General features: G+C 37.5%; 4 protein-coding genes and 1 long non-coding RNA gene across 9 annotated transcripts; 1 reads left to right on the plus strand and 4 right to left on the minus strand.

Annotated features, from left to right (window-relative positions):
* Positions 1-16,944: 16,944 nt before the first annotated feature.
* Positions 16,945-19,087, minus strand: LOC144709746 (protein IQ-DOMAIN 10-like). 3 transcript variants are annotated; one of them, XM_078583371.1, is made up of 6 exons: positions 18,836-19,087; positions 18,283-18,374; positions 17,928-18,044; positions 17,641-17,850; positions 17,334-17,447; positions 16,945-17,250 (listed from the first exon to the last, which is right to left on the minus strand). In XM_078583371.1, the coding sequence occupies exons 2-6, from the start codon at positions 18,355-18,357 to the stop codon at positions 17,113-17,115; spliced, it is 654 nt and encodes a 217-aa protein (XP_078439497.1). In that variant the 5' UTR covers positions 18,358-18,374; positions 18,836-19,087; the 3' UTR covers positions 16,945-17,112. The 3 variants fall into 3 exon arrangements, with proteins under 3 accessions (XP_078439497.1, XP_078439496.1, XP_078439498.1); XM_078583370.1 differs by having other exon boundaries at positions 18,851-19,086; XM_078583372.1 differs by lacking the exon at positions 18,836-19,087 and adding an exon at positions 18,492-18,514.
* A 7,719-nt stretch (positions 19,088-26,806) lies between these two features.
* Positions 26,807-31,030, minus strand: LOC144709779 (protein LOL5-like). 2 transcript variants are annotated; one of them, XM_078583421.1, is made up of 5 exons: positions 30,663-31,030; positions 30,389-30,496; positions 29,235-29,344; positions 28,770-28,956; positions 26,807-27,197 (listed from the first exon to the last, which is right to left on the minus strand). In XM_078583421.1, exons 1-4 carry the CDS (start codon positions 30,832-30,834, stop codon positions 28,885-28,887), a joined length of 462 nt encoding a protein of 153 aa, XP_078439547.1. In that variant the 5' UTR covers positions 30,835-31,030; the 3' UTR covers positions 26,807-27,197; positions 28,770-28,884. The 2 variants fall into 2 exon arrangements, with proteins under 2 accessions (XP_078439547.1, XP_078439548.1); XM_078583422.1 differs by lacking the exon at positions 28,770-28,956.
* Positions 31,031-41,081: 10,051 nt separating this feature from the next.
* On the minus strand, positions 41,082-43,167 carry LOC144709377 (uncharacterized). Its single transcript, XR_013583013.1, has 2 exons — positions 42,723-43,167; positions 41,082-41,346 (listed from the first exon to the last, which is right to left on the minus strand). It is a non-coding gene; the product is annotated as an uncharacterized LOC144709377 (long non-coding RNA).
* Positions 43,168-45,137: 1,970 nt separating this feature from the next.
* Positions 45,138-48,258, minus strand: LOC144709675 (Peroxidase superfamily protein). Of its 2 annotated transcripts, none has more exons than XM_078583287.1 (3): positions 47,939-48,258; positions 47,487-47,687; positions 45,138-45,980 (listed from the first exon to the last, which is right to left on the minus strand). In XM_078583287.1, exons 1-3 carry the CDS (start codon positions 48,197-48,199, stop codon positions 45,402-45,404), a joined length of 1,041 nt encoding a protein of 346 aa, XP_078439413.1. In that variant the 5' UTR covers positions 48,200-48,258; the 3' UTR covers positions 45,138-45,401. The 2 variants fall into 2 exon arrangements, with proteins under 2 accessions (XP_078439413.1, XP_078439412.1); XM_078583286.1 differs by having other exon boundaries at positions 47,933-48,255.
* A 6,392-nt stretch (positions 48,259-54,650) lies between these two features.
* LOC144709531 (Acid phosphatase/vanadium-dependent haloperoxidase-related protein) lies at positions 54,651-57,045 on the plus strand. Its single transcript, XM_078583109.1, has 2 exons — positions 54,651-55,249; positions 56,682-57,045. The coding sequence occupies exons 1-2, from the start codon at positions 54,719-54,721 to the stop codon at positions 56,841-56,843; spliced, it is 693 nt and encodes a 230-aa protein (XP_078439235.1). The 5' UTR covers positions 54,651-54,718; the 3' UTR covers positions 56,844-57,045.
* Positions 57,046-72,089: the final 15,044 nt, after the last annotated feature.

Raw genomic sequence — 72,089 nt, forward strand, 5'->3', positions numbered from 1 at the left:
ATCCTGCAACAACACAAGTTCTCCCGCAGGCCTCTTGATTTCCATTGTGAAGTCATCCAAATGCACCTATCGTCGTCGACTTGCACATATACCACTTGAACACGCGTAATCTGGTCGAGAGTATCATCGGGTACCCCATATTCCAGGACGCAGTGCTGCTTAATAGTACGCTTGTGTTGAGGGTTTCAGAATCCTTGAAACGGGGATGCGGGACTGCCAACACGCCTCGTAGCCCAGTCGCCTATTGGTCGCACGAGTCATTGGCGCACCATCGCATCTAGTTGTCACATTGTTGTGCTCTACTCACACGGGGCTGCCTAGGGTGCGTCGTGATTCGTGCCCCGCCTTGTGACACCCACAGACTCTACGGCCGCGGCCCACAGCTACTACGGCTTCAACCTGCCCCTGCACCTATGCCACCAAGCTATGACATCGTTTAAGCCGCCTGGCTGCTGCTCTCCTCCTGAACTCTGTTCTCCACCTACCACTCCAAAACCGTGTCGTCGCTGCCTGTCGAGCGCCGCCGTGCTACCTCCCGGCTTGCCTCCTCGGCACCTGCCCGCATCGACCCTTGCATCGACGAAGACATCGAAGATGAACGCCGCCATCGATGAGCATTTGCGCCGATGAAGACCCGACGATGAGCGACGCTATCGAAAATGTACATCGTTCCCTTGCTCGCCCGTAACATTACTTTCTTCAGTATATTTTCAATTGCACTCCACCACGATCAGTTTGGAATAGGTGAGAGACATGTATCGTGAAAACTATGAAGTTGAGAGTCTTCCTAGGCACGGGACGAGCCAGTCCGTTACGTGCGAGCCCCTGCGGATTTGTTTCGTTCAGTGCTGTAGTCGTCATTGTCGCTCCGACGAGGGTCAAAGGTCACCCTCACCATCATTGGAAGCCCGCCTCTAAGCTCAGAACTCGGCGTAATCCCCACTCGTCGGTCCTGCTCGTACGTTTCACCTAGGACACACGCATCACGTAGTTACATTCACTTGTATGTTTTTCTAACATCATTTTGGTATCAGAGCCAGGTTGAGGATGCCCACAGCACGTCTCTGTACCTTTGCATCAGTACACCTGCATACATCCATTTTTGAAAACCCATTTAGGTGTCCCATCAAGGAACTGGCCATGGTCGTCGAGACGCGATCGAGTAGAAGGATGCATTCCAAAGGTTTGCCTTCACCGCGATGAGATGAATCATCCCTGCTCGAAAGAGTCAGCTTTATACGATCTTAGACCCTCATCCCATCACGCCTGAAGGTGGTGTACCACCGCCCCCATCGGAGCCCGGACGAACCGCACCCGACGATAGAGGTGCCGACGGATCACTCGACCCATGCGGACACGTTCGAGGACGCGTGGACGATCTCGATCCCACTGCAGCGCCTCACGATCATTAGGTACTAGCTACCCTAGTGACGTCGAGGACAACGAGATGACAAGTTGTTGCCCCTAGGGGAAAGATCTAGTGGACGAGCCTATGCCCCGGGCTCTCTTCGCACACGGTCGAGGAGCAGGACGTGCACGAGGGAGGAAGCAGCAGCAGTATCGACCCCGGGAGGAGCCGAACGAGGAGCGTGGAGCGTACCTTCACACCCTGACCGCCGTCGTCGAACGCGTGGAGCAGCTACTAGCACGACCCGTGGTGCCGCCGGTACCCATCATCGTGTCCAAGCCCGTGGCACCGAAATGAGCCCGCGACCAACCAAGGGTCGCATGCCCCTTAGAGCAATCGCAGATGCCCGTTGAAGCCGAAGACCCTGATGACAGGTGGCAGGATGAGATGCTTCGGGACCGACGTCCTGACCGATATCCCACACGTGACCCACAGGACGTCCATGTCCCGGATGGACAATATCCATGAGATGACTATCATTGTGGGTATGAGGCCGACCTACCAGTCCGCGGAGACGATTACGGCCGACCCTATGATTGATGGTACGACGAACCCGATGAGGTTCCCCTATACCATCCGAGCGTGATACCTGATCACCATGCTCTGTACGATGGTCAACCACGACAATGGATTGACCACGAGCGCCGCCCGACCGCACCCTAACGACACGTCGAACCATGATATGGAGGATACCCACTACCCAAGCGGCGCCCAGACGACTACGAGCACTGATGAGAGGAGCATCGCTCCAAGATCCATAAGAGCATATGAGCTGACATCGTTGTCTTCGAGGGGTCGAGGAAGCCTAAGGAGTTCATTGACTGGGAGTTGAGCATGAACTCCTATTTTCGATGGTATCGGATGGACGACGACTTGTGTGTCGAATATGCAGAGATGAGACTTTGCGGACAGGCCAAGATTTTCTGGGAGAACGAGTACGTAGCAGCTGAGCGACGAGGATGACCTATCATGTCGTGGACCGAGATGGCTCAGAAGCTGAGCAAGTATGTGCCATCTAGAGTAAAGTGTGCCCTACTGATTTACTGTCAGTAGTAGCGATGGTAATGTGCTGGTAAATGGTAAAATTGGTTGTGGTGTGCATGATGGTGAACACCTGAGATATTCTTCACCATGAAATCCCAGAAGAATTACCATGTGTCTGAAAAACACACAAACTACATTAACCTTGTGATCATCCACCCAACAGGCCGAACAGTTCTATGTTTTTATATGTACTATATTGAGACTCATAAAAACTCTTAGAATATCTTAAATGAGACAATCTATTTTTTTATTGTAAATAGGGCAAAAGTCTATGACTTCCTTTGTCTACAATTTTGGGGGTCTATTTGTAAATATGTGATACTAGATGTATGGAGATAAAAAGAAAAATATGCTTGACTTCCAGAATGCAACTGCTACTAGGCTGTTAAATATCACAATTTAAAGTTGAAGCAATCTTGGGCAATAATTTTTACCATACCTTATTAGCATTGCTAGCACGGCATAAACTAATATAGTTCCAAGATATTCTGCATCAAAATATTTATTTTTGTAAATTTTTCAATCGAATTCCAACATTGTCCTTTGATTTCATTTAAAAAGGTGCCAATGAACGCAGCTTTTTCTGCACCTTGGAAATCACACTCTAGAAGAATTGTCCTCATATAGTGCAAAAGAGAAAAATGAGACAGCAATTTTGGTTCAATCATGGATATTTTTTCAGTAGGCAAATCATATCGCGACATGGGGCTTTCTGCCTTGAAAGTAGATAGGCACTGATAACATGCAAATAGAAGTTAAATAAATACCAATCTCATCACATTTTGTGGGCTTTTAATGCATAAAACATTTATGTTTAGCGCATGTTATCATGATTTTAGGCTAAAATAATAAATTTCTTGAATTTCAAGTTAAATAATATCTTGAATCAATATTTAGGTCAATTTACACATTTAAATGATTTAAAATGATGATTGGAACAATTGAAATGATTTAATTGACCTATTTCTATAAATAAAAAGAAAATAAATAAATAAAACGAATTTTAGAAATTAATAAAATCACTTTAGGCATTAATAAACAATTTCTAGAATTTATTTGAACTGTTTTTAGGTTAAAAAACTTTCATTAATAAAAACTGGCCCTTATTGGGCCAGTTTAATCGTTAATCGGATGTTTAGTGCGCACGGACACACACCGAGGAGAGCACGGACCAATCAGAAAGTTGCATTCAGCTTTCGATGCGTGACACGCACGCATGTGTGTCACGCGTGTCGCTCATCACGTCCGGTACGAAGCGCACTGCACGCGCTGTGCCGTGGACTAATCCCAATCCACTTAACATGTTTCAGTGCGGGGCGTCGTGGACCGATCGGAAGAGAGAGATCTAAACGGAGTGTCTTCTCTCTTCTGTGCGTTTTACACGCACGACCCGCTGTGCACATGACGAACGGAGCTTCACGTCGCCACGTGGCCGAATCCAAAGCTTTCGTGCACTCTGCATACAAAGCGGTTAACACGAGAAAAATAACTGAATGCGAAAAACACTTTCTTCCGATCCCGCGGCGATAAAAAGGAAGAAAATCGGAAGATTAGAGCTCATTCTTGATTTTCAAGCTCGAGGAAAGAAGCCTAGCCTCCTCGAAGTCTCAGGAATCCACCAGGAAACAAGTTGGAGCTCAATTCTTTGAAGAATTCTGCAGATCCGGCGCTGCCATTTCCAGCTCATTCAAGCCAAATTCATCGAAATTTCTGTGCGTTTGTTGCGCGAAATCAAGCCCTATCGAGACTCTGATTGTTTCTGGTATCTCTAGGCACACTTTGGACGCCTTTTTACACTTCATTTTGCATTTTAGTATTCTCAAATCTCCACTCGTTTATGCTCGCCGTCGTTCTTTTTATGTTCCGATTTTAATCGTTTTTATTCCTAGATTTTAGTTCGAATTAGAATCATTTAGCCTTAGTTGATATAACCTTCCAATTTCGAATCCTATCCGACCCTTGAACCGCATAAAAATTGTGAGTCCTTCTCACGATCGCGTACTTCTTCAGTTAGCAAATCGTGAATCAGATTCACGATTTGCTAATTTAGGACGCTTTTACCATTTCAAATTAAATAATAAAAATAATAATGCTTAAAAAAGCATAGAAATTAGTTTCTGACTCTTTAAAAATAGTAAAACACCCTTTGAAAAATAAAACAAATTAAGAAATAAAACTTTAGAGTTAAATCCATTTTAGAAATCGGTTTCAAGTTAAAAAGAACAAACATATACATAATGCAAATCGACTAAAGATTGTAAATCAAATATAAAGATAAACTTAAGTGGTTTTATATCCCTGTTATTTGATAACAGAGAATCATTAAAATCACCTAAGTTCCAAAGGATAACATGTTAGTTAGAATTACAAGTATTAGCATTTAAATTGGAAATTCAAACATCATGTCATTTAGGTTTCGAATTCAAAACCCTAATTAGAAAGAAAATTGAATATTTCCTATCGCCTCCCTAGGGTTCGACCCCTTACTCAATTCATTAAGGGATATATAAATTTAGTGGTTAAGTTCAAAAAACTCCCTAAACAACGACAAATAAACGTATATTTTTTAGCTTATCAGGCACATTTCTTGAAAACATGCTTCAATGTTTTGCTATCTGTGTTATCAGTTACATAAAATAAGAAATAATATAAACTGTCATCCAATCATTGACTTCTCTAAATAACTATCTGGCAGCAACAATTCATGGTAATCCAAATGAATTGGATGGTGCCACTTGATAGAGTGGGTTAGTTCAAATAATATTATGTTTTAACCAATAAATATATTTAAATAATTTAAAATTATGTTTTTTTGTCTCGTTAAAGTATTTTCTTTTTATAGTCAGCTTAACTCACCAGATATCATAATATCATTTTAGAATAGGAACTTACCTTTAAACATTCAAAGAAATCCAAATGTATATATTATGACTTATGCAAATAGTTTCCATATGAATTTAATGCATACAAAACTGTAAGAATATCAGAAAATGTAGTAACAATCATAATTTCATTTTGAAATTTAGTTTATCACATTAATCTTAAATAGCATGTATTATTATGAGCATTTCAATCTAAATATAACTATAACTCACAATAAATTATGCTAAAATAGCTTCTCATTGGTATTTATCAAATACCCAGCAACTTCATCATTGATAATCCATTTACCTTGAAACAACAAACATGAACAATTATCAATCAGATGTTTAGCATAAAGAGTCCCTTTGATACTTTACACGCTCACCTTTTCAGGAATGTATCGAGTGACTCTTTTATTCTAGGAAAAACTCGTGGTTTTATGGGTGATTTATTCAAGAGATGCACTAGGCCCATTTTATGATTTCTGGATAGGATATTATATCCATCGAATTTTTCAATTCACTTAATGAATAGTTGGCCCAAGACAACACACAAGGAAGATCACTCTCTCAGGTATGGGGCTACTTAGGGTTTCGGGTTCCCACTAACCTTTTCCAACCTGACAATATGGAGTACACTTTTTGTCCATCCATAACTAATATCATACTATTTATCAATGAAATTTTGGTCACGAGCCTCCATTCTAAATATGGTGAAGATACAAGAAATGGTAGATGCCTTAAGTAAAATGTTAGTGTAGGTAAAAGATAACAGACCACTAAAAAATACTGAAATCATTTAAGTTAGTGAGTAAAAAAATTAACAAAGTAAAAAAGAAGTGTTAATTTATTAATTCTTGAAAATAGTACTTCAGAGGGATACTTTTATCCTTTATTTCTCTAGGAGTACTAAAGTTCGAGCTAGTCTCTTATTTAAACAAACACAAGGCTCTTGTTAATAAAATTCTAGGATTTCTAATCTCTCGATATGTTGGCTTTGCCTGCCATGGAATCATGATACCAATGTGCCTTTAATCCGTATTCATAACCAGTAAAACCCTAGATTGATTTCAGTCTTTAAGTTTCTTAAAAAAGAAACTTAAAGGTAGTTGGGGATTAAACTATTGAGGATCTACTCCTCGAACAAAAGGTAGTAACTCAGACGTGCTCCTAGAGAAGGGCTATATTCAAGAGATACACAAGACCACCCTCCACCACTTATGATGTAACACGTAACCGCCGAGATCGAACGGCACGTGTTACAACACAGGGAGGTGTGAGAATGCACGGTGATGCGATGATAAGATGATGTGATCTTTAAATTTCAATGACAAGTACGAGGTAAGACTGTTCAGTTCGTACGATCAACTAAGTTGACGAAGTTCGTTTGGATCAAAATCGGACTTCTCAACATTCCTTTGAACCAAATAGACGCTACGAAATGAGGGGTAAAGTTAATTACCCAATGGCATCCAATCTTTCACAGTAATTGACTAGCGACTTACCAAGAAGAAAATCTTATCTCTCACAAATGATGGCTATCTTCTAATCAACAACAATACTCTCAGAGGCAACGGTAAAGCACTTCAATAATACTGTAGAAAGTAAATGAACTGTGAACGTAGGGGAAGAGGTAGAACCTGAGGGCGAAACCCGTCATTCGGAGAGTCGACAGAAGCGGCGTTGGTGGCAGCAGAAACGAGGGAACTCACAAGATCTGGCTAAGAAGTTGCTTTCTTGGCGGTTTCTTGGACTCAAACATCCCAAGAAGAGGGTTTCTTGAAGATCGGCTTTGAGAAAGCGGCGGCGGCAGTGGCAGCGGCGATGGTGGCCGCAGCGGTGGCGGCGGCAACGAGGGAACTCACAAGCTCTGGCCAAGAAGTTGCTTTCTTGATGCGTTCTTGGACTCAAACAACCCAAGAAGAGGGTTTCTTGAAGATCAGCTTCAAGAAAATGACGGGGGCAATGGCGGCGGCGGCAGCGGCAGCAACGAGGGAACTCACAAATCTGGCCAAGAAGTTGTTTTCTTGATGCGCTCTTGGACTCAAACAACCCAAGAAGAGGGTTTCTTGAAGATCGGCTTCAAGAAAGTGGCGGCGGAGGTGGTGACAGTGGCGGTGGCTATGGCGATAGCAGTAGTGGTGGCAGCAACAAGGGAACTCACAAGATCTGGCCAAGAAGTTGCTTTCTTGGTGCATTCTTGGACTCAAACAAACCAAGAAGAGGGTTTCTAGAAGATCAGCTTCAAGAAAGCGGCGTCGGTGGCAGTGGCGGTGGCAATGGCGCCGGCAACGAGGGAACTCACAAGATCTGGTTAAGAAGTTGCTTTCTTGGCGCGTTCTTGGACTCAAACATCCCAAGAAGAGGGTTTCTTGAAGATCAGCTTCAAGAAAGTGGTGGTAGCAGTGACGACGAGGCAGGGGCAATGGGGCCGGTGGTGGTGGCGGCGGCGGCGGCGGCGGCGGCGGCGGCAGCGGTGACGCTTGAGTCATAGGGATGACTCCAAGAAGAGGATTCTTGGAGCTTTCTTGAACCCAGTATAACCCAAGAATGGGTTTCTTGAAGAACGGCTTCAAGAACGTATAAGGGCGTCGGTGATGGTTCCTCCATGGAGATTTGAGGTGGCTTGGATGCCCAGTGGACGTACTCCACGATCTACTCTAGGAAGGCAATAAAATCTCCCAAAGGGAGGAAAGGTGGGAGCCAAAAATGAAGAAACCTTTCAAACTTAAATTGAACTTCAAAGTGTCCTCTTAGGCATGCCGGCCTTTATATAGGGTCAAAGGCATGCCCAATCGGCCATAACGAGAAGGAACCGTCTCTTGAGTAGTAGCCTTCACAAATCTACGAAATGATGAACGGTTCAAAAGGACGAGGCCCAGAACACAGATAGGCATGTCCATAATTCAAAAATAAATTACATTCAAAATAAACTAGAAAATAAAAGATGCTCATTGATGTATCGTTAAGCAGAATACTTAAACGATGGGTTGCAGGCATCGGCTCATGCTCCTCGATGAGGTTGTTGACGTCTTTCTGTGTCAGTGGCGAGATGGTCCCCCATCAACTTATGTAGGAAGTTATTAAATTTCAAATTTCTTCTAACTATGGATAGAACTACGGCATACCTTATTTCTACTCCTCGATTCTGTAGAGCAGATTAAGGATCCATGACCTGTCTCCTAATGCCATGATCAGTACAATACTTTTTGAATTCTTTAGGGGAGAATTATCCTCCTCTATTGGTCCATAAAACATTTACAGTTGTGATGTTATCATTTTATTCAATATCTTGAATTTTTTGAATGCTTTAAAGGCACCTAATTTCATCTATGCATGTGTATCTAAATTAACCTGCTAATATTTTCAAATAATAAAAATTAATATTGATTGAATCCCAAATTGAGTGGAGATATTGGCCCATATAAATTTCAATGTCTGAGTTTGACTGTTGGAGACTCTGAAATTTTCTTCAGTTGGGAAAGAAAGTTTCGTTTATTTATCACGTAAAAAAATCAAGCAGGTGATCCAACAAAGTCAGACATGGCAGGTATTGTACTGCTCTTTCTTAAACATAGTATTCAATTTATGGAACTTTATGTACCCAAATCTTCAGTAATACGTCCAACCGATTGAATTGTCACCATATTACGTTAGACATGTCCTTGGAATTTTAATTTTACATTATATAGGTGATCTTGAGTTTGCTCCACCCTGATTAAAATTTATATAATAGTTAAAAAGGAAATGTTTTCATGCCTGCATGAAATTAGTTCAGTCTTGTAAATCAAGTTAGTCAGGATAATACATTACCCATTAACATCGGAACATAACGTACAGGAGAAAAAGTTTAGAACTTGTTAGAATTTAAACACTTTAATTTTGTCTGATCTCATGGAAATTTTTTATCACTCCTTCCTTATCCTCATCATGTCATCTTGATCTGGTGTCTTTCCCATGATTTTTCTTCATCTGTATTCTTCTTGGCCCTTTCCAAACCTTTTTAATGATATCTTGCAGCCATTTTTCTGTCTGTTATTGACGTTGTTGTTCTAAACTCAAATTCATCGAAATACAAAGAATTAAGTAAAACTAAATGCTCTATTACCATAGTAATCATGTCAAATTTGGCTGAATTTGTCCTCAGCAGATTTCTAGTGACTACCGATGTAGAGATTTTGTTTACCATATTGCGCATAGTTGATAAAATGTGGGAGAGTTTACTAATTAGCAATATGATAGATTCTTCTTAATCAATATTTAGTGATTCATACTCTTCTTTAATACATAAAAACAAGTTTGTTTCACTCAATCTATACCAACATTAATCGTTTGAAAAGTCGCACAGGTATCCTTCAACTATGTTTCTCACTACAGGCTAAGGCCCCATAGTTCACTTTCATTGGTTGGACATCATCTGTCCATGGCACACTATTATCAATGACAGAAACCCAAAGTCTTTTTAAAGGAAAAATATCTTCATCATCTTTGATCAGACTTGAGGAATGTGTTGGTGGTTCTCCATATCGCTTGGGGAACTCCACCAACAGTAACAACTGCCACATTTTTGTAAAAAACCCTGCCTCTTTGTGACATCTGTTTTTTAAATCGCTTGTTATATTTTCAATCGTTCTTCCTGTTACTGATTTGGCATGACCTGGGACTCAACCAGCCTCTCTTAACAAATGTAGGAAGAAACTCACAACAGCTTCATTTAATTAAACCTTGATCAAATGGAGGGTGGCAGACTAGCATAAGAAAAAAAATCTTCCTACATTTAGCATGAAAGAATGTGACTTTTACAAGGGGTGTACATAGTAACTTGTATAGTATTATATGATAAGCTAAGTGTTGTGTTCACTAAAAATTTACCATATTACTAAACAGCAAGACTGGTTATACTTATAATGTTTAGAACATATTGCTTCTGAAATCTTTTGCAAAGGAAATATAGAGTTGTTATCTTATTTTTTATAATTTTAATTGTTTCTTATAGTAAATTTCTCATTGAATAGAAATTTAGAATATTTTATTTGATCAATCATATGCCTTAATAATCAAATAATTTCTATTTTCTCGCAACTCTTTATTGATCTGCTATGTCCGATAAAGTTATCTTTTGTTTGATCAATTGTGTTGTGCCAAACATGAGAAGCCTGCCACGTGCTTTCAATTGTCTTGTTCTAATTAAAAATCTAAAAAATCATGGATATATTAATTTTTTACTTCTTTAACATGCATAAAACATCAGATGTCAGAAACTATATTCCATCAAAACAATTATAAAAAAATATATTCAGAATCCAAAAATTCATAAAAAATATATTCCAAGGCAAAAAATTATTTTCTTTCATAATATGATGTCAGATTAATTCTTAAAAATGCCATTAAATTCAAGAAAATAGGAATATCATTTAGAAAATAGATTTGATCATTTAAATCCAGATGACACACATTCATAAAATATGCAAATGTCATAGTAAATAACTCAATTATTTGTGAGTTATTAAACCACCAACTTAATTCATTGGTAGTCACTTAGCAATGTCGTTCGATTTTCTTTGGATTGTTCACTTGCCATGTGATCCTAGAAACTTGGGTATGAAGCATTAATCATATCAAGTACACCTCTAAGTATGAATATCATCATGGAATGCTAGAACAAAGTATGAACTCCTTCATCATTTTGGAAAGAGCTGGTGGTCATGTGGTAGGAAGCTAACTTCTTGCACGGTATGATACTGTAATCAAAGTTATGCTCTCGTGTTCATTCCAACTAGGTCAGCATGTCGCACATTGTAGCTGAATAGCCTAGAGAACTTGCTCCTATCTGAAAGTAAATCATGAACATTACTCTCCTCTTGTTTAAGCACAGAACGTCAATTGTGTGTCTTCTAAGGGTAAAGAAAGATGAGAATAAGTAAGAATGTTACTAGGCAATACTTAGCTTACTTCCAATACTAGGACAATGAGCACAATACACCAGAAGGGTGTAGAGAAAATGATGGTAAAATGGTGGACTATATATGTGGATGTCCACCTAGTAACATTCTTGATGGAATGGGAAATGTATCTCTGAATCTAATACAAAGGTAGATATTAGAAACAGGGTATATAATATTTATGTCTTTTACCTTGGTTCTGGATGAAAATAAGTGTTGTTTACCCCTTAAAATTTTCCAATGGCATGAAAAATTTCCCCATGGATTCATAGATTTAAAATATTCAATGAGTTCAAATATGAAGAATAAACTTACAATATCAATCCAAAAAACAAGAGATTTTCTTACTCAAAGAGCCAATGTGTCCTTGAAAGCCAACTAAGTTTGTGGAGAGCTTCCATCATGTTTTTCTCTCCCTACCTTAATTATTTAATAATCATAAATATGGATGGTTAGAGGGTTAAAAGATGAGACTGCCCTCAGATGGCTAGATCTATTGATACCAATTTGATGCAGGACAACAGTGGGCGGAGACGATGCGAACGACGGAAATGGGTCGTCGCAAGGGAGAGGAGGCGGGTTTGCAGTCCAAGCAGCGGCGCGGCGGTAACGCAGCGGCGGCGAAGACGGTAGGGGTGAAAAGAAACCTCTTTGTATTCCAAAATTCACCAATTGTTCATGTCAAGGAGGGGGCTTTTATAACCTTCTCCCTTGAGACGTTTGGAATTACAATTAAAAAAAAACTGAAAACTATTAAAAGAAAGAAAAGAAAAATAAGAAATAAAAAAAAGAGACAAAAGGAAGTTTTATCTCGTTAAGGGAAGGGGGGGTTCCCCTTCGTTCCCCACAACTTAATCTCCATTTTCAGATAAATATTCTCTCTCCTTGACATGGGCACGAGCAGTGATGAAGTTTACATTGTAACTAGTACAAATGGATTTTTGCCACATCCCCTTGGGATTATCTAAAAGACTATGAAAAAATTAAAAAAAAAACATTTGGGAAGTTCTGGTGCTGATTTCAGGGCCAAAAGGATGCCCATCTTGGAAACTCAAGTGTTTCAATGTTGGTTGAGAGATAAAACAGAATAACACTCTAATCATAAAAAATATTACCATAAAGGTGTCCTATCACACTTGAAATTTGTACTTTAGCACTTTCCATTGATCCACGTTGCATTTATTGAGAAAAAAGATAAACAAAATACTCATCCAGGTTAGGATAAGTATAAAACTCATGCTATATGCCTCATGCTATTTAAAAATGGGCCAATGATTGACTCATTATGGCTTCTCAAATAATTATGACATGATGATTCCTTTTCCAAAAATTTGAAGAGCCAACAATTGTGTGACAATTCATTAAGTTGATGGTGACACACGGCGACTGAATATGTACACCCATGATAAGTGTATTAAGTTCATTTTCTTTAATCAAAAAATTATTTTCAAACTTCAAAATATAGTTTCTTATAGAATAATTTGACACGAGTTTTCAGGAAAATGTAGAAAAAGTAATCAGTGTTCATTATTAATTAATATTTCAATTTATTAATCAATATAAAGACACATTTAAAAATGTGGAAAGTTTGTAAAGTCACATTAAAGATTAATTTAATCATGATAACATTCAAATATTGATGCCATGATGCACATAACATCACAATAGGTTTTTAAGGTTTATTTGGATTTTATCATCCATTGTACCATCACAATAGGTTGGTGATAGAGCAAAAATGGGGTGTTAATTTGTCGTTGTTATTATTTCACTTCTGACAGATAAAATTTATGAATTTGTAATCTTTCTCAGAAATGTATAGGGTAGAGTAAGGTTGTATCCACAGAGATTGGCTCTTAGAGTTAGAATTAACTAATGAGTTGGGGGAGTAGAGAGGAATGAGTTTAAAAGGATATTACTAATAGGGAATTTTATGAATGATGAATATTTATGTTTTTATAAAGAGAATTCCCCCTATTTTTTTATTCGAAGCTATTATTTTATATATAGATAGTGGAGGTAGATTTGCGGTTTAAGGAATTTTTTGCGGAATTTGTAGAAGTTGATTGATAGGAAAATTTTGAGAGTCAAATCGTGAAGGAAATGTGTATGACAGAATGCCTTAAAAACATGATTTATATAGTTTTTTTAATGAACAAAATCATTTTTTTTATTTCAAAGGTATGTATAAAAAAAGTATATCTTTCTATGGTTTATTTGTATTATTAAAAATATTTTTAATTATTTTACAATATTTAAAATGATTTTTTAAAAGTCATTTTAAGATATTTTCACAAAAGCTGTTTGATAAAATGTCATAAATGAATATTTTTCGATTTTTATCTTTGCTTGAAATCGAGTTATCTCGATTTTGAGGAGATGCATTGGGGATGATTCCTCAATCTGTTCTTATATTAGATGATATATCAACTAAAAAAAATAAACCAGATCAAATTTACTTAACGGAGTTTTGCAGCCGCTCATGGTCGCCCATGGCTCCTGACCCCATTCCAACAGCGTCGTCCTTCATGTAAGTAATCTTGATATTTCTTGATTTCTCTTCAAGTCACATGTCTGTCACAACTGTTGACAGATAGAATCATGAAAAAAAGGAAGGTCTTTGGACCGTTCCTGACCTATAAAAACAGTTGTAGCTTGCCAAAAAAGATATTTTTTGCCAGTGTAACTGATTGCAAATTTTGAAACAAAAAATGATGGAGGGGAAGATCCTCCTTCTTCCTTTTGTTTTCTTTCAATTCTCTCGATCAACGGTAGTGACATTACCACAACCTAAAGGGAAAACGTGAAGAGAGTGATAGAAGAAGAGATAATCAAGAAGACTTACCTGGATGAAGACTTCGGGCGGGAACAGGGTCTGAAGCAAACTAGGACTCTGAGATAAGTATCAGCAGAAATCATGTTTACACCACCATCTTCGGCAATGAATCAGCAGAAATCCACCTTCTCTTCGCCGGAATAATGTCTCCAGCAAAAGAGATGACGACGAGAGGAAGAAGTCAAGGCTGCCCTCAGGGGGAGGGGGGGGATTCAATGACTACGATTAAATTGTAACTGTGAACTCTCTTCAGTTCCGGTGGACTCTGCACGGTCAGCAGCACCACGTAAGCTCCCCATGCCACATGTCCGCAAGTGACTCGTCCACATCAGCGCTCCTTGCTAAGCTGTCGCCAATATGGGCCTGGGAAGCCCACATGCAAAGCCCACATGTCTGTCCATGTACAAAATTTATAAACAGCTGCCGACGGACCCAGTGAAGGGTTATCAACCTGAGCTGGCCCAGCCCGTAACTTCTCTAAAAAATCAAGTAAGATTGATCCCATATTTTTTTATTCAGAAATCATAAATGGTACATAAATTCTGAAAGGAGCAATAATTGAATTTAAAGAAATATAGACTCTCGTTGAGCATCAAATCGTTACCTTAGGGTAGCTTTGAGGAGCTGCGGCCGAGGCTGTGGCTGTGGTCTTGGCTTCGCCTGCAGCTCCTTGGCGACTCCTTAGGAGCACTTTTTCCATAATGAAATATGTATGTTAATTCCATTATATAAACTTCTTAAACCCTTAAAAAAATGTTAACTTTTAAGCATGAGTTTGGATACATCAGTTGGAGCGCTGAGGTTAGGAAGACCTATCTGATTAAGTCTCAAAGGAGAAGTGGAGACAGAACCTTTAAAGATCTTAACATCATCATAAGTATCGGTGAAAGGTGCTGGTCAAAACTACTCAAAGGAGATATTTGAGGATGTTCTTATGTTAAAGAGAAAGATAGTGGTTTATGATGGGAGATTAAGGAGCGAAGATTGAATCTGTAGTCTCAAAAATAAAGAATTGGTGATTAAAGATGGCTCAATAGTTTTAATGAATCTTTTTGGTTGGATTATGGAGCCAAGTAAGTTGGTTCCCAAATCATGTTAAATCTTTGTGCCATATTGAGAAGATGGAAAGTGTTAATGGAGGAATATTAAAAAATAACTTACAACAGATATGAGATAAGTATAAATTTTACAAACACCAATTTAACTCCTTATTTCTGTTTTTCACTACCCATTTTTCTAACAAGTGCAACATCATGAACTATTTTTGTCCTTTATTCCTATCCAATCATCCAAACTTCTTATTATTTTCCTGATTTCAAAACAGTTTTCTGACTATCATTTTGGCATATATGTGTATAAAATTAAGAATATGCTCCCATGATTACTTAATTAGATTTTATGTGATTGTTACTTTAATTATCATAGTCACATATTAATCATCATGCTTACTTCATCTAGAGATGACCTTCATTGCCATCCAATTTTCCAAGACAATCAGATGATTTTGTGAGTATCTTTTTATAAATTGAGACTAGGACTTCAACTTTTAAATATATATATATATATATGAATATGATTCATAAAACAAAGAAAAATTCACAAATACATTTTTCTCAAACATAATATGGTTCACTTATGTTATAAATAAGTAATCATTGTTATGAATGCATCACGTTCTTCATTTTTAACATAGGACTTTTCCTGTGAGTAGATTATTCTAGATGTCAATTTCATGTACGAAGAATATTGAAGTTCATGTCTTCGTAAATTTCTGTTTTTTGGTTGTTGATAGTTTCTATTGTTTGGACTCTGTGTAATTAGGCATACTTCTCTATGGCTTACTCTTTTGCGTCTGAAATTTCTTCCTAGATTAAATAATTATCATTGCCGTTTAACATATCTGCTTCATGTATTAATCTTTATTCCCGGCCAAATTCCAAGGTTCTCTTTAAATATAAATAATACTACTGTTATGGGTTGCTTCGTTTATGAAAAGGTATATTTATCTAATAAACCTTAATTCACAAGTAATCCAGTACACCATTACTTCAACAAGTCTGTATCTGTCATAACATTTTATACATCTAATTGAAAAACCATGATAAAACTTCATTTTCTTGGCCCGCCGTCAACAAAATCCTCTTGAAGCTCTGACTCTTCTCCTTAGCTACAGGTTATCCGATTCGAGAATACCAACACTCTTGCCTTCCTCTGAGCTTTTTTACATCTCGATTCGTGTCTTTCTCTGGTCCATTTTACTTCTAACTCTTTAGCTTCATGTGTGGTTTCTAACCTTCTTCTATAAATAAAAGTGTTTGCTCTCTGCCCTCCGCTATGCCCTCTATTCTGTTGGAATGTTAATCTTGATTGAGTTCATTGAGGAGTTAAAGTGTGAATGGGTCAAGGAATAAAACTAAGTCAGCATGGATCACTGGTCTATAGGAAGATGTGGAGGCAACAGCTGAGTTTTAGAAGAAGAAGACTGAGCGTCTTGGAGGACCAAGTCCTTGGATAGGTGTGTGGTCATGCTTAGTTTGAGGCTATAGGCAGTTATGGGGAATGCCTATAAATATGTGTGAATTCCTTTGTTGTAGTATGCTGTGTGCATCAATCTGGTTCCTTCCTCGCTCAATGTGTTATTTCTTCTTCTTTCTCTATGTGAGATCAAGAGAGTGAGTGACTGTACTTCCCTTCTCTATGTGAGTTGTTAAAGTGAGAGAGCTAGGTTCCAACATAATCTTGGGTGCTCTGGCTTCCGCCCTCAGTCTTCCTCATAACGTACTTGGATGTCCACAACATTTCATTTTTACTCGAGCAAACATACTATGGCCATTATCGACGTAAGAGAGGAACGACTAGCCAAAACATAGCATGTAATTCTTTCATGTTTATCTTAGGTTTATTTACATTGGAGTCATTGCGCCTGGACTCCATATTACGAACAGAAAGCTGGATAATTCAGGACAAAGGCAAATTATAGGAACGATTATTTTCTCCAATTATTCTTTTATTCCAAGAAGAAATCTAAACCGTGGCAACATTGTCCAGTCTCAGTCCAATCTTGTTCGTCCCCTTCGCCGCCCATCTCCAGTTCCAGCTCAAACCTTCTCCTCCTTCATCACGAACCCGCTGGCCGGTTTTCCCCCGACCAAGAGCTCTCCCCTACCGATTCCCAAGGAACTCAGAATAAAGCCAAGAAACTATTTATTATGTTATTCTTTGAGTTACGTAGTTTAAGAACAGACCTGGTGAGTTAAGGCGTAGGCCATGGCGCGCTCTCTCTTCGCTGCCGCCTCTTCTCTTCTTTTCACACGGGCGATGATCTCCTCTCTCGTACCCTGTTCTTCGCACCAGCCCATCTGCCAGCCAACACAATAAGTTGTAATCTAGCAAAATTCAACCCATGTTTAGGGTAAGACGGAGGATGGATTGGGTTCTGTCCCGTTCCGTAAGTCAATTGTCAGCGAGCCCTGCTCGTGTTCATAAACTCTCCAAATCTACTTAAGGTACGCATAACTGTGAGTATTTTCTATTGAAGGGTTCTTTGTCTACCTCCAGACTGTTAGATTTTGGTCTTGGTTTTTTCTCTTGGAGTCGCCGTTCGATTGCGGACGAACGTCGACGGGCGGAAATCTCGAACTGAATCTTGTTCCATGAGCGCAAGTGGCGTTCGGTGCTGGAGGATTGTTCTTTCACAGAATTCCCTTGGAGGAAGGTTTTCAGTCTGTTTTCTCTCTTCAATAAATCTAACATGCACCTTGCCTGAAATGATAATTTCGAATTTCTTGAAAGGATTTCTGTCATTTAACGAGAGGAATGCGGTGGGATCGTCCATGGACCTGGTGACGTCTGAAGACGGCCTGAATCCTGGTAGCTGCGTCATTCTCGTCCAATAATTTGGAAATTTTGTCAGCCTTTTCGGGTTCTTGTGAGATGGGGTCTTCTGATTTTACATCCTGTTTATGGGTAAAGTAAGCTTTGATAGAGGAACAGGTCATATTAACAAAAGAAAAAACACCGGGAAACAGTTTCAAATTTTGCAAAATATATTGAAGACGTTCATCGAAAACAAATAGTTGAAATAGAAGAAAGACAACGCGCTGAGTAATTTTTTTACAATGAAAAGCGATGAAGATCGTCAGAATAAAATAGGCAAACAGAGTCCATAAATTGACCGTGATATCTGTTTCGTACCTTCAAGTGTCTTGCCTTTGGCGGTCGATTTTTCTTAACGCCTATAATTTTTCTCAACCAATCGGCAGAACCCATATGCCTCAATTGCAAGCCTGCAAAAAAATATTTCAGTTTTAACTAAAACCGGTAATAGTACCTAAGAGTAATTTGAATGCATGGGCCATGAACAGAAATACAACTGAAAAAAACAATTGTAATCCAGCACAAACCCGCTTTTCGAAACTCCCAGACAGTGATAAAAATATCCGATCTCCGAACCAGGGATTTCTAATCAAAACGAAATCATAATCAGTCCTAAAGCATGGCTCTTCAATTTATTAGGCTACAAACTCGGTCGCAGATTTAAGTGGTTATTTATCAGAAGACCGTATAAGCCCAAACAACGAAACGAACTATGGGTCCAATTTTTTCCGATAATTCTGTTGCCTTCACAACAAAAACAAGCATCATGAAAGTACAGACAACGGAAGAAGATAAAAACAATGGAAACCAAACTATTTTTCGGGTGAAGACAAGAAGCGTGTTACATGTTGATAAAATGATAAATCTTGACCTTTTGCGAGCTAACCTTGGAGAAGCGTCGTAAACCCTCGTGCAAGAAGATGAAACGATTTGATGATGAAGAGTCCCAATTACAAAAGGACTCCATGTAAAGGACATAAGAAAAGGACGAGCTAAATAGAAGGAGACCGGAACGAGAGATTGAGGAATGGTGATCTGTAGAATAGGCCATGGCCCAGCTGCCGACTCTACATTTCCCCCTACGACTTTCAGATTCTCTCCCTTGAGAGAGGTGGAGTCGGTCGATGGTCGTTAGCGTTATCATCGCCATCGGACCCGATGGGTCAGCGTCTAATGACGATGGGATTGCACGCAAATAGTAAGTAGGACGTAACGTGAGAGAATTGCCCGCTCACCGGCTCTATTGATTATCGACAGAGGCCCTATCTTACGTGAGATAGGGGTATCATCTTCTTTAAATAGTCTTCTCGTTGCTGCTGTGGAATCGAGATAAGACAGTCGGAAGGCCCGAATTAACTGAATATGAGTTAATACTTATACTACTTTCTCTCGCTCTCTCTCTATCTCTCTCTCTTTCTCTAATCGACTCTTTCTCTCTCTATCTCTCTCTCTCTATCTCTATCTCTATCTATCTCTCTCTCTCTATCTATCTATCTCTGTCTCTCTCTCTCTCTATCTGTCTCTGTCTCTCTTTCTCTCTCTCTATCTCTGTCTCTCTCTCTCTGTGTCCGTCATTATCTCATCCTCTTTCTATCTCTCTCTCTCCCCTTCTCCCTTTTTCTCTCTCTCCCTCTCCCTTTCTCTCTCTCTCTATCTCTGTCTCTCTCTCTCTCTGTCCGTCTCTATCCCATCCTCTTTCTATCTCTCTCTCTCCCCTTCTCCCTTTTTCTCTCTCTCCCTCTGCCTTTCTCTCTCTCTCTATCTCTGTCTCTCTCTCTCTGTGTCCGTCTCTATCCCATCCTCTTTCTATCTCTCTCCCCCCCCCTCCCTTTCTCTCTCTCTGTGTCCGTCTTTATCCCATCCTCTATCTATCTCTCTCTCTCCCCCCTCCCTTTCTCTCTCTCTCTCTCTGTCTCTGTCTCTCTGTGTCCGTCTTTATCCCGTCCTCTTTCTCTCTCTCTCTCCCCCCCTCTCCCTTTCTCTCTCTCTTTATCTCTGTCTATCCATCTCTCTGTGTCCGCATTTATCCCATCCTCTTTCTATCTCTCTCTCCCCCCCTCTCCCTTTCTCTCTCTCTTTATCTCTGTCTATCCATCTCTCTGTGTCCGCCTTTATCCCATCTTCTTTCTATCTCTCTCTATATATATCTCTCCCTCCCCTTCTCCCTTTCTCCCTCTCTCTATCTCTATCTATCTATCTCTCTGTGTCCGTCTTTATCCCATCCTCTTTCTATCTCTCTCTCTATATCTCTCTCTTCGTCTCTCTTTCTCTCATCCCTCTCTGTATATCTCTGCGTCTATTTTCCTTTTATCCTCTTTCTAGCTCTGTCTCTTTATATCTCTCTGTGTCTGTCTTTCTCTCTCTCCCTCTCTCTATCTATCTCTCTATCTCTTTTTCTATCTTGCTCTATCTCTCTATATCTCTGACTAATGACTATCCGTCTGTCTGTCTCTCATATGATTGTGGGATCAGGAAGATAAGTCGATGTTACGTATCAGATCAATCACCGGACAAAAGATTTCTACTTTTGTCAATCTTATCCGCAGGATAGAAGCCTTGTGCTCTTCCCTACAGATTTGAGACGTGAATTTCGTGGTTCCTCCACAGGGAAAACATAGAAAATTTGGTTGTGTTCGTATTCGGTTTCATTGGATGGTCGTTAGCTTTCTTTCGCATCTCCATTAAAAAACGGAATTTTCTATAAAATAATACTTAACTTTCTCGTCGGCTCTCTCTCTCATTCCCTCTCCATCTCTCTCTTTCTATCTCTCTCTTCTCGCTCTTTACCTCTCCTATCGCTCTTTATGTGATATGATTGCGGGACCAGGAAGATAAGTCCGATGTTACATTTCATATTAATCACTGGGCGATAACTTTCTACTCAAGTTAGGATTATCCGCGGGATAAAAGCTTTGCACGGTTTCGTTCTAAAATAAGTACAGCAAGACAATAAATGCGATTGGTTCTGTCACGGGTATCTTACAGAACCAAATTTAGAGTTTAAGAAAAGAAAGTTCAAATTTCGATGAAAATATTAATTGAAAGAGCTCAACAAACAGTATTATTAGGTAAGTAAACAAAATGCACGTATTCATATTTCTTTACAATTTTCTTTTATTTACAGTTATACTTTTATTTAGATATATAATTGTATATGCTTTTTATTTTCTAATTTATTTTCGTATTTACATTTTTATATATTACATTTAGCGACATACTGATATTTATATTTACATTTAAAACTCTATTGATATATATGTGTGTTTGTGTATCTGAATTTGTACTCGTATTTGACATTGTATTTAGAGATATAATTGTCATAAATTTTTATTAATTTTTTTAATTCAATAAAATGATGAATAAAATATGAGTCGTAACGAGTAACATTTAAATGCTTCAACATCAAAATAAATCTTATTTAAGCCTTTAGGAGTGCATAATTTCTTATAACATAAAAGAAAATATATGTCTCTTCAAAAACTCTCCCATTTCTGGGCGTATAAAATTAAAAAGCTAAATTTATTTGTTCCTTTGGATTGACCCCTATCCTTCTTTAATTTGTCTTCACTATATCTAAATTACCACAAACATCAAAATTAATCAGCTTATGTCATCATACTTTACCCATAGTCATGATTGAAAGGTTTCATATGATGGAAAACTAATGCACCTACTGTACACATATTTCTGTTCTGGAGAAATTTATAGCAATTCTGAATTTTGGGCCTCGAAGGAGTAAGATGGGCGGGTCACACCATGGTTTCTCCATTATTTCTTCTAACTTCCCTCTAACTACATACCGAAATTTAAATGAATAAGCTTGATAAACTGAAATCCAATGAAGGAGAAAAGAAGAAAAGACGGCAATGAGATAAAATATGAAAGAAGTGCAAGGACATTTTGGATCATAACCTGTGTATATAAATTAACTTAATATATAACCTATGGTTATATTTATATTATAACCTATGTATATAAATTTCTTTTAACTAATTCTAGACCTGGTCTACTCTAGGCTATCTCAAGTTTCTACACTGAATCTTTCATCACACCACTCACCCCTTTACACTTCTCTATTCAATTCCCGTTTTAGTTTAGTTTTCATGCCAGAAATCTAATTTTTATATTTTGTGTTTCAAAATAAAATAAAAGTTTAAAAATACCTGAAATTTAAAATTTTAATTTGTTGTCTTTTGACACATATATAAATTTTAGAGAATATTATCTATCATTTCAATTGTTTAAATTGAATTCTATAGCAAAAGACACAATCAAAATTTTATTCATCCTTTCCAATATAATATAAATTTGGAAATTTTAGTTTTTGCCATTTGATGGATATATTTATACTTTCTAAGTATCTTGATGCCCTTCTTGAATATCTTTTCAATACGAATATTAATGTTATATACATAAGGATTACTGGTCCCCACATTAGAATCCCATCATAATTCACAAATCACTACATATATTCTTGGACTTCATTATTAGCATCTGATGTGCATCATAATAAATAATATTTCATTGAAAAATATTAAATAATATATGTAATGTGTTTGGCTTGCAGGGGACATACAACTCCATCACTATGGTCACTAATGAGGATTTTGGGACTTCCACAGTACATAAAATATCATAGTAATTAGTAAATAAACTATGTGGAAAAATATTCTGACAGAAAACTCAGAATTACCCATCTGTGCTTTCTTCACATTTTGTTTGCCTATAGTTTTTCTCAATTATCCACAGCTAACCAAAAAAAAAATCTTATGACTATTTAGAAAGCTATGAAACTTAGGAATGGAATGAACTGTGCTTCCCCAAAACCTATCCAAGCCAGTAAGCAAAAAATCACGGAGTTTTATTTGTTAATTGGTTCTGACATAGCCAAGAATATTTATGTCATTTTCAACATTAAATACTGCATATTAACTATAATTCAAGAAAGAGGTGCATCCACAAGGAGGTAAAACTTTATGTTCTGCATTTTTCTAGGCTTGAAAGTAACACAATATTATTTGACAATCTGAATAAAATTTTCTATATTTTTATCGAATTTCTATCTAATAATATGAGTTAAATCTAAAACAATATCAAATTGATATAATTTTATGGCTTATTGAAATCAAAATTGCATAAACCTTTTCCTCACTTGCATTGCTAGATAAGTATATGACATGCAAGATCTTCTCATGGGAAGCAGGTTTATATGTACAAATGGTGAAATGGTGTAATGTAAGCAGGGAGAAAGGGGGTGAAGATGGTACATATGTAGGTTTCAAGGATACCATCTAGGTGGGTTAAATAATTGTGATTCTGTGTTTAGATATTGAATAGATCCATATCCCTAATGCAGAAAAAGAGTCACCTAGTGGGTAACCAAGACATGTAAGGCCAGCTCATGAAATGTGCTAATGTGGTGGTTCACATAAGTCAATCATAAATTCATCCAATAATCGTAGTCCTTAAACCTTTAGTTTTGTTGTACATTTGGCCTCCCTACCAGAACTCCTTGTCATTTGTAAATTGACCACACATTGCCTAACATCATAGTTTGGACCATCTAAAACATCTTCTTAATCTGCCCTTGAAGGCTAGCCTATTTACCCACACTTTTATGGTTGGAGGTAAATGGAATTCCTGTGGAGTTATAATATTGGTCAAGTTCATGAACTTTTTAAACCCACTGGGTTATATTATGCACAAATATTGAAACAAATATGATATTTTATAGAATACATCACCCATAAATAATTAATGCTTGGGTCTGAATGCATTTGAAGTAAATAGATTAAAATTTTAAACTACTTCCACTGAACAAGAAGTTCTTCTCCATTCATCATGCCTTTGATTACTGTTGCATTGGCTTCACAATGACTTCCCTGCGTAAAAAAACAAAAATTTCACCAAGGAAAAAAGGCTTTACTATTAGATTTAGGAAAAAAAAATCTAAGCATAATTCTAAAAAAAATAATAAAAAATGGGTTTTAAAATAGAAATGTAATAGATAGTCAATATCCATGCAAAAAATTCAAACTTGGTCTCAAGGCTGTCATGCCCCAATATTTGAAAATGCATACAATTACATTTTAGAGAAAAACCTCGAATATAATTCAAAAAAATTACTTTCAGTCACCAAACCTGCTTTGATTATAATTTTTAAACACTGTAAGAAATTCCATGATAAGATATATAACTATTTTTCTTCGTTTGGAAATCAATATATTTCAATAGCTTGTTATTTAAATGATTTTCCAACCAAGCATATGTTATCGTTATATCAAATGATTAAGAATGAATTGAAAATAAGCTTTTAAAATTCAAATTAAACTTTAAATATTTTTAAAAATCCAGAAAAGTTGAAATTACCGTTCTAATGTAAATGAAATAATCATCACGCTAACCAATACAAATATTTTCTTCAATCATATTTTAAAAGACGATTATTTATAAAATTTCTCTTTGACCTTCAAGGATAACCCGAGCACCAGTTCTTAATTCTTCATTTTCCCAGAGAAATTAGTCCTTTCGCCATTATTCGTGGAATTCTGAGAATCATCTTGTATGTTCAATGAAATATCATCAAAACATAGAGTATGAATATCATAATTGTGTTGATCATCTTCAGAGTTTCTCTCATGCTTCTTAGATTCTACATGATAATCCATCAAAACACCATTTCATATGTTTCCTACATATGAATATTGGATGTAATTTCAAAATTGATAATATGGAAGATCATTTACGCTAGTACATATGAGCTAAATATTCATGAGTAGTGGATGTTATTTTTTGTAGTTCATCCACTTTTCTTTGTATTTGATGTTATTTTTTGCTTTTCAAAGTATTCATAACATGAATTTTGTTGGCAACTAGTTTTATTATCTCCATTGTAAAACTGGAATAATGGAAGATATTCATTTGCATGATCCTCACTAAAACTCACAAAACAATATAAACAACCAAGACTGGAATTTCCACCATGTGATTTTAACTTTGGGCATAGTTCATTCTATTTTCTTATTCAGATGTTTCATTTAATTTCATCTCAGCATTTCGATTGAACACCCTTCCCTCATTGTCACAACAGCCAGGGGCCAAGATTGTGGTATTTCTTCTTCTTCTCTAGATCAATCAATTTGGATCACTTTAGAAATAGTAGAAACAAAAAAAATGATTCATGAAGGCTACGTATAATGTATTGGGATGGGATTCAAAAATAGCAAACAAAGAGGGGGGAATTGTAAATAGATCCCTAATGTCTTCATCCCGTTGGATTTAAGGGGGTTGTTATCTATTGTCATCCAATAGGAAAACAGCTTCTACACTTGAGTTATGGAAGTTATTCGCATAAAGCATGTCTCCGTTTGAGCATTTGGCCTCATATTCTGATCCAGGTTATGCTTAGGTTTCTCCTTATCATTCATTTGCATCCAGAATTAATATTGTATAAACCTAAGGTTTTATACTTCAATAAACTTGAATAAAATAACAAGAATTATCCACTCGATTCAGGAGAATGAAGAAAGGTTAGTCCAGTGGAGCAATAAATCGAATAGATTAGGACTCCATGGATAATTTATATTTATCCAGTTTGATTATGAATAATGCAATAGATGCATGTCAAAGTAAAAAATATTAAATAAGAAATAGTCCTACTTAATTATCACTAAATATTTGATGTAATCAAGCGCTTAGTGCGTAGACAGTTGGCAGAGAGGACTGCGTAGTTGGCACTTAGACAATGTAAAATATGTGTAGTTGCTTGTCTACTACCTCATTCTTTACGCTTATAGATACAATCTGCACAAGCATTGAGGAAATTTTCAATGTCCAATTTAGCCCAGTAATGTTTTCTGAGCTTATAAATAAAAACAATATTATAGCTATTTGGCCTGAAATTCAAGTATCTTTGAGATGAATCATCTTCAAATAAAGACTAGTGTCTATCTAATAAGTCTATAATTTGAATTGCATTATCCTCATTACTCATACCAAGGACACATGGATCTTCATTGAAGGCTTGAGATATTATTCCGATTCGTCAGAAGTGGTTCTATGATGCAGGAAGCGTGTTTGACATTTCAAGGCCCTAATTATGCAACTAACTTGCAGTAAAAAAAACATAAATTATGCAGAGACGGGCCTGATAACCTGCTATGAGTATAAACTAAATATGTTTCTCCCCCTGCCCAATCAGCAAAATACTAAAATAATTAATAACAAATACTGAAAAACTAAAGTTAGACAAACGTAAGGATCCACAGGACATTCAGGTTCATGGAGAGAATATGAATAAATATTAGGTTAGTGAGCTCGTAGAAACATTTATTCATGGAAGTACACTACATAATTTATCTTCTCTCGTCATCAGACCTTCATAGCAAGGGATCAAGAATAGAGCATCCCCTTGAAATTTTCATAAGCCATTTATATACTATATATTACTAAGAAGAATAAGCAAGGCCTGATGAAGTTATTCAAATAGCCATCGGATCTAGAAGTTTTACCATCACTACTTTGGCCCATAGTAAGACTTTTTCAATCCATAATTATCAGGAACGTTAGAATTTTAAGCTTACTTCATTGTTTATTGAACAATCCATTGCCGGTATAATAATCTTTAATTATTAAGAAAGATGGCCCCCTATTAGCCTCTAGTTCAATTTATTCTAACTAATATAGTAGCCAAATATAAAGCAAAACTAAATCCAAACAAGATGAGTAAGAAAGATGGACTCTACTAGAAATTATATTAGTTCAGCCTATCAGCTTATCTATTAAGGGGAGAAACTTTACCCCTAAGATGTTCTTGCACAAATGTCTCATAATACAATAAGTAGATAAAGCTCATAAGACTCTGCAAAAATAAGTTTTACCCAGCATAGAGGGCCATTGGATTTGTCAAACAAGCATCGAACATCCTGATCATGGTCATACGAAATCACACATGAATATAATGGAAAAGCAATTACATCTGTACCGTGAATGACCAAGGACTTTGAGCCACTGCTTGCGTGATCGTTCAACTTTATTTGGGAATTCAGACTAGCATAGGAGATTGCCATAGAAGATGTTCAATCAGGTTCAACTGCCAGCATTCCATTCAGGTTGGCGGATGAAGCCTGCACATACTTGTTTTGTATTTTTCGACAATTCTTCAATAAATCAGTTCCTGGTGACTTTTCAACAAGCCCCATGGGGTCTTAGTTACCGGATCTGAGAGAGATTTTCTGCAAGATGAAAAATACATAGGAAATTTAGCGATATTTCTCAAGCTAATAGTTAAGCTAAAATAGATTTTAGCCTGATAGATGGGCAAGACTTATCGACACCAAAGTACATTCAGTCAGCCTATGTGGGATTTTCTTCATTGACTCCACATTAAATGAACATCATTCTAGCAATTAACTCAATAACTTAAATGCATTTAAAATCCAAGTTAATTGAGATTTAAAGAACTTGAATATTCAAATCATCGTGATATCTCCAAATTTATGCGTACAGAAAAGGTTTGCAATTTGCTGACATAACCATAAGGCATTGACGGGTTATACATATATTTGCTGAGATTTGGGTATGAGCAACGACCCAAGTCTCTTCATTGACTGAGCTTCCTTGTTAACTTATTCAAGAAATATCATTTGAGTAAAAACATCGTGCATTTTTCTTGAAAGAGGCAATATGTCATTATGACATCATTAAACACCCCACTCACATTATTATAGAATTCGCATTTTATTCAGGGAAGAAATTCATAGGTTTATTCATTGATATAATATAATCTTTAATTCCTTATGACAAAACAAAGTTCTAATAAAAAAGAAAGGGTATTTTTCAACAAATACTCTGAGAATAAATGGAAGCTTCATGAACACCTGACATCGAATGTTTGAGTCATTGTGTGACAAGATATTGCAACCCACTAGGCACACATCGCAGTAGACGCTATGAAATTAAGAAGATCAATTTTGTCCCCCAATTGGTTTGGAGTCAAGAGCGAATATTTAACAATGCAATTGGATTTTGTTGATATATCTCAATTTTTAATCCTACATTGTAAAAATCGGAAGTGGTTAATGTCACGAGTTCTTGATATGGTGCCATGAGATTCGTGTGAATCAATACCCAAAATGGAAGGAGTGAAGCAACCCAAGCCTTGGAGTCCAGGGACGGGATTCGCTCGGCCAAACATCGAATGATTGAAGAACCATATATGACCGGGTCCTTGATTGCCAAAAAAAATACAAATATCTAGTTCTAAAGTTCAGAATACTAGGCCTAGAGTAAAACCCAAGGACTGGAGCACCATAGATTTTTCAAAGCAATAAAAGTAGTAATATTTGGCAATAGGCTGCGTGACCAAGTAAAATAAGGAAATTGATTTAAGAATAAAACATAGCATGTAAATTCCACAACGCACAACTGCAGACAACCTCAATTGACGCCCCACGGAAACTTGTAAGAACAGGTTAGTGTACTAATATCTAATAAGAACTCAGTCTCAAGAGAACCCCCAATTTCAGGAAAAAAAATGACGGAGAATTTAGAAAATTATCATATTTTACAACGGGCAAAGAAATGTAAAAGCTCAGGTTCTTAGTCACAGTGACCATAAATTAGAATGAATAGCCAGAAGACAAAATACGAAGCATTTTTGCCTGCTGAACTGAGAATTGGTAGGATAGAGTTGCCTTAGAATGTTAAGTGTCAATATGCATTCACACATGAAATCATATTAGTGAGCCAAAATAGAATACAATGTAAACAAAACGTTGATCATATTAATGGCCTGAAGGGTTTACTTCCAATAGGTCATGTATGGAGCGCAAGTAATTCCATGTCATGTTTAATGACAGGTATAGTGAAAAAATATGCACTGCACAGAACACTGCCTAGGCAACCGATCCCCGCAATTTTCTAGTTGACAGAACTGTGAGGAACGGGAGGAAATCCTTGAACCACTGAAAGGGGAGGCCTCATATTATGTGGCTGCAATCAGTAAGAAGAGAACACAACACTTAAAAAACACCATGCAATGAGTTGGAAAACATAAGAGACAGTGTGATACGACGACCCCAACAAAATTAATTTATATGAGAAAAGGCTACAATCAAATTTTCAGAATTTTTCTAAGGGACAGCTACTAGCAACGTAAACCATAATTGATAAAATTGATCAATGATAACCTATGGTGTTTTATGAAGAAATGTTATACAAATATACTATCTGCAGGCATTTCAGGCTAAGCAATGAATTTTAATCCTTACCCCAATTTCTGTCACAAAACGACAGCAGGAACATCTGACTGCAGGTGCTCCATAAGGGTACATAAGCAGTACAAAACACTTGCCACACTTTATATTTCCCACTTGATGAGCTATATGAATAAATAAATAAATAAATGTCAAAATAGAGGAATCATATATCATTTTCTTCAAGAACCTTTTAGTAATAAAATGTACGTCATAAAAAAAAAGGTTTTTGCCCAGAAAAGCATTCGACTACATGATGTCATGCCTCCATGCCCTGTCATTGGTTCCACTATATCTTTGTGTAACAGCAAACTTTCAAGAAGGTGATAGAGACTGTAATGTGAGTCGCAATATAGGAATATCATTTGAGGGAAGAGAGAGAATGATAGAGCAACTGAGAGACAAATCAAAAAGATAAGAGAGTTGTGGTGGCAGCTTCAGGCCCGGATCAGCACCTGTACCTATTTGGGAAGATGTCCTGTGCCAAATTGGACATTCGTCTACGTCTTCTTACTAATATCTGCCATGCCAGGGTGGAAACATCATTGTCACAAGACCATTTGACAATGACGGTGATGATGACAAGATCATCCTATAATGACCGATCATCATCATCTTTTCATCTTGAACAAAGATGAGAAGTTTGCACCAGGGGCCAGATGAGGAGATTTGTCCCTACATCGCATGATCATGATCAGCCTGGTCACAAGTGCATGACAAGGACAATAAAAACTTCTTCATTGTTGTCATCCTGGCCTGGACAAATGACGAGAATAATGACGACTTATCATCATCCTCTTACCTGTAGTCTGTCCTCGTTAGGGTGAGGGCTACAGATATTTAAAGGGAAACCACACTAACAATAAAACCCTACAGTAGTTTCATGAAAACGTGAGTAAAACAAACTGGCATTTTAAAGGAACCCAGATTACTTAACATTTTCAAACCTTGTGCATTCGGAGTGTTTGATAATACTAGTTCTCTAAAAAAATTTCCCATTTATTCAACCATGTTATACTCTCTCAATAATAATTAAGCATCATGGGTGGGCAAACAACAAATTGAAACAGTGCACATGCAGAAATAAGTTATCAGAAATAGGATCTGGCGAAACTTTTGGTTTTCTGGAGATTGAATTTCAGAATAAAAGATGAAGGGAGAGCTGTTACCTTCTAATACCAGATTAACTGTCTGGCAGCACGTACATTGTACACAATCCGCATGTTTTGGATAGGAGAGCAGCTGGCGACAGCTTCCGCAGACCATTTGCCCCATCTCTGCAATGAGCATTCAGAAATTCAAACAGAGGGAACTTGCTACGAAACAGGCGATGAACAAACTCCAAATCTAGCAGAAACTAGAGCCAAAATCTAAAATTTCTAGCAACACCACAGAATAAAGACAAAAATCAAGGAGACAACACGAGTAATAATGAATATTTACCGGGAAATGATGGAAGAGACGGCGAGACCAGAGGGGAAAAATGACTATCCGGGTTTTCACCGGACGGCGCCATCTCACCAGTCGCCCGACGCGCCGGAGATTGAGCTTCGCCCACTGAGAGGGATGGCAAAGGAGAAGGTTGTGGAGAACGAGAAGGGCTTCCCATCTCCATTGAGCGAGACCTCGATACTGATTAGATCATCGCAGAGAACGGAAGAACCACGTCTACAGATTGGATTGTTCCACAACTCGCCATTGTCGATTTCTCCAGAAACCCAAATCCACGGACTGCCTACAATCAAAATCAGAATTCAGAGTTCTACGCGATCGGCGAAAAATTGAATTGATCTGGAAGAAAGATGACAGTCAAGTACAAAACAGATATTTATACCTACCCGAGAAGTAGGGAAATCCCAACTGTTCATTCAATAAACCGCCAGAATTCTCTGTTATTAAATTAGACTAGTAAATAAAAAGTGTAATATGTTGAATTTATTATTTTAAAGTGTTATAGTTAACTATATTTCTATAATATGATTACTGATTGGCTTCTGAGGGTTGGAATGGGTAAAACGGGACGGAACAATAGATAGATTGGGATGAAGTGGAGCAGTGTGGAACGGTGTGGAATGGAGGACCTAACCCAAGAAGTATATTCTTATAATGGTCATTTTAGTTTATTATTTCTAAATAAAATATTAAAATTTTATTAATTAAATTAATCTTTTTAAAAAATTCCCAGCAAGTTAGCACCTGTTTTTTTCTTTTCCCCAAAACAATTCAGCTAGAACCCCAGACCCTCCATGGTGTGTGATGTGGATGCTCCGCAAGCTGTGCGAAGAGTGGTTAGAAATTTCATACCATACAATGCAACAACTAGACATGGTTGGTCTGTTCATTTCGTTTTAAACAAACAAAAAATTCACACATAAGAACCGCACATGGCCTTGTTCTTTGTTCTGTTCTTTTTAAAAAAAAAACGAACAAAATTCACATATTCGCACAAATTCGCATATTTGCACAAAACTAGAACAAAATTCGCACAAAGCGAACAAAAGAACCACACACGGGTCTGTGTGATGTTCTGTTAGAATTTGTTTTTGTTCTGTTCGGAAAAACGAACAGAACGAACAATTCGCACAAATTCGCACAAAAGAATAGAACGATAATGTCTAGCAACAACCATGCACTGCTTGTGATCAGCCCATCCCTAGAGAGGCATTTTCCAAAAATCATGATTTTAAAACTACATGAAAGGGAAGGATTAATTTAATCTCTGACTCAAATACAGATTTCATAGTTCTATAATTCTGAATAGCTAGAATATCATACAATGCGTGGTTTATAAAGAGGCAAAATACATTTGAATGTATGTTATCTTGAGTTGGAGCTGCTGGACTTAAAAAATGATCATATATGAGTTCTCTTTTAGAAAATTTATGCTTCTATCATTTGAGCTGGATTGAATTCATCAAAGCCTGATATGAAAAGAAAAAGACCAAGGGGAAGATTAATATTTTCTTTCGATAATAGTGAAGGAAAAAAGAAAAAGAGAAATAGAGGGGGAGAGAGGGGAGAGAGGGGAGAGAGGGAGGAAAAGAGAAAGGATAAAAAATGATTGTTTTAACCAGATTTCCTAAAACGTATGGGGATTTCTACCTCTTCATTGGTCTAATGGTGAAATTTTGAAAGAGGAACCTAACTTGGAATTTGAAACTTCATTTTCATCATCATTTAATACCGACCAATTGGAAAAAATCGTTCAAACTTTGGTTGAAAGTATTTTAAGGTTCTAATTTATGATGGTGTGTTGTTTTATTTTGAAAAAGGTCACATAACTGCGTATGTGCTAAAATTTATTTAAGCATAGACATATGATTCAGTAGATAGGGATGTAATACAATCATTTTTCTGCTGGGTGGACGTACTCCATAAATACATGTTCATTTTTTGGGTGTGTTTTATCATCCCTACACAACCTGATTGATATTATTATCCACAAAGGCCAAAATTGCGTTCCATTTTTACCAATAAGTTAACTTTAAAATAAGTCAGCTTCATGATACCTTTATTATATACAACTAAAGAACCTAGCCCTCAAAATCTAACGTTGAACTCTTTATCTATTTTCTCCACAATGTCTAACTTTGAAATTTTTTTTTTCAAGAGATACTTTAAATTCTACTTTACAGAGACATTTTCATATAATATGCCAAAATCCCAAGACTCAGTTTTTGCTCTCATGGGTACTAACCTTATATTGTCTTCCCTCTTTTGATTTTCTTTTATTTTTTCTTCTCTTTTCTTTCATGGTAACCAGCATGGCTGCATTGTTCTCATTATGATGGAAGTGGATTATGTATTTATTGTATATTTTTTTACTTTCCCTCATGGTTTGAGACATCAGTCCTTCATATCAAGAGCATTTTCTTTGATCAACCATCTTGTTATACATTTTTCAAAAGGGGAAAGAACTGCATGCAGAACCAGGCTGGTGGCGAGGACGTCAACACAACTTCTGCAGACACGCCGCCGCCGTCGCCCGACCAAGTCAACGCACCGGCTTCAGTCACGTCTCCACCTACGCACACCCCGACACGCGTCATGACACATCGTTGACAACTTCAGGACCGGCCAGACAACGACCAAGTCGACGCACCTGCATCAATCACGTCTCCACCTACGCACGCCCTGTCACACGTCATGACATGTCGTCAACGTCAGATCAAGAACCGCCCTTTGACGTGACACGATACCACATTGCCCATCGTCATTTTTTATTTTTATTTCTCGCATTCTCTTTCCTCCAAGGCCCATATGTATAGGCCAATGTTGCAAGAAACAGTTGGCAAAGTTATATTCAAGAATAGAGTTTTCTCTTCTTCGAGGACTTGCCCTAATCCTCCCCTCTTCTCTAGATCGCCGTCGCTGCCGCCATCGTCGCCGCCACGCGTTGCCGTCCACCGTCCTCTCCTTCTCTCTCTCCCTCTTCTCTCTACCTGTTCGCCCAGCGCCCAAGCGCCGGGCCGGCCAGCGCCCACGCACTAGGCCGTCAAACGCCCAAGCGCCAGGCCGCCCAGCGCCCAAGCGCAAGGCTGTCTAGCGCCCATGCGCCAGGTCGCCCAGCGCCCGAGCGTCAGGCCGCCCAGCGCTCGAGCGCCTGGCCACCCAGCACCCAAGTGCCAGGCCGCCCAGCGCCCAAACAGCCAGGCCGCCTGCGCCTGGCCGCTCAGAAGCCAGACCGCGCACACCGGGGCCGCCCAGTGCCTAGGGCCGTCGCTCGACCAGGCTGCCCAGAGCCCGGCCGCCCAGGCGCTAAGCCGCCCACGCCGGGGCCACCCAGCAACCAAGCTGCCCAGCACCCGACCACCCAGGCGACAAGCCGCCCACGCTAGGGCTGCCCAACGCCTAGGCCGCCGCGCGACTAGGTCGTCCAGCTCTTGGCCAACCTAGCATTAGGTCGCCCAAGCCAGGGCCACCCAACGCCCCGATCGCCGAGCGCCACTTGTTCGCCCTTCGACGGTCTTCACTCCTTGAAGCCATCCACGTCTCGACCACGCCCCACGTTGATCAGCAATACGACCAGAATTCCCCGCATCCTCGTCACGCACCCCAGGTGCCGAGGTACCTCTTACACTCTTTGGTGTCCTGTGTTCTTCGTCCAATGTTCCTCAAGAAGTCTTCCACCGTCGTCGGATTTGTTTGAGTTTTCTAGAATTTTCAACGACTAGTGGATTAGGTCTTTTCTTGAGTTTTCCCGTGAGCATGAATTCGAGGTATTGATTTTGGTGCTTGGCATCATGGCGGTGGTTAAAGACAGTACTCCCGCCCTCGACGAGGAAAGGGGCTGCACCACCATTATTTCATCGGATTTAAATCTCTCGAGATCGACCGTGTGAATTTGTGGTCTGTTTTATCCACCTTCTCCCAAAACCAATCCCCACATATAGCACCTCATCATCCTTTTCCCCAATCTCATCAGTCGTCATACACTCCCATCACCCGTCATCCCCTTTACCGCCACCATAGTCGCCGTGCATTAGTTGTCCTGCATCACAGGCTTAGTGCACTTTAGCAAAATGCCTAAGTATCTGTTGAAAGGGGATTATGCAAAGTCAGCCAACTATTTAATGAATTTACTATAGCTTAGACATGTTTTTGGTTATCATGAATTATTCATAGGAAGATAATATAATTTATATGGTTCAAAGTATGCAACTCCCACAAGTAGTGGACCAAGACCTATTTGTATATAAAGACATGATGTTTGACCATCGGTCAATCAGGCAATTTTCCAAGTTAGGCCTCCCAATTTCTATGACATGTTGATTATCAGGTAATGTGGCTCTCATTAAATATTTATGTGAATCAGGTAACTTTTGGCCAGTGAAGCATCATGGCCAACATGGACTTATCTACCCACCTTAATATTTATATATGAATTAGTATTTATTCTATAATAGACTAATATAAATTAATAAAAATAAATATTTCTAATATTTTTAAGAAGATTATTTCAGATATCTAAATATTTTTTATGATTTTTTTCATGTCAAGTTCATGGATGAAATTAAATTATTAAACTTACCTTTATGGCTTATGAAGTGAATGGCAAAGTTGTGATTATGCCTATTCAAAATTGAAGCAATTATTGTGTCTGTTTTCTCTCTCAGATAAATGTACTTGAATTTACATTAACAAACATTACATGGTTTCCATTCCCTATAGACAGGTCAAGCGCTAATTTTCAATCCACCCTCTCCCTCTTTTGGTGAAACTTCCACTACAAAGAGCAAATATTAGAGTCTGGTGCTCAGCAGAAATTTACAGGATATTCTGAGATATCTTTAAAACACAAGTTTATTTATAATATAATTCCATATCTATAGGTATTGGAATCGTTTTTTTTCTGGTGCAGGTTTGAGAATTTACGATGAAAAATTTATTGTGCCTTAGAGTTCAAATCGTTAACAGCCTTAGTTGGAAAGTTATAATTGGGAGATATTGCTAACTGTATTTGAATGTTTGTTGAATTCAAAGGTTATCTCTAACATCCATTTGAATACATAGGATCCAGAATCATTCCATTGGATATAGGATTATAGATGTTACAAGGGGAACAATAATGTAACTCAAGAATTTATGGTGTCAACGTCCTTGGTCTAAAGATCATCATTTGGAGATTTTGGCTAACTGATTATGAAATTTATTAACCTTAAATGTTTTACCTAAAACCTAAAAAAATCCATGTGGTCCAGAATTGTGCTTGATATAATATTTAAGAAGCTACAATGGGGAAAATACGACTCAAGACTTGTACTGCTATCAATGTTATCCTGAAGATCATTTTCTAGAAGTTTCTGCTAATTGTTTTTTAGGTTTTAATTTTAAGTAATAATATTTATACCATTTATGGAAGTATATTTTCTCTAGAATTTTTTCAATTGATGCAATACTGAATAAGTTAATGGGGGACAAAGGAGAGCACTACTAACTCATGGAGAAAAGAAGTATCCAATCTGTGAAATGATTTTTAAAACATTATTGAAACAATTATAAAAAATCAATTTATTCTTATCATTCAGTCTCTCCAGATCATGTGCAGCCATAATTTTTTTGCAGTAGTTTGAAAGGTACTCATCAAGAGGCAACCAACGGAAATCTCAATTGAAGAATCTTGCTTTTCAAAAGCCTTTATTTGGTGGTGAATTTGGATCTTACGAAAGATTAAATCTATACCTATATATAAGAGGAGATAGAGGTAACAAGAAGGGAAAAAGGAACTACTAGAAAGTTTAAACCAAGGTATATTAAACCGTCTTATGAAACTTGATTGAATATTTAAGGTGTTTTATATAAAGTAATCCAGTGATTATTTCTTATTGAATATGTTTGAAAATATATTTGGTTAAATTTATCTGCATATTTGTGTGTATTTGAGTTAACTAAATTTATAAAATTTAAGTGCATCCTAATAGACTTTAGGGTCAGCTAGGTGAAAGTTTTGGGGGTTGAAGAAGAAGGTTTAGGGGCACAAGTCGAAGGAGGTCAAGCATTGTCGCTCCATAGAAGACTTCAGGGGTTGAGGACAACAGAGCTTCACCATAATAATATTTTATTGGTATCTGTATTGCATTCATTACCAAATGTTTTGCCTGGGGGTATCCACAAAACTTTGTTAGGGTTCATCATCAACTCAGGCTGGATACCATCTAAAATCACTAAGGAATAGCCTAAACTGTCTAGATAGGTAAAACATATTTAACATAGTTAACTAGATCGGATAATAAATTTTAAAGAATCTAATTCACCCCCCTCATTAGGTCATACATTACGCACTTAATCCCACTCAATGGAATTTACAAATCCATATAAATAGAAATACAAGTAAAACAATAAATGCAAATCATGGTGCCTTTATATTTTTGAAGGTATTTTTTGTTCTAAATCCTTTGTAATCATCATTTTCTATTCTTTATGGTTTGTCCATCATATTCCTCCTATTCTCTTATCCTGTGTGGATGCAATGTGGTCTTCATCCCTTTTTTGAGAATATTTCTGTATAAATTATATCTCATTATATTTTCCATTATCTTGACTTCTTTCTACACCTTTTATGTGTTCTGAAATTCCTCACACCTCACTATCAAGGGACTATTGTTATTTTATGTAATAATTATCCTTATTTCATGCTTTATTCTTCGTCCATCCCATTAAATTTGTTTACCTTCCACTTCATATTCCCCCTTTTACGCACATTTTCATCTGCAGTTTCATGATAAACATCCACTTTCATTGGTACACATTTGATATAATTTTGTTAAATAGAGGAAAATATGCTTACTCCCTACTTTCATGTCGGAGGAAGGTTAGTGGGGAAACTAGGCAGTCAGAAGTTTCCACGTGTGGGAGAGTAATCTTGCATGCAAGGGATGTGATACCCACCTTCTATTTGAGATAAGTGAGGAAATTAAAGGATTACAGTATCAAATTTGGATAGAAGTTTCCATTATCTCCTTTCATCATCAAAGTATGATGCACTTTAATATTTATTTTTTACTGTCACTAATTATGTTTGTTACTGTGTGGTAAAATATTTATTTTTCTATTAAAAATAAGATTGGATCACATATTTTTACTTCTTGAAGTTACTGATTTGACATTAAATTTTGTTAGTGAAGGCAACTGGATAGTTTCTACAAAATATTGTTAACTAATGTCTTGTTATATTGTCTTTATGGTATCCAATAGCATATCATGAAGTTTTAATAAACATAAAACCATCTCATGCTCTGGTACTGAGGCATATATAGTGTCATCTTGAATGTTACCGATTAACTTCTTTGGATTCAATAGTTTTTTCAACTACGGTGATTCAATGTGACGTGAACTTATTTATTGTGATGTGACAATTAAGTAATTAAAAATTTTGAATTTTCTTTTATATTTCTCTATTCAACTACCCAATTTATAAAATCTATTTAAGGAATTATATCATGTTTTTTAGAAATAAAGCAGAATTTCATGGCATTTTTCTATATTAGTTTATCGATCATCATACTCACATTCTCTATCATATTCTACTTATTTGATGGGCTTACCAAGATGTCTTCATACCTCCAATTTGAAATACTTAATATCATTAATACTTCAGATTTCTCACGGGCGAGGTAAAGATACATTTATGTGGTGTAGTCATCTATGAAGGTGTCAAAGTACTTCATCGTGAAGAAAGTGTCATTTATTAAATGCATTCCAAAAAACTAAAAATATACTATATGTTTTTTACCAGTTTGGTTATAGTGCTTGTGGATCTCATGGATCAAGGCCCATGTATCAGCCTTGTTCATAACTTCAATTTCCCAATAACATTAATTTTCAAACCTTAATCATTAACTATGTTAGCATATAGATGAAGATGCCAGCCCATATGGTGCCAAGGTACACTTTGTGCTCCAGAAGATACATATAAGTACTTTAACTCTCTCATGGAACCTTTACCACAATCAGTTAGTGTTGACCTATAGTTCATCTTTTCAAGACAAATGAATGACTAAGAGTATGGGTAGCCATCAAATCCTAATATGTTATTCTAGTTTTAATGTGGAATTTGGATAAGTTGAGAATATCTTGTTCAATGTGTTCGGTACCATGACCAAGGAATTCAAGGCATCTGCTTCCATGATTCAATATTCCCCACGTATCGAGTGCACATGATCCCATCTTCACCATCGGATCTTATTCATGGACTTGTTACTATATCCGAACTAACACTAATTTGAATCCATTGATTAGGGATTCATAAGTTGTAGTTCATACTTAGAAGTCCATCCATAACTTTTCTTTGGTATCTCAGATCTTATGTTCATTTAAATGACCATCAAATGAATCAAGCTGATTGATCGTTAGGAATAATATCATTTAGGGATTCGTACAGATCAGTTCAGTGAATGTTTCCCTGAATAGCACTCACCATGCGCCAGTGTATCCAAACTAATGACCCTAAGATCCACATAACTTATTGTATAAATAGGACTAGATAGTTCTAGTGTTTGTATATATTTGGATGTCCTTCTCTAGTGTACTTTGCGTAAGAATAAATATAATTCATGTTAAATTATTAATGATCACAATACTATAACTCATCATAATTCACTTTGTCATTCTACGCAAAGGATTTCATCGTGACATCACAAAAGAATTATAACAAATTAAATATTATAACAATCAAATTGAACATAAGATATGTGTGATTGATTTGATGGCCACATAACATATATCCAAACCATTTTTGTCTATATCAAAATTATTAGACATGGTTGTTCTGTTATGCTCGTTTAAAACAAACAGAAAATTTGCACAAACCAACCGTACAGGGGTCTGTTCGGTGTGCTGTTCTTTTTATGTGCGGAAATTCAAACAAATGTTCGAACAATTCACACAACCGAACAAAATTTGCACAAACGAAAAAAATTTGCATAGACGAACAAATTCGAACAAACGAACAAATTCGAACAAACAAACAAATTCGAACAAATGAACAAATTCGCACAAAATGAACAAATTCGAACAACCGAACAAAATTCACACAAATGAACAAATTCACACAGAAAGAACATAATTGTTTGGAAATTGCATAAAATGCTCTAAATTGCAAAAAATTGTTATGCATAAAGTATAATTTACTAGGAATAATCTAATTTAGTATGACGTTATATTAATTTAACAATCATTAAATCTAGTGATAATTTAACAGTAATTTAACAGTCATTAAGTCATGAAACACCATATTCAGTATAATTCTATCAGTATAAATGTAACAGTCATTAAATCTAGTGATAATAGCATTTATGTCATTGTTGTAATTCAGATATAAGAAAAAATTTTGGAATGATTTAACGAGTTCATTTGGCAATTTAATCAGAGGATTAGATTGTACTGAATTAAATTTGGTAATTCATTTCATTTCATTGGGTGACATAACTGAATTCATTCGTTCTTAAAAGGAAGGAATTAATTAAGCTAATAGATTTTTGAGAATTAATTTCATTAAAATGACATACATGAATGAGAGGGTACTTCCATATTTTTCTAGGACTTGTTTAGAAGGTGGAACGATTAGATTTCAATAAAAATATATTTAGGTATTTCTACAATAATAATATAACTTTTTTAAGTTCTCATACCGTTACAAATTCAAGATGCCATTTTTGAAATCAAATGTCAGTGTTCCTAGTTCTGTTAGAGAGAGAGTGCAAGAGAGAAGGAAAGGGAGAGGGAGAGGGAGAGGGAGAGAGTGCATGAAAGAGAAGAAGAGGAAGAGCATGAGGGTGAGTGAGGGAGAGGAAGACAGGGAATGAGAGCGATGGTGAGAGTGTGGGACAGTGAATTGGAGAAGGAAAGAGATAGGGAGATAGAGAGATGAAACGTACAGGGGGAGTTAAAGACAGAGAAAGGGAGATTTTGATAGATAGAAAGGGGTAATTAGAGGGAGTGAGAAAATCAAAGAATTAGAAGGAGAGAGAGAATCGGAGATAGAAAAAGAGAAGATCAGCGAATGATAGAAAGGGAGAAAGAGATAATTAGGGAGAGAGGAAGATAGAGAAAACTGGAGACAGAGTTAGGAAATGAGGGAAAAGCAGAGAGGAGCAAGCGAGGATAAGAGAGAGTCAGATAATTAGAGAGAGAGCGCAAGACAGATTCATTGATAGAGTGAATTCTTGAGAATGGTGGAGAGAGAAAGACAGAATTAGATAGTGATAATGAGAAAATGAGTGAATGAGGAAGAGAAGATGTGAGAGCGGTAGAAAGATTCTGCAATTTTTCTCCTCAGGAAATTTTTTTCAAAGGGCGCGATCTCTCCTCATGGCGGGAAATTAAATTTTGGAAGAAGAAAAAACACTATGTGGAGACATGTCCTTGAGTAAACATGTATTTTAATCAAGCAAATGCAAAACGTGGGGTACACCATGTCTATTTTGAAGAGTACGACTCATTTTTAAAGGAAAATAACTGTCTTCAAAATTGAGTCCATCTGTAGACCCAAACCTTCAAAATTCCAGTCAGATTTCTGGCTGTGTATTTTGAGCTGCAGAACTAGCTTTCCGCCTCCTGGCCGAGTATATCTTTCGGCAATGGTTGAATCCTGAGTAGTGCCCTCAGCCCGATGATGAGCACTCCTGTTCTGCACATGTAAAGAAAATCTTATAATTGGAGACAGAATTAGAGAGACGAAGAGAAAGAGAGATTTGATGACGAAGTTACAGAATGAGAGGAAAGTGGAGAGGTTAAAGCGAGGAAAAGAGAGAATCAGCTAATTAGAGAGATATAAGGAAGATAGAATCAGAGATGGAGATAAAACCATAGAATGATAGAGAGAGGAAAAACTAGTGGAGTCTCACATTTAGACCGCGGGAGATTAAGAGAATGACAGAAAGAGATAAAGAGATTACTTGGGTGTGAAGAAGAGAGAATGGACGACAGAGAATTAGGGATAGAATTGGGGGACTAAGTAGAGAGAAAAATAGAGTTTTAGGGACAGCAAATTGAAGAAATAGAGAGGGAGAGAGCGAAATAGTGAGAGAAGAAGACCAGGTCAGAGATTTAGAGACAGAGAAAGAGAGATACAGAGATAGTGATAGGGACAAATCAGAGAAAAAAAGATAGAGAATTTGGGAGAAAGATTGAGTTGGAGATTTAGAGAGGTAGTGAGAAAATTATATGAAAAGAAAATTTTAAATACAGAATTAGTGAGAGGGCGAGAGGAAGAGAGAATTAGACATAGAGGAATAGAAAATTCAGAGAATTAGGAAAACAGAGAATTACAGATAGAGGAGGAAAACAGAGAATGGCAGAGAGAGATGAAGAGATTACTTGGGTGAGAAGAAGAGAGAATGGACGACAGAGAATTAGGGATAGAATAGGAGGACCAAGTAGAGAGAAAAATAGAGTTTTAGGGACAGCCAATTGAAGAAATAGAGAGGGAGAGAGCGAAATAGTGAGTAAACACAAGTCGAGATAGAAATGTACTAAATTCAGGGAAATGAGACGATCGATTGAAATTTAAGGCAAAAAATGGTTGAAAACTTATAATCTGGGCAACCCAGATCAGGATGGGCAACAAATACATGATAAAAAAAAAGAAATACTGAACTGGCCCAGAGATGGGAGATTATTCAGGAATCAAGACGAAAACAAACCGTCAAGTCCGAGAGATTTGAACAGTCTCATCAAGAAGAGTCCAGGCAAATGAGATGATCAGTTGAATTCCACGGAAAAAAATGGCCGAAAAACTAGTAATCCGAGCAATCCAGAGTAGGATGAGCTACAAATAAAGGATAAAAAAATAGAACATTAACCAGCCCCAGAGATGGGAGATTGATTCAGGAATCAAGAAGAAGCACAATTGCAAACTCCGAGAGATTTGAATAGTCTCATCAAGAAGAGCCGAGGCAAATGGCAAAAAATGGTCTAAAAACTCAAACCCAGATCAGGATGAACAACGAATTCATGATCAAACAAGGATCAGCAGAAAGAAACAGAGTTCAAAAGAAAGCTCACCCGGCCCAGCGACATAAGAACAACGGTCAATCCGAGGTAAAGAAGCGGCAGTTCTTGGCGGGGCAGCCCTAAAAATAGGGTAGCTCTGAAGCAACGAAATCGTGCGGCATTTGATTACTTGCAGGATTGAGCAGGTGAAGAGTTGTTGGAGAAGAACGCCAAGATTGAGTTGCTTCCACTTTGATCCTCCTTTGAATCTGCTGCTAGAGAAACGAGCTCGGAGTAGAGCTGCCAAATCAGCGGGAAGGAAGACGTGAAGGAGTCCACAGGAGAGAGGGGGGAGAAAGACGTGAAAGAAACGTCGTCGAGAGTCGAGACTCGAGAGAGATGGAGGGAGGAGACGGGATTCAAGAGAGGGAGGGAGACTGGGAGCCTGCCGCCTGGGACTAAGAGAAAGACTGAAAGAGAGCGAGCATATTTTTTTTTCTTAAAAAAACCCTTAAAATAATTTCCGCAATTCGAACAAAGCGAACCGCACAGCCGCATGTGCGAAGTTCTGTTTGTTTTCATTGGTATTCTGTTCGGAAATCCGAACAATTCGCGCAATTCGCGCCAATTCACACCATCCGAACAGAACTATCATGTCTATAACTTATACATGTACCAGTGTAATTAGAAGCCTGTCTCACATTTTAAACCTTCACATGTCAAGCGATGGGTATCAAAAATAATACTCGTTCTTTCTAGGCCTTGTGAAGTCATCTTTTATTGACTATGACCAATGGAAGGTCTCTCCTCATTTCCTAAGAGGATAATTTTGCATGTTTTATATGGCTTATTTCAATGTAGGCTAAGGGGAAAAATATTTTAAAAACTTCTACTCCTGTATCATTCATAGAGCATATAAGTATATCTTTTAAAATATTTTTTTCATTTTCTTACGTTAAAATAAGAATATAAAACCTAAATTTCTGCTTATCATTGTGATCTTCCATGGGCCTAATAGGCCACACCCAATAATGATCCCTATGGGGCCTTTATTTAGTATAATCTCTAAATGGGATGTGGTCCACTAGAGCCCCCAATTTTTGTCCACATATAATTTGGAATCTTTACAAGAATTTTTTATATTTTTGGGGTTTCAGATAATTTCTAGGAAGAAAATCCACTAAAATGAGAGAAACGAATTTTAAAATATTTTGAATAAATTAAATAAATATTATTTGATTTTAAACAGATTCAACTAATTTATATGATCTGTAGATTTTTTTGGAATTTTTAGAGCATAAAATCATCTCACATAAATTCAAATTCCTATGTTCTACACTCTAGGGGTAAACATTGTGGGCTATTGCGACGGCTGGCACACTGTTTGGGGGGGAAATATTGTAAAAAAATATTCTTTGGACTTCAAGAATGAACTTCCTGTGTATTGGGCCACCTTTATGATCTGGGACGTGGCTTGGATTTATTTTTATGGTCCATGTTGTAGCTTGGGCATCTCTTTTGCTCCTATTTGCCTCCAAAATTTACCATTTTCTTCACTTAAGTCTTGTATTTTAAAGAAGACTAAGAAGATCTGAGAAAATCCACTTGACTTTAAGGAGTCAAATGGGACTAGTCTCAGAAATCAATAGAATACATAATAATAGAATTTACTAAAATACATTAGAAATTTCTTATTTTAACCTTGAGTAGTAAATAATGCAAGTGCTAACCTAAATATAAGTTGTAAAAATTTAGATTAAAAATATATTTTTATTGACATAATTTTAAGTTATCAGTCCCCATATGGGTCTCAGTCAACAAACCATTATTGTATAATCTAAAATTATAAAATTATATGATTTTATAACCAACTGAGGAATGAAATAATGTCCTTTTATGTAGCAAGGCCGCTAAGTCAATACCAACAGTTCAAGGTTTGGTTATATTTTGCGGTGTTGGAGATGGATCATTCAAAACTTTAGATCATCCCTACTGAGGATAAACTTATCCCACGATCGTCACCATTTAATCACATTCATTCGAGACTACATGATTGTTTATAATCTAAAATTATACATATTGATGTACAGTGGAAAGTCGACTTAACTCACTTAATTGAAGCTCTAGAATGACCCAAAGGAGTTTATGAAAAAGGGGACTGGGGAATATAAAAAGATGGAGAGGAAAAGTTAGGAGAGTTGAGAACATTCTTATAAACTTCCATAAAAATTGTGTTTTTCTGTTGAAGTTCTGCTCTGATTAGCCTGTTGTCAGCATCTACCATTCAGTTGTCTGGTCCTTGTTCTTGTCCAGTGACCCTTTCTAAACTCCATTTTCTTCTATATTTATATGGAAGATTATCATTTTCGTTTGGGTGTCGATCGAGAACGTTTCGTCAGCGATTATCAGATCTTCTCGCACTGGGTATCTAAATTCCTCAGTTTTGGTTCCACTTTAATCCTCAATTTCATCAACCATCCTCAAGCATGAACAGAATCCCACATCGTTTGTCAAATTTCATAAAATTGTACAATAAGCCGACAGCGAATCCTAGTGACGCGCATCTTAAATTTTATTACCTAAATGACATAAATGTAGTCAGTCCCCGTGCCACGTCTCAAACCGCCATTCCTTCCCCATTCTCCCACAAACCCAAGAAAGAAAGCAGACGGTATAAAATATCACACGAATCCCAAACAAACCTGCAGAGCTTCCCACAAGAGCCAACCCCTTAACATCAAACTAGCATAGTCACACAGCGTGCCTAAAGCAGTCCGTTCGATGCTCCCCCTTCCTTCCCTTCTTCACCCCAAACGCGCCCATCTTCTCCATCCCCGCAGCGAAAGAAGCAAAGAACTTCCCCTTGTCCATCGCCAAACCCTGCACAGTCGGCCTCGTCCTCGGGTCCAAAAATAACGCCTGGTCCGTCAATAGCAGCCCCATCTTAGACTGCAAATTCCCGTAATACGCGTGATCAAAGCTGAACGGCGTCTGAACGTCGAACGGGACTACCACCTCGTCACTTCCACCGAACGGAGGACAAGACATCTGCAACGCCTTGAGCAGCCTTGGATCGATTGAAGGGTCGGCTCGCCTAGTGCCTTGGAAATTGTACAGTCGACCAAGGAAGTGATGACAGTGTGAAAATCCAACAGTGTGAGCTCCAGAAAGCGCAACTAAGTCCTCCTGGTTCAGACCCTTTCTACGGAATAGAGTGATTAACTCGTCGACGGTGGAGTTTGCGCGGGGAAGGTTGGCATTGACCAAGCGGCCTAGAGACACTCTGCTGTCTCTTCTTCCCTTGTTCACCTCGTAGAAAGGCCCGCCTGCCTGCATGAATTCACGAGCAGGGGATGAGATTCAACCGGTCACGTGAGGAAAGAAAGGGCCGACCACGAGCATGGATAGAGCACGGGCGAGCAGAGCTGAAAGCTTTGCCGAGCGTGAGGATTTGGGTTACCGACGTGGACTTGCAGGTTGCGGACTATGCAATGAATCGCATGGCAACAAATAAGGTCAGGACTGTCAGATGGGCAGCGGACTTCTGCTCTGTCTTTTAGTAGATTTATAGGTGATTGATGAAAGGGTAGAGAGAGAGAGAGAGAGAGAGAGAGAGGAGGAAGGGGACGGTTAGATTTGGGAACAATTCACGAGGGGAAGTATGTAAGCAGAGAGAGAAAAATGCAAGAGAAAGATAATGAAAGAAAAAAAGAGAGATATAGAGATAGAGAGAGAGAGAGAGAGAGAGAGAGAGAGAGAGAAAGAAAGAGAAACACGAGGGATATTGATAGACGAAAAGAAACATGTAAGAAAAGATAGAAATGGAGAGAGGTAGGGGAAAGAGAAAAAGAGGGAGAGATAAGGAGAGAGAGAAAAAGAGAAGCACCAGGAGAGAGAAACGTGGAGAGAGGAGTAGACAATGAAAAGAGAGAAATAAAGAGAAAAAAAAGATGGAACGAGAGAGAGGTAACGATAGAGAGAAAAAAGAGGCAAGGAGAGAGAAATAAAGAGAAAAAAAGATGAACGAGAGAGAGGTAAGGATAGAAAAAAAAGAGGCAAGGAGAGAGAAATAATGAGAAAAGAGAGATGAGCGAGAGAGAGATAAGGATAGAAAAAAAAGAGGCAAGGATAGAGAAATAAAGAGAAAAAAGAGATGAGCGAGAGAGACATAAGATAGAGAAAAAAGAGGCCAGGAGAGAGAAATAAAGAGAAAAAAGAGATGAGAGAGAGAGAGATAATGATAGAGAAAGAAAGAGAGCATTAAGGAGAGAGAATAAAGGACGGCCAGACGAACAATGAACGGGAAATAGCAGGCATGAGAGAGTGGGAGAACAGGACAAAGATTTGGAGAAAGGTGAAATCTGAATAAGGCCGGCTACTGCAGTAAAAAATGGGTAGAAGTGGATGAGCCAGAGAATCCCACGAGCTAAGGTTGATTTTGCTGAATGTGATTGAACAGTTCTATAAAAAAATGATCTGTACCTTTGGTTGATCTCTTACAGACCACGAAAATTTTCCGGTAAGAAACTAATCCATACGAACTCCATGACGGGAATGCCTAAGATGCATACAAGAATTCGGAGCTGTAATGATTCCTAAATTACAATTCTTTTTCAATATCATGATTAATATCGATTTTGTATTAAGTTATAGAGTTTTCCGACTTTTGGAATTGGAAACAAAAAATAATATTATTATTTAAAAGGTGGCCCTAACCCTGTACTTGGTTTGACCCTATAGTTGAACTCTTCGACGAATGAGTGGTCTAAATAGATCGTCGCTGAGATGCGAGTAAAGCTTGAGGAAGATTACTAAAACATTAATGTGAAAAAATACCAGATGAAGAAAGTCCCGCGCGGCAATGGCGATGATATCGGCGCATGAGACCACCCCAGGGCATTTTTTTTCCAAGAGAGACTTAGCCTGGTTGATCGTCTCAAATCCCGCCATCGCCAAATTCTTGTTTTCCGGCATGTCCCTTTCCACTTGAGGAGCACCACGAGGACCAGGTGCTATGAGCACCGAAGCGTCACAACCCTGAAAAGCCCACATACAGCGAAAGCTAAACTCTTGAATTATCGGCGAGAGTTCTCTTTTTTTTCCTGTTTCTTGGACAAGTTAATGATCTTCCACATTAATCAAGCAGCAATACTTGAATGCGGTATAAAATAATGAGAAAGATACTTGTTTAAGCTTATCGGGAGAGCATAATAGCTCCCTAACTTTCTACTACAACAATCTAAAAACATTATAAACTTAAATAAGCGAGGGTAAAGGATCACCCCTACGAAGCAGTCATGAAAGAAAATGCGAACGATGGCGGGGCCAGAGGCCGGAGACGTCTGGAACTGCTGCCTGGTGACGGACGCGACGAGTTCGTCAACCTGCGGGCAAGTCTTGGCGTAGAAATCGCGAGAGAGAGGATGACGTATACGGGTCTGATTGGCCGCCGAGTAGAAGCAGTCGACATAGTCACTGCTGCTGAAGAATAGAAAGAGAAGAAGTAATGCGTTGCTTATCCTCGACAAAAAAGAGGGACGAGACGCCATGGCTTCGTTTCTCTGATGTCCGGAGATGGAATGCAATCTACAGAAGAGAAAACAGTCCGATAGATAAATAGAGTGAGCAAGATAGAGAGGCCCGTGAAGATAGAGAGAATTCTCTGGCAGAAGTTTTGTTTTCTTCTCCATGGGTATTCAATTCCAGAGACATGAGAATACTTCACATGATTCTGTCTTTGCCCTTGTGAAGACGCGTGTCATCTGATCCTATTCAATCAGAAATCCGCTCCTGACTTTTGAAAAGATGCAAGCTTTCGGAGAACCGCTGAAACCTTCGCGAATGTGAGAAATCTTTCGACCCGAGTTTAGATTACTATGAAAACTGACGAAAGACCTGAGCAGGTAAAGAAGATCGTCAGCTTGATTTTTTTTATCTGGAGAGGAGGGATGAAAAAGCAAAACGCAGCCTGCACCGTCTTTGATATTAGTTATGATTGATTTAATTCCTAATCATTCTCTCTGCTTGGACTTCAAACAAAATTGAAACGGCGGGCAGCACCGCATGGCCACGCATGGAATGCTGTCTAACATGATTTGTTTAGTATTCAGGATTAAAAATCATGCTTAAAAAAATTGCATTGAGTCAGCAGCAACTCTCTAGCCCAGTCAGCAGATATTCTGACCGATAGGACTAAATTAAATAGTAGCAAGTAAAAATCAAACACGTACCCTATACTCATCTAGGGAATTAGCAGTCAGGATCAAATATAGGTTCAAACATAGATAGATCAAAGATAGACGGTCAGGATTCACTTAGATCTAACCGTTATAACCTGTTATAACAGCCAAGATTAAAACATGGTAAGCGACTATATAGTATAATAAATACCAACAAATTTTAGCACTAATTTGTTCATTCTAATGATCAGCTTCGTGTGTGCACTCTCTCTTTCCTCCCTATCATCTCTTCTTCTTTATGTTTTTCTTCATTACATTTTTACTATCATCCATAATAGCAAAAATGAAGTGCCTTAAATAACCAGATTTATGACAAGATATTTAATAATTACCATATTTAAGCACTTCTGATGCAGACTAATTTATTGTTACCAAGCATATATCACATACAGAGTCACATATCACTCTTAGATGAGTAAATTTTGTGATCTTACATAGTACTACTTGCAGTTTATTTCCTAATTATTAAAAATTATACATTCAAAGGAATTTTGAAACGAAAATCAAAAGGAAAGCACCTGGACACGGATTTAGGATTTTAATTATTTGTCTGATATATGAAAGGAGAAAACTTAAATACTACAGGAAGTGAATGGAATGAGAGTAGAGATGGATGGTGAAAATTCAGGGATGAGGAACCTCATTGATGCGGAGAGAATAACAAATCAAGAATATTAAAATGCTCATAAACTAACTTGTCAAATTTGAAAAGCACGATTCAGGATTGGACCCTTGTGATTGATAACCATTCCAATGAAGTAAAAGAAACCTAATCATATCTAAAAATGGAGATTGACTCAAGAATGTTCAATTTCAAAGGGCTTTCTTTGGATATTTAACTATCCCTATGACGAGGCACTCTACAAGAAGAAGTGATCCTATTTCAAACAAGAACCAAACTTCAAAAATCAAACGTCCAAAGTATGTGGATCATTGTCATGATTTGTGCTTTAATAACATTCTATAATGCATATTTTGTTCTCGTGAATAGATAACATACATGCTATTAGACGTACAGTTATCATGTTATAATCGTAAATAAGTACATTTCTTGTGCCTCTAATTCATCCTCGCAAAAAAATCATTCAACTAGAAGCTGAAATTCATAGATCTAAAAACTTTAAGTCATAACCTACTTGTGTTATCGAGGACATCATCCATATTGTTCCATTGCTTACCCTTGTTCGACCACTTCCTGTTCATGGAAAACTTATTTAACATTATACATAAAATTTTCATTTTAATTTATGTATTATCATATAATTACTTTTGTCATGAAATTTGAAATGACTGAGAACATTTCTTTCTCGATGATTTAAATAGCTCCTTTGTACAAAGAGTAGATACATGACTAATTTTTTTTGTACATAACTGTATAAAGTATTCACGAGATTTTTTTTACTTAACTTGGGTATATTTATAGGACTTATGTATAAACACTTTTAAAGGTTCATAATATAATTATGTCATGCATTATTTTTTTAAAAATAAAATTTTATTATAATAATCGTGAAAAATTAATAACTTTATTTTCATTTGGGACCTATAATTGAAAAGACATTCCTAAAAGATAAAGACATTCATTTTAATTCTTGGAGTTAATACCAATAATATAAATAAATGAATACTACCATGATCATTTACTTGTAATGTATATATATACCCGTGAAATTATAAACTCAGCTAAATAACTAGTTGAAAAACCTCAAAATTATAAATAAATTCATACTAAAACTTGAAATAGGAAGTAAATTTATGAAAGAGAAAATAATGTTTTTAACTTCTTCCCTTAGTATTTGTATTTGTAAAACATTTTGTTAGAAGCACAAAGATAAATAATTGTGTGCATCTAGGTTTTTCTGTCCATTAGGCATTTATTATTGCACTTTAGGCTATCATTATGTTAGTTACTCAAAGGGCAAAAATAGGGCTTCAAAATAGGGTTAGATGGTTACTTTTTTCATGGCTTATCATAGCCTAAAATCCCCTAATAAATTTCTAATGAAGAGGATAAAATGTTTAAAGGATATGATACACTGGAAGAATTCAATGGAAGCAAGATATGAGGTCATAAAGTGACATTGAAGCTTCCCCCATGGCCAACTTATTTAGAAATACTCTTTACTTTTCCCACTATTGCCTTCTATCTAAATTATTTGAAATTAAGATATAATGAATATTGTGTTGGGACTGGGATATGATTTGCCAAAGTCAACATTAGATTCTGAGAGGATTCCTCCTCCCTATCCAAAGTACATTATTCAAGAAATGAACTGATTTTTATAGCTATCCCTGTTGTTTGCCTTTTTAAGAGGCAACAGGTTCAGAGCTGATGCTAATAAGTGTATCAACATTTATTTGTGCTAGTAGGCTCCTTTATACATCTCAACTAAGGTTCCAAAAGAGAATATGTTTCTTTGGGGGCTCCCCATCTATAATTTTTACGCACAAATTTATGAGCAAAAATGACACACAAATGTGACTTTAGGAGCACAAAAAATATTTATATTTTTTTCCCCCTTAACAATAAATCAGATCAACTAGACAATAAACTCAATTCTACTCTATGTAAAAATCAAACTGAATAATCCTAAGATGGGAAATGTTCCACTTCATGGTGCAGGAAAGCACTGTGTTGGTGCATCACATCATCAAACATGGATTGGATGTTGAAAAGGGACAAAATAAAAGTTATCAAGGGCTTACCTCTACCCATCAACCTCAAACAGCTTGGAGGCTTACTTAGAAATGCAGTCTTATGAAACATATTTACAACGGACTTTGCCAATATCTCCAAACACCATACTAACCTCAAAATCTCCAAATTTCAAAGTTTGAGGAAAACTTTGTAAAGGTCTAAGATAAACTAATCAACCACAGACAATGATTTACACACTAGTCGTATTAGTATTTTTTAAGGTAGTAAGATAAACTGTTTATTCAGATCATTCCGATTAAATGTTAGTGAGTAAAAAGGGAAGCTAAAATAGGACTTATGAGATGGTATTATTACCGACTAGATATGATCTGCCTGTGAAAATGTGGTGGCAGAACATCTGTCTACATTGATTGTGGAATCATAGAGGTCAATCATAGATTCATTTTTCTTGATCTGATTGTGGAGATTTAGGTACGGGGAACACTTTGGTATACTCACATAATTAAGTACTTGGTCACAAGTAAAGCTTCAAAGTATTGGATTTTGATGTAGTAATGCACGTGGATACTTAATCACATGTGATAACTATTACATCAACAACTTATTCACATGTAGCAGTGCATATTATGCAAGAAGACTGCCTGACACAAGCTAAACAAGTGGCTATCTCATTTTTCTATCAAATAGTTCCATTTCATGGAGTTCAATGAAACACTATAACATTTCCCACTCAAACACCAAGATGTACTACTAGGTGTCAACCCACACAACAACTTAAATCATTCACCTCATATGAATGCCCAAAAAATTACACATCTTCCCACATCATAGGCATTATTTCATTCAAATGGCATTGGAGTGACTTATCTCATGGTAAATCTAGTGTTACATGCATACCTAAAACTCAGTACCACTTTGTCCTGAAATTGGTTTCCAAAAGGCTCATTCAAGTCGCAATCATCTTCAGCTAGTAATGGAAAAATATGTGGCCAACAAGCCAATCACATATTCCATATCTCGTTCCATGTTCATTAATAGATGGTATTCATTATAGTGCATGTGTGATGCTTATAATGAACTCCATGAATATATGATAGGATTTAGTGAATTATGATTAGATCGTAATATGTACATCAAAGTATATGAATAAAATAGCACTCTCTAGCCTCACTCATATGACAAGTATGGCAGGTCCCATAGCCATTAGTGTGGAGACGCTAAGGACATATAGTGGGTGATTTGTAGTGGAAAGAGTTCACTGAATTGATCTGTATGAATTCCTGAGTGGTATTATACTAAATTGTTGAGCAAGTTGCTCCACCTTACGGTTGTGTAAGTGGTCCTTAAACCTAAGACACCAAAGACGGCTTATGGATGAGTAGTTGTACTTTGACTATGACGTAGGAGTTCTTAATCATGGGATTCTAATTAGTTTTAGTTAGGGTGCATTGAGAAATTCATGAAACTGATTGAGTGATTAATATGGGGTCCTCCACCCTTGGGATAAGAATAGACACCTTAAGGAAAATGAAGTCCTTAGCTAAGGCATTCAAATATCAGAGAAGAGTTCTCTGATGATTTTCACACACATTTTTACTAACTCAGATGACCATATCCTAATGTGTCCCAGAAGCGTCAAGTGGATGAGTGACTTTACATACATGGAGAACGATGACAAAAGGATTCCATGAGTAGGTTGACACACATTGCTTTGTATCTTTTAAAGCGCAAGATGTAGCTTGGTACCCCATGGGATGGAGACTCATTATATCGATTGGGTTAGATCGATCTGTCATTAATTAATATATATGATGATATAAATTAACTAGGCTAATACATGGACCTATAGGGTCACATGTAAATTATCGATTAGACGTCAGAAGATATACCTAAAACTTGGGGATTTTATAAAAAATACTCAGTATAAATAAGGGAAGACCCTAACCAAATTCACCTTGGCCAGAATTTTTCAGGGCTCTTCCCTTCTTCTCCCTACTCCCCTTTGCCCATCTCCAATCCCGATAAGATCAAGACAGCGTAATGACGATAAAGCATGAATGGAGCTCGTCAAGGTGAAGGAGGAGAATTGATGGGTCAAGTATCACATGATATGCCTAGAGGCTGCACATATTAGTAGCTTGACATGTCTCACTTGATGATCCAAGAAATTACGAATGTGATTCGTGCCCAGGTGATATATTTCATGAATTTTATTGATGTATTTTTCATTTTGCTCAAATTCTTTCATTGTGAATGGTTCCAAGTTTTCATCCAGATCAAGGTCCTACAACCCAGTAGCTAACAGCAGTCAACATCAACTTGCTAATTTTCTCACCAAACCTCATTCCAAGCTGTAGTCCCAATTCATCAAATACAAGCTTAAAGTCTCCCAGCCAACCAAGAGCTTATGGGAGGGTATGAAGAATATATAAACAACATAAGCACAAAAACTAATGGACCAAAAGTCTAATTACATGTACCTCTCAAGGCAACCAACCAGAACAATCCTAACTACATATTAATAGGATTTCAACAGACAGCTAACTGTGTGGTTAATTTGATATTGAAAAACTTATGGCATCTAAGATTAAATATAAAACCAGAAAGTCATAATTAGCACTTAACCACAAATTGACCCCATTATTATGAATGACATAATCCAACCAAAACTAACCACTTATTGAATCAATATAAATATGAATTAGTGTAACTAAACAATAGCAGATTATCATCAATGCAATCATATTCAAAATCCATTGTTCTGCTCTCCCTCTCATCTGTCTCTCTCCCTCTTCTCTGTCTCTCTCTCCCTCTTCTCTTCTCTCTCTGTGTCCGCAAAGGGCTATAAGAAAAAACACGGTACACCGTGCTTAACGGATCCCAGGATTATCCGAATATATGCCCGGACATTTCCAGAGAAGCATCTGGCAGCTACCATTTTGATTCCTCTCCGTTCCTTTCTCTCAATGCCAACAATACCCTCATTTACAACAAAAAACTGGGGGGCACAGCAAGCGGATAACCAGTGAAAATCCCCTCTCGGAGGCCACTTTGGACAACTCCTCATAACACGGGTCTGGAATTATTTAATGCAGGAAGAACCGATCTCTCTCCATCCTCCAACCGGCCTCTATTCTTTCCCATTTCTTCCACTGGGATGCAGAGCTCCCATGGAACCCATCACGCTGGTGAAGTCCTGCGCAAGGTTATGTCCTCTTAACTGCACCTCAAAGGCAAACTCTTCTCCAAGCCAAGCCCAGGCCAGAGTACCAGCGATAAGCTCTCGTCCGATCCCGGCCGTCAACGGCAAAACCGACGGCGGAGATGTGATCCGGTGCGGTGATCTCGGCACGCTGCTGCTGAGCACGACGGCGGCGGTGCTGACGAGCGCCCAGGCGAGCCCGTTCGTGGGCGATCTGGCGGGGAATCCGACGTTCTTGTCTGGGCTGGTGGGGTGGGCCGTGGCTCAGACGGCGAAGTTCTTTCTGACCTTCGTGGTGGAGAGAAGGTGGGATTTGAGGATGTTGTTCAGTTGCGGGGGGATGCCGTCTTCTCATTCGGCCTTGTGCACGGCGTTGACGGCGGCGGTGGCGCTCTGCCATGGCGCGAGAGACGCGCTCTTCCCCGTCTGCCTCGGGTTCAGCCTCATCGTCATGTACGACGCCATCGGCGTGCGCCGGCATGCTGGGATTCAGGCCGAGGTTAGTCCATCTCTCTCTCTCTCTCTGTCTGTCTATCTCTCTTATGTCTCTCTTTCTCGTGTCTCTCTCTCTTTCCCTTGCGTCTCTCCTTCACCTCTCTCTCTTATGTTTCTCGCTTATGTGTCTCTATCTAATGTCTCTCCCCCATCTTTGTCTCTTATGTCTCACGCTCGTCTCTCGATCATGTCTCTTATGTCTCACGCTCGTCTCTCGATCATGTCTCTTATGTCTCTCGCTCATCTCTGTCTCTTATTTCTCTCGCTCTTCTCTCTCGCTTATGTCTAGCTTTCTTGTCTCTCTCTCCCTCTAGTCGCACATCTCTCTCTCTTATTTCTCTCCCTCATCTCTCTCTTATCCCTCTCTTATGTCTCTCTCTCATCTCTGTCTTATTTCTCTCGCGTCTCTCTTATATCTCTCTCCCATCACAATCTTATCTCTCTCTCATCTCTCTTTCTTATATCTCTCGAATGTCTCTCTCTCCCTCTCGTTGCTCATCTCTCTCTCTTATGTCTCTCGCTCCTCTCTCTTATCTCTCTCTTATATCTCTCTCCCATCCCAATCTTATCTCTCTCTCTCATCTCTCTTTCTAATCTCTCGCTTATATCTCTCTCTCCATCTCTTATGTCTCTCGCTCCTCCCTCCTATCTCTCTCTTATATCCCTCTCCCATCCCAATCTTATCTCTCTCTCTCATCTCTCTTTCTTATCTCTCTCTCCCTCTCTTTGCTCATCTCTCTCTATCTCTTATGTCTTTCGCTCCTCTCTCTTATGTCTTTCTCCCTCTCGTCTTTCTCCATCTTGTTGTCCATCTCTCTCTCTCTCTCTCCATAAAGTCCACATCTTTGTTCCCAAATTTGTGAGGTTCGAGGGACGGACGACGGACGACATTGAGACAGACGGAACGGGGCTGAACGCGCCTTCCGTTATGTCATTCCTATTACATGGATTGTCGTTTCGTTCCGTTCCTATCCCTAACGCAGAGGATGACGGAACGGAGTGGTGTAATGGGATTTCGTTCTTTTTTCATGCCAAAACTACTCCTTTATCATCAATTTTCATCGTTTTTTCGTATTTACATAACCCAGTGATCTCTTCTACTCGTTCTTTCTCTTCTTTTTTTTTTTTGGGATGCAATCGTAAAAAGGATTCATAATCAAACTAAATATTCGGGGAAGAGAAAGTGGAATTTGAATAAGAGTTACAGAAGTCTCAGAAGATTAACCAATAGCTCGGCACGTTTCATCCTCGTTCTACTAGTTCTTTGTCAACTTTGGGCCTCTGCCCAAGATTTTATAGCCATTTTCAGGCCTCTTCCCCACAAAAACTCTTCAAAATTCTTTATTTTGAAGGGCAGGACAGATGTTTCCTTGAATGAAGCTAGAGTTAAATTTTGAGAGAGCCCCAGTTAAAGTTATAGCTTGGATCTGCTGTAGGTGCTGAACATGATAATCCAGGACCTCTTTCAAGGGCATCCCATCAGCAAGAGAAAGCTCAAGGAGCTGCTTGGCCACACGCCATCTCAGGTGGTCGCCGGAGCTCTGCTTGGGATCTTGGTTGCCTTCTTCATATGCCAGGGAAGAGTCATCATCGCCTGAAGGGAATTCCTAAGTTCTAAGTCTTGGATGACGTATTTTTAAGTGCAAATGGGCGTTTGAAGTCCTGGAAGCGAGCTCTGTATCATTGTGACCGCTATGATAGGCTCAGAGATTGCATGCATTTTGTATCTTATTGTCGTCCATCAAGACTAATACAAGAAAAAAGATAAAGGGGGAGGTGCACAGGGCGGTATTCGATTTATATTAACTGTTCAAGATTGTTCTTGTGACCACTCGCTTTTTTTAGTGCACGACGCGGATGGGACGGCTTTTTACCGTATGACAAAAATATGTTTATGTGAGAGGGGCCTCGGATGGCGATTAAAAAATGATGAAAAATCCACTTTATTTTCGAGAATTATTGTCTAAGCAGTGATAGTTAACCTGAGACAGCGGACGTTAGAAAAAGGACGAAGAAAGAAGGATAAAGGAGATGAATTGAAAAAGGGAGGTAGTGAAAGAAGTATACCGTAAAGAGCTATGGAATGAATAGGTTGACCTGGTTTTCTGAGATGAGAGCTAAATGCTTAGAGATAAAAGGGGAGATTTGGAAGTTAAAGAGAAATAAGTAGAGAGAAAAGAAAATTGAGATTGATAGAGATTTAAACGTCTATGGATAAGCCATATTGACATAAATGGAAACTGATAGAGGAAAATGGAGAGAAATAGAAAATTTGAGAGTGAGAGGGAACCGATACATATAAAGGCTGAAGTAGAGAGAGAAAAAAGGCACATATATAAATAGCAGCTGCAGCTCAACTGCAGCTGAGTTAGTGCCAATAAATCAGTATGAGAAGATGAGAGTTGTTAGAATTGGAAGAAGCTAAATAAAGGTGCAGAGAGTTAGAGAGACAGAATGAGACCTAGAGACTAATCAATAGGGAGAGGGATATAGTTATCTATAGAATGAGCTAAAGTCAGACAAATTGAGAGCAAAGATGTACTTATCAAGAATGAGGTAAAGAGAATGAAACAAAACATGGAACAAAATATATTTGTACAGTTTTGAAAGAGGATAGGTTAAGGTGGAGGGATAAAAAGTAAAGACATGTTTTGTTTTGAAATACCAACACTATTTGTGCAGAAACAAGACATAAAGGAATAAAAAGCAAGACACAACCTTAGATAAGTTTGAAGGTGTGTCTTGCATCCCATATTGTGCCTCTTTAGTGCCTCTCTTTGATCATTATGTTAGATGGAGTAAAAATTAGCCTTTGTAGGAAATATGGTTGGTTAAATGAAATAAAGTGATTAGACATAACTTACCAGCTCATAAAATCTCCTCATCTTTGTCATCATCATCTTTGAGAGTCTAAGGAGCACTAGTTGAGACAACAAAGACATGCTCATGACCTAATCAACACCTCAATGCTCTCTCCATCAAGATGTGATTTTTGATATGTGATGATGCCTCGTCCAACAGAGAATAGTCACTCCAATGGTGCTCTTTGATGGAAATATATGTGGCCAAAAAATCAATCACACATTACATATCTCACTCCATGTTCATTAATAGAACATATTCATTATAGTGCACATGTGACACCTATAATGAAGTCCACGAATACATGATCAGACTTAGTGAATTATGATGAGATCGTAATACGAAGATCACTAGAATTTAAGCATGTGTTCGAAATATTTCTATTTGAAAGATACTCGAGAAGGACATCAAAGAATCTGCATAGAATAGCACTATCTAGCCTCAATCATATGATGAATATGGCAGAAACTAGGGAATGATAGTGTCAGTCTCGGTACCAGTTTTTTGGAAAAACCTAAACCTATACCTAAACTTTGGCACGGTCTTGGTTCGGTCCAAGATCGGTTCGGTTCGGTAAAACCTATAGTTCGGTCATGAATACAAACCCAAAATCAAGATCAAAGTTAAAAAATTAAAATCAAAATATAGGTAAACTGCTTAATTAAAAAGTGAGTCAATAAACTTTAGAATGTGTTGGAAGCTAAGAGGGGGGGTGAATTAGCTTTTCTGATTTTATATTATCTAAATACCTTTTAATGATTCCTTGTTTTAACTCTCACCTCCTTTCTCTAAGACACCAAGTTTACTTGGTTCCTCGATCCGCTAAGTGATCGAGTCAATCCAAGGTCCCCCTTCGAGTCCAAACTTTTGGACTCAGTATATCCTTATCAAGGATCCTCCCTTGTAAGGTACCCTCACCCAACTTACAGAGTTGTTGAGGAGTCTTCTGGTGGCACTTCTCGTTCCCTGGTGCACGAGCTTCAACCCCAAACGCCTTCGGGTAGACCGTCACGAGCACTTCCTCGTACGCCTACTTCTCTCGTCACCATCGCGTCCTTGATGCCACCCACGTCACCTCCCCGCCTTCTGAATCTTCTTCACCTGCTCAGATTAGTAAAAAGGAAAACAATGCCACTCCCAGTGATTTATTCAACAGTCAATCACCGCACTCAATGATGGATGAGTATATGATAATATCACAAGCACAAGAATCAAATCTTCTTTCAATCTCAGATCAAATTACTATCAAAAATCTCTCTCAGATCACAGAAATCAACTTCAAATATTTCTTTCAAAAGATCAAGATCAAAATTCCACTATCCTTCACAAGACTATATGAAAAATCACCACTAAGACTATGATTGTGAAGGAATCTATCAACCTTTTCACTAAATGAGTGAATGATCAAAATGAAAAACTTCGCTTATGAGTAGAGATGCACAGCCACACCAATTGCAGGGAAAGAACTTCACAAAGAGGAGCACTTTCTTCACACACAAAGAGCTCAAGAGAGATGGTTTTCAAAGAGGATACATCAACCCTTGCTCTGAAGGGGTATTTATAGGGGTAGAGGGGTAGATTGTAATTTTCTGAGAATTTCAAAAAAAATTCGAGCTCAAAAGGAGCTGTAATTAATTTTTTATGATTTTTTCAAAGTTCTATAGAAAGTTTCCTTAATTAAAAAATTAATTATAGTAATTAATGCTAATTAAAGTAGTTAGGTTTAATATAGGAATTTCAAAAGTCAGAAAAAATACGATTTTTAGAAATAAGAAATGATTTTGGAAAGTCAACCGTCGGACCCGACCTTTGGAATAAATCGAATTTCCTAATTCGATTTTTCGGGTCCAAAGTACAATATATATAAATAATTTATTTCTACACTAAGAGATGACTTCTGGCGCAGTGGTAAATCGCTTCATTACTGAGGCGGAGCTCTTGGGTTCAAATCTCGTTCTCTGACTTTTGAAATTATATTTTTGAAATTATTTCTATATATATATATATATTTTTAATTCAAACTTTAGTAGCGGACCCGACCTCGGATTTAACTGGTTAAATCCGCCCGTCGGGTCCGCCACTAAGGCTAATGGGCTCCGCCCATTTAGGCCTTATTGGGCCCTTCTTAAATGAACTAAAATGCCAGAAATTTATTTAGGAGTCAATTTTTCACTATTTAAAATACTTTTAATTGTTTAAAAAACTCAGAAAAATGTTTATAATATTTTTAAAGTATTTAAAAATATTTCTAAGGCTTCTGAAAATAATTTCAACATACGTTAAATATGAAATGACCTTTTAAAATATTTTAAAGTATTAAAATAACATTTTAATACTTTAAAACTATTTTCAGAAACTTTAAAAAACATTTTTCATACTCCCAAGTACTTTATGATTATTCTAGTTTATTTTATAGTTTTAACACATTTAAAAAACATAATCTTAAAATATTTTAAGCTCTAATTATAAATTAGATTCTTAATTATAAATTCATGATGTTAATGTAATTTAGTGTACATTAAAACAAAAAAACCTCAACAGAATGTGATTAAACCATTTTCACTATTGATTCATCACAAATCAAAGAAGATTCATGTAAAATTTTTAAGAGTTCTTTATTTGAAATTTTCAAAAGGAAAAATGTACTAAATTCAGATAAGTTATTGAGTTGTTAAATATGCTAAGTTTTTGTTCTAAGAGATCCCACAACACGTGGCTCCTTATATTTGCATGCTCCTAACTTTTCTTGCTTTGACTCCAATGTGACATTACATCGCTTCGAGCCATGCATCATGATCTATCTTCTTAACCTGTAAAAATAATACAAAAGCATCATAATATATGAGTAAGATGATACAAATCAAAAAGATAAGAATGCCACCTTAAACATATAAAATATGACTCATTTCAGTTCTTCTACATCATCGTCTGCTTCAGATTCTATTACCTCATAATCCACATGGTCATCACGAGCCCAACATTTCATAGTCATAAGAATTGATATTGTTTCTGCTGATAACCTTCCTCTTTTAAATGTCACAGTTCCTTGCCCTGCAGAAAAAAGACGCTTCGATGGAGCGCTTGATGCACAGATTGATGAGAACTATTTTTCAAGGATACCAAGATGTGGGTATTTTTTAGATCCAATATGATGCCACCATTCAAGTGAATCATCCTCAGCACCAATGCGATGTTCACTTAGATAACCTTCCACTTCTTCTCTAGTAGATGTTGGTACCATTGTTGTGTTTGTTTGCTCTGGCTCCATCACCGCAGTATTTACCTTTGATCATTTGGCACTTGGAACAGGTCTATCTTCAACAATTGAATGTGGATTTGAAGTCAACAAAGTAGTTTCAAGCAACCTAAGTACATACTGAATGATAGATATCTGCTCACTTATTGGAATAAATGCAAACTTCATTTTTGGGTCGAGCATTGTAGCAATATACAGCATAGGCTTAGTCTTTGAGAGAACCTCATACTCTAGTAATTTATCCTTCATGGCAACATATGCACTTTTAAGAGACCTTGATTGTTCAGAGCTTAGGGGTACCCTTACTTCACTTTGAAGAGGGTTGTCTAGACCTTCAATTGATGCTTGCAATTTTCTTGATAGAAATTTGTAAGTTCTTAAAACTGTTGATGATGTAACAGACTTGGACTTTGAAATTACCTCAGTTATGTCATGAAAATCTTGAAGTTCACCTGAAAAAAGTTTTAGGAGATCCCACTCTTCATTTGTGATGGAAAAGTTCACTTTGTTGGTGCATAGATAGTCACTCGCCATCTTCTCTAATACTCTTCTTTTTTCCCAAACTGCCTCAATCATATCATATGTTGAGTTCCATCTTGTAGGGACAACTTCAATGAGTAGATTACAGCTTTCCATGCCCAATTTCTCACATATATTTTGGTAGTGGTGAAGTCGTTGCCGTGAAGCTCCAACAGCAATGACTAGTTTTCGAAGTCTATAGAGAATATCTTTGAATGACCTTGGAATGTTTTCTTCAATTGTACTTTCATGTTGCTCAGTACCCTCTTCAATTATATTTTTGGCACCTAAATATCAGTAAAAAAGCACTTTTATACATTTTAAAAGAATAACTTTCAAAAATCAATGAAATAAAAGTTTTACCATAATTAAATACCTAATTACCATAAACATTCAAAAAAATGGTGTTGCTTGTTGAACTTGGTGTCAGTATCCTTTAATAGCATTTCTAAGGTTGCAACTATTGTACTATTATTACTAGCATTATTAGTTGTGATGGAAAATACCTATAAAAGGAGAAAAAATAGTGTTAATTATTTAGTGATTAAGAGGAAAAAGCTAAGAAAACATCAATCACCTTGTGAGTCAAATTTTAATATTCCAAAACTAAGTGTAATATCTCTGCTAAGTATGAGCCCTCATGTGATCCAATTAATTGCTTTACACCTAGAACTCGTTCACGGAGGTTCCATTCGGCATCAATCCAATGAATTGTCATCCCAAAAATAGCCACACGATTGGTGGTAGTCCAAGTGTCCAGTGTAAGTGAGACTTTTTCAACCCGGCTAAGCTCCCCTTTAAACTGTGATTTCTCTTCTTCAAATCTTTCATCCACTACATGCCGAATTGTCTTGGCACTTGGAAGCTTCAAAGTACATTGTGCAAAGTACTTACACATTTTTTTGAATGTTGGATGTTCAATAATCGAGAATGGCATATCAGTACTAATGATGAGATCTAATATCTCTGCTTTTGTTTGCTCCGGTGTTCTACCTGTAAATTCGGTAAAAAATGGCGAACCCTAGCGTAAACGATAGCCATTAGTGTGGAGACACTAAGGATAGATAGTGGGTGCTCTTTAGTGGTAAGAGTTCATTACGTTGATCTGTCTGAATCCATGAGTGGTATTATACTAAATTGACAATCAAGTTGCATCACCTCATGGTTGTGTAAGTGGTCCTTAGGCATGAGACACAAATGACGTCTTATGGATGAACAATTTTACTTTGACTATATATACACGGTAGCCGATGATGAACATGTTCCATGAGTGAGTCGATACACACTCCTTTGTATCTTCTAGAGGACGAGGTATAGCTTGGAACCCTATGTGTTGGAGACTCAACCTATCAATTGGGTTAAATTGATAATACATTAATTGATCTAAATGATGATTTAGTTAATTAATTTTGAAAGTCCAATAAAGGTTATTGGGCTGCTCGAGTCATTAACTGGATTGATACATGGGCCTAGAGGGTCACACACAGATGGTCTTTCGAATGTCGGAAGATATACTTAAGTTTTGGGGGTTTTATCAAAAATACCAACTTAGTATAAATAGGGGAAGGCCTTGAATGAAACTCGCCCAGGTTAGAATTGCTCAAGGGGTGTTCCCCTTATTACCCTTCCTACAACCTCCACTCCTCTCTTGATACGATCGAGATGGCGTAATGACGACGGTAGAGGGTGAGCAAAGTTTGCAAGGAGGAAGGAGGGGATTTGACATGCCATGGATCGTGTGGACATCTAGAGGCTGCACACATGAGTAGCTCGACTTGTCTCACTCAAGAATCCAAGAAATCATGGATGTGATCCGTGCATAAAATCTTCATTTTAATGTTCTATCAATGTCATTACATTTCCGTTTAAGTGTTCCGTTGTGGAATGTTTTGGTTTTTTGATCCATATCAAGGCCTGTAAAACCCAAACTCTTATGTGGCTCATGGAAAGAAACTCAAGTACAATTTTGGATAACTTGGGAAAGTATCGTAAGCCAATCTCCTTCCACTATCTCAAGAGGGTATCTTCTTTCTCGCAGCATGGGATGTTGGGCAATGAGTGTGGTCAATAACAATGGTTCGGTTGCATAAATAAGCATCTAGACATAATACAATGGTCGTCAACCTTGTAACACTAGTCTGTGCTCATACTCGTCAACCCATCCATTTGGATCTGATATATATTCCAAGAGATTGCAAAGATATGATAGCACATATGGCTCTAATGGTGGGTCCACTGCCTCTAATTTTTTAAATGGATCCAAGATAGTCGAACTGGTAAAGGACTGTTTGCCCCAAAGCAAGATTTCATAGTGCATGACCTTCACATGCATGTTTCTCATAATGCACTCCTCTACTCTAATGTAAATAATTTCCTTGAATTATACATAGCATCTACAAGGTGGGTTCTGATGATGGCGACTAATGTTGTGACTTTAGTGATAGGTAAGTTATGTATTAAGTAAAAAACAATGGGCGAAGGATGCCACATATTCATCAAACATGGTCTAGTCACTCAAATAAGTCCCCTATTCCTTCGTCAATGTTGAGATGAACCGTCAAGCCATATTTTTAGCATTTTTTTTCTTTGAAAGGTTCTCTCTTGGAAAGAGAACCATTGGGTAGTCAACCACTATTTTGTTTTAATTCATCATTCCAAACTTTTGGCAAAGTTTGACATATTTTTCAATTGTCTACATAAGACCCCAAATGGCATTCATGATGATGGCTCTCACTCAAGCCATGGGCGCTCCTAAAGACACAAGTTTAGATGTTGTAATGTCATCCATAGGTGATTTAAATGATTGTTCAATGTTGGGCAATGTGTGTATAATTTGGTCTCGTAGGTGTAGGACACCAGTCCTCGGCATCTTCAAATTATGAATAACTTAACTCAGGCCTATACTAAGGGGTTGAGGACTTGGTGATGAAAGCTAAGTAACATGCCATACTAAACTATGGATTGAAGGTCTTCAATGAATCCATAATGACAGCTAACATGGTTATGCTATTCGGTGCATTATTCGTAATAATGGTGCAAATATTTGACCCCATGCTAAGTTTGCACTGCTATGTGATCCTTTGATTTGTCAGAGTCCAAGAAGCAGCTCAGAGAACTTCCACTCAGTGTCAACCAAGTTGACCTTGACACCTAATGAGGTGATGTTGTTTCAGGATGCCCAAGATATTTTGAGAGATATTTTGGACATCAACAAACATGATCACCAGTTTTCCTTTTAGTTCTCTTTACATCCTTTATGTTGTCACTTTTGTTGGGTTCTAGAGGCCTTGACATGGATGAACAAATTAAAACGACATGCAGCGGAAGACTTTTGCAAAATCATACCGGCATCATTGAAATCATGAAATGAAGTACCTTTGCACGGATTGGATCTGTGATTTCTTGGATCCTGGAGTGAGACGAGTCGAGCTGCTCAAGTGTGCAGCCTCTAGACGTATCCATGTGATCCTCGATACGTTGAATCTCCTCATTTTCATTGATGAGCCCTGTTCTTTCTCCTTGACATGTCGTCATTACGTCATCCCGATCGCATCGAGGATGGAGAGGGGGTGTGGGGAGAAGGGAGAAGAAGGGGAAAGGCCCTCAACAATTCTGGCCTAGGTGAATTTATTTCAGGACCTTCCCCTATTTATACTAAGTGGGTATTTTAAGAAAACCTCCAAAACTTAAGTATATCGTCCGACATCCAAAGACCATTTGCGTGTGACCCTCTAGGCCCATGTATCTGTCTAGTTAATGTCTCCAGTGGCCCAATAACCTTTATTGGCCTTCCAAGTTGCTATATCAACATATAGATTAATTAATGTCGGATTGATTTAACCCAATCAATAGGTCGAGTCTCCAACACGTGGGTTGCCAAGCTACACCTCGTGTCCTAGAAGATACAAAGGAGTCTGTATCGACTCACTCATGGAACCTGTTCATTATCGGTTACCGTGTACATATAATCCCTCATCCACTTGATGCTCCTTGGACGACTTAGGGTATGGTCAACGGTCAAACCCTAATCAGTCATTCGAGTTAGTACTGATACATTTGAAAATCATTGGAGAACTCTTCTCCCAATATTTCACTACCTTGGCCAAGGACTTCATCGCATCATCTTCCTTGAGTTATCACCTCTTATACCAAGGGTGGAAAATCCCATCTTGACCACTCAATCGTCTTCATGAACTTCTTGATGTACGCAAACTAAAACCATTTAGAATCCCATGATTAGAGATTCATTGGCCATAGTCAAAGTACAATCATCCGTCCACAAGACGTCTTTAGTGTTTCGGGTCTAAGGACCACTTAAACAAGTGTGACATGAATCGATTTAATTCACAGTTCGGTATAGTACCATTCAGGGATTTGTACGGATCAATTGAGTGAACTCTTTCCTGTAAAGAGAACCCACTATATTTCCTTAGTGTCTCCGCACGAATGGCTACGAGACTAGCCATACTCATCATATGAGTGAGGCTAAATAGTGCTATACTTCAATGTCCTCCCATATCCTTCGATTAGGAATGTTTACAACACATGCTTAAAGACTAGTGATCTCCGTATTACAATCTCATCATAATTCACTAAGTCCGATCATGTATTCATGGACTTCATTATAAGCATCACACGTGCACTATAATGAATATGTTGTATTAATGAACATGGAACGAGATGTCGAATGTGTAATTGGCTTGCCGGCCACATATATTTTCATCAGTTGGAGTAGGGATGCCCCCACCACTTGTTTCCCATAAAACCGCTATCTCGAGAAGGACTTCTTCTTGATGAGTCTCTAGGGTAAATCATTATCACAAATAAATCCAAAAAGTTCTCGATGATGCCACATAACATGCTTGTGTTCTTATCTTTATTTCTCTTGATGATGACCTTGTGCATGAGGTTTTGCGCTTGACAATGAACATGTCGTTACTCATATGGGCCACTTTCAATGAACCTGTTCAAAATTTTGGACCAAGTATGCCGTGTGTTGCAAGACAACTTGTAATCAATCTCTATCCCCAGGCATTTGTCTTATATTTCAGCCGTAGCTCTCATAACAAAATTCCATGTGGACTCCATTACTTAATATCGTGATTGAAGGAGAAGATATTGAAAAATTTAGAGTCAAGAAGGTTTAAATTTTAGATATTCAAAAATAACAATTAGAAATCTATGGCAATAGACAAATAAGCATAATTGGTGATGAGAAATAACAATTTGAAAGAATATACCTCCTCCTAGCTCTTGTTCATTTTCTATCTTGTGTATTCTTCTTCATCCCTCCCTCCCTCTCCACCTTTCACTCTCTAAAATATGGAGCAAGATCAATGTGAGATTCAAGTAGGAAGCAATCACAGATTTTATGGAAGCACATCGAGGGTACAGTTGACATTTTATATCTATCAATTGAAAGTTGCAGTCATCTCTAATCAAATTTTATTCTCTAAGCTTACACGCCCCTCTAATGACCATTTTATAGATGATGTTTAGTGGGTCTTACTGTTGATTGGTCTATCCTTTCATGTCGACCACATTTATTTAGTAGGTTGTAAAGGAAATCCAAATTATGTAGGAGCCGAAGGATTTATTATGAAGAACAGGTTCTAAGCTGTTGATATAACCATATACATTTAAATTTGGACGTGATTTTGGAGACTTGCAATGGACTTCCTATGTTAATGAATGTAAGGCAAATGAATTATGTGCAGTTATAAAAACATTAAACTCAAAAATATTCATAAGTACAAAATATAATTTAATGTACCATATTTTCTTGAGTCTCTGACTCATGAAAGAAATACTCAAGAACTGTAGTGTGTCTGAATCCATTAAATTCATCTAGTGATGCTGACCACTGTGCAAGAAATTAAAATTTTTGGAATATGTTGATTAAGTACAGCACACAATTTCCATGCATATTATTGATTATCAACCAATAAATTTATGTGACGGTATTTTCAAATCCCAAATAACCAACAGTTCAGTCACCTTCTTATATTCAATCTGCCTCCTGATTCAGATTGTTTGTTCTGAGACAGCAATTTCTCGTCCTAATATATCTCAATGTGTATATGCATATCTTAAGGTATATTTTGTTTAAGTTATTTTATATCCAGCAGTCCATAGGTATGATATATTGTCATCTTTACCATTACATGTGACATATTCTGAGTAATTTGAGTGGAACTAATTAAGTTTTCTTCTACCCTCATTCCACAAGTAGTGATAGCTTGTCGTTGCTATCATTATTTGTGTCATAATCTGTCATCGCTTCTGATATTTTGGTATCGCTTCTTCCCCTACCAATCTCATGTTAACAATGGACAGAAGGGTATGCACCTACATTATTACCTCCAATTCTTTTTTTTAACTTCCTAGAGGATGAAACTTCTACTTAGAAATTATAGATTCCGATACATGGAATTATAAAAACTCAATGCAAAAAATGGATACTCACCTATAAAAATAGCGGCAGGAAACAATGGCTGAGAATCGAGATAAGCAAGGTCTGACTTCCAACTGCTACGAGGTCTGGGAGTTAAGATTGAGAGGATCAAGAGAGAGCTAAGCGGGAGCCGATAGCCCTGGAAGGAAAGTTGTGGGGGAGGGGAGAGCCCGAGATGGAAAACCAAACGGGAGACAATAGCCCGATAGGGAAAGTCAAGTGAGAGTCAAAAGCCTGAGAGGGAAAGCCAAGTGAATGCCAAGAACCAGAGAGTGAAAACCACGTAGGAGCTGAGAGGGAAAGCCAAGGCGGAGCCGAGTGGGAGCCTAGAGGGAAAGCAAAGCAGGATTTAAGGTCGAATCTTTCATAAAATAATTGGGACGTGGACAAAGTTATTTGGGACAGGGAAGACTATGGACAAGACGATTCAAGTGAGCCTCTAAAACTTGGGACATGGGATGGGACAATGAATGTGTCTCTGTCCCAAAAAATCATGCACTACACTTGAGTAGGGTCATTTGAGGTCGAATCTTTCATAAAATAATATTATACATGGACAAAAGCCCAAAGAAACAGCATGCATGCTAGAACAGATATATGCATATTTTATTGGTACTTATCTAATATCATGACTTGAATGCCTAATCTCTCCTAGTGGGAAGACATGAGGATCTGCTAATAACAACTTTAAAAATCAAGAAAGCTGGATTTTTCTGAGGGTACTATGATCAACCATTTTCCTAAGCCCATGTGACTAGATCAGGTGGTGATGATGAGTGTCTAAAAAGGTGCATTGCAATATTGCTTTTTATGGCTAAATTTCAAATATTCCTATACTATGGGAAAATTTTATATGTAATTGAGTCTGGCAATAACAAAAATGTCTGCCACATTTAAGGCTTGAAGCTTTATTTTAGGTCTCATCTTTAATTTTGAACGTATGCCTACTTTTTTAAAGCATATTCCTCCTCCAGTCTTACATATGCATTTATAAAGGTTCTTCGACTAGAAATCCAAGAAACAATTGTAGCATTTTCTCAATAAAATCTATAATGCAACTCCTTTGGAATTCAATTCAATTATTCATTCTTAAACAAAAATAAACAACACTTTGATAAGTTTACAATGTTAAATTTCCAAGGTAATGTACTCAATAAATGTTTTTTTAGTAAAAGTTATGGAATTTTATTATACCACTTTTATGAATTTTTGTAGCCAGAAAAAACATATATTATATTAAGAGGATTATATTTAGTTCAAGACTTATAGCAATGGACATAATATGAATCCCCTTGAGAAGTAGTTAAGCACCTAACCATGGACTATATGAAATTCCACTAACTAATATGTTTCAAAAATATATAAAAGATACATTTATTCACCATTTATTTCATATGAGGGAAAAATAATCTTTAAAACTCTCATGATGGCCCATAAATATCATCCACAAAAAAATTATGTAGATAAAAAATTGCACGCAAATCTTTTAACTACATCAACAGACCATCTGATTTCCCATAGGCATTATAAGAAATTAATAAATCCCTTTAATTTTTTATACAGATAATTTAGAATAAATAATAACTCCATATTTGAATTTATGTTCTTCAGTTACATATTTCTGATAGTATAACAGGATTTTATATCTAATTTTTCATTTTTATGGCAACCAGGTTTAACATCATTTCTCTCATCATATAAAATTAGTTATTTTAAATATGAATAGTTAAGTATTGATATACCATCTAATACATAAAAGCATAAATATTAAGCATATTTTTTATTAAAATTCATCAAGTAAATCTATCATTTTCTAGCTCTCCTTAGTATTCAACTTTTAGATGAATAATAGGTTAATCAACCAAACTTTATGTAATCTTCATTAAGATATTTAAAGATATTTAGAAATCCCAAATTCTCAATCCTTAAAAAAAATCCTAATTTACCTTAAGCTTCTTGAAGTTCTACATATCATCAAACTCACATCATTAATCTGGGGTTTTGGAGTAATATGAGGTCTATAAATAAGTAAAAATTTAAGAGCTTGAGGGTATTATGAAATTATAAAAAGCCTTGAGTTTCACAAGATCTATCCAAAATATTTTTTCTCGTTCATGGTAATATTATTATTATTTATCTCATTGATAACCAACTGGACCACCTAAATTCATATGCATCCCAAAGCTAATAACTTTAATTTTCTTATATGGAAAATTAAAGGTTTATTCATCATCTGGGATAATTATTTATGTATCTTTAGACTTATTTATTTTAGACGCATTCTATAGCCTTACAATAATGAAAAGCATAAATTTTTTGAATCAAGTTCATCCAATTTTACCCAGTCATATTTGATGACAAATTTATCTTCTAGTTTTTCTACTAATCTTAATCATATATTTTACTGGGTGATTTTTGTGAAAGAGTTCACAAAATGGATCTCTATGAATCCTTTAATGGCATTATACTATTCGATAGCTAAGTGAGTCAATTTGAGTGTCCTGACTCTTTCCTCTCTTCCTCAACCTTGAGTGATGCTTCAATTGGAGACTAGATGGAGAGGATATCAGATTGTTGAGAGTAGGGTGCGACCATTTGGATGACGGATACGAAACTAGGTGCTTGTATCCATTACAAAATATGTTTCATTCAACATTCGTTCGATATCTGCATTATCGTAAAATCGATATATGATAACTTTTATCAGATAACAATGTCGGAATACGGGAAAACATCCGGATGTTATCCATTACGGGTCCGTTATCCGACTCTGTTTAATGAAAGTATAGTTTCCCATGTTTTGTTATCAGATATTGTGTGCGGATATCGGATAACGGGGAAGATATTCGTAATGGGCAAACAATGTTTTTATAGTTTGTTGGCCCAATCCGTGTGTCCATCGGAAACCCACTTCGATTTTGACTCGGAGTTTCAAACTAGGGCAACAATTTTGCTTGGGGACTGGGGACTGGAAGTGGGGAGCTGCGATTTTGTTTGGGGACTGGGGACTGGAAGTGGAGAGCTGCGATTTTGTTTGGAAACTGGGGACTGGGGACTGGAAGTGGAGAGCTGCGATTTTGTTTGGAAACTGGGGACTGGGGACTGGAAGTGGGGAGCTGTAATTTTGCTTGGGGACTGGAAGTGGAGAGCTGCGATTTTGCTTGGGGACTTGGGATTGGAAGTGGGGAGCTGGAGGTGGCTAAGGAGTTGGAAGTGGCTCAGGAGTCAGGATTTTGCTTATGAGCTGTTGTCTTCTTTGAGCTGACGAACCAAGAGCAAGCAAGGAAGAAGGTAGCTCCCAACGCTCAATCCCAGTGCTTCATCCAATCTCTTAATCCCTATCCATCTCTCTCGTTCTTTGATTTTCTCGTTAAATTTTCATTTGTGATTTTATGGCGAGCAGTTTCTGTCGCCAGATCCATACGACGACAAGGGTTCTCCTCGCCTCAGGTCTATCCTCCACCCGACAATGGTTTATCATGCATTGATCTGCACATATGAATATTTTTTCCATTATTCATAAGTTTCACTGCATGTCACCGCACATGCATCAAACTATTTCATTGTTTATATGTCGAGCAGCTGATCCATAGAAAGTAAGCCGTCTATTTGTCCTTACAGAGTAAACAGATCCATACAGATCCATACAGAGTAAGCCGTCCATATGCCACACATGCATTGATCTATTTCATTGTTTCATCATTGTTTATTTCATCGATCTATTTCATCATTGTTTATTGAAGGATCTTGAAA

The sequence above is a fragment of the Wolffia australiana genome, chromosome 11, assembly GCF_029677425.1.
Source record: "Wolffia australiana isolate 7733 chromosome 11, ASM2967742v1".
Lineage (NCBI taxonomy): Eukaryota > Viridiplantae > Streptophyta > Magnoliopsida > Alismatales > Araceae > Wolffia > Wolffia australiana.

What these genes read in the sequence shown, in the direction of transcription:
- LOC144709531 (XM_078583109.1), top strand. Translation starts at nt 54,719, where the DNA reads ATGGAACCCATCACGCTGGTGAAGTCCTGCGCAAGGTTATGTCCTCTT. An exon ending in ATGCTGGGATTCAGGCCGAG is followed by an intron (nt 55,250 to 56,681) that starts GTTAGTCCATCT and finishes GATCTGCTGTAG; the next exon opens with GTGCTGAACATGATAATCCA.
- LOC144709746 (XM_078583371.1), bottom strand. Translation starts at nt 18,357, where the DNA reads ATGGGTTCTGCCGATTGGTTGAGAAAAATTATAGGCGTTAAGAAAAAT. An exon ending in CAAAGGCAAGACACTTGAAG is followed by an intron (nt 18,045 to 18,282) that starts GTACGAAACAGA and finishes ACCCATAAACAG; the next exon opens with GATGTAAAATCAGAAGACCC. An exon ending in CCGTCTTCAGACGTCACCAG is followed by an intron (nt 17,851 to 17,927) that starts GTCCATGGACGA and finishes TTATCATTTCAG; the next exon opens with GCAAGGTGCATGTTAGATTT.
- LOC144709675 (XM_078583286.1), bottom strand. Translation starts at nt 48,199, where the DNA reads ATGGCGTCTCGTCCCTCTTTTTTGTCGAGGATAAGCAACGCATTACTT. An exon ending in TTCATGACTGCTTCGTAGGG is followed by an intron (nt 47,688 to 47,932) that starts GTGATCCTTTAC and finishes TGGGCTTTTCAG; the next exon opens with GGTTGTGACGCTTCGGTGCT. An exon ending in CGCGGGACTTTCTTCATCTG is followed by an intron (nt 45,981 to 47,486) that starts GTATTTTTTCAC and finishes GAATTCATGCAG; the next exon opens with GCAGGCGGGCCTTTCTACGA.
- LOC144709779 (XM_078583421.1), bottom strand. Translation starts at nt 30,834, where the DNA reads ATGGAGATGGGAAGCCCTTCTCGTTCTCCACAACCTTCTCCTTTGCCA. An exon ending in GTCTCTTCCATCATTTCCCG is followed by an intron (nt 30,497 to 30,662) that starts GTAAATATTCAT and finishes TGCTCATTGCAG; the next exon opens with AGATGGGGCAAATGGTCTGC. An exon ending in AGTTAATCTGGTATTAGAAG is followed by an intron (nt 29,345 to 30,388) that starts GTAACAGCTCTC and finishes TTATTCATATAG; the next exon opens with CTCATCAAGTGGGAAATATA.